This window comes from Rutidosis leptorrhynchoides, chromosome 6 (genome assembly GCF_046630445.1).
Source record: "Rutidosis leptorrhynchoides isolate AG116_Rl617_1_P2 chromosome 6, CSIRO_AGI_Rlap_v1, whole genome shotgun sequence".
NCBI classification, from domain to species: Eukaryota; Viridiplantae; Streptophyta; class Magnoliopsida; order Asterales; family Asteraceae; genus Rutidosis; species Rutidosis leptorrhynchoides.
In genome coordinates, this window is record NC_092338.1 from 301,232,298 (window position 1) to 301,304,386 (window position 72,089).

Sequence of the window (72,089 nt, forward strand, 5' to 3'; positions counted from 1 at the left end):
CAACCCGAAATCCCGGAATGGAAATGGGAAAACATTACCATGGATTTCATCACTAAATTGCCAAGGACTGCAAGTGGTTTTGATACTATTTGGGTAATAGTTGATCGTCTCACCAAATCAGCACACTTCCTGCCAATAAGAGAAGATGACAAGATGGAGAAGTTAGCACGACTGTATTTGAAGGAAGTCGTCTCCAGACATGGAATACCAACCTCTATTATCTCTGATAGGGATGGCAGATTTATTTCAAGATTCTGGCAGACATTACAGCAAGCATTAGGAACTCGTCTAGACATGAGTACTGCCTATCATCCACAAAGTGATGGGCAGAGGGAAAGGACGATACAACGCTTGAATACATGCTACGAGCATGTGTTATTGATTTCGGAAACAGTTGGGATCGACATCTACCGTTAGCAGAATTTTCCTACAACAACAGCTACCATTCAAGCATTGAGATGACGCCGTTTGAAGCACTTTATGGTAGAAAGTACAGGTCTCCGATTTGTTGGAGTGAAGTGGGAGATAGACAGATTACGGGTCCGGAGATAATACAAGAAACTACCGAGAAGATCATCCAAATTCAACAACGGTTGAAAACCGCCCAAAGTCGACAAAAGAGCTACGCTGACATTAAAAGAAAAGATATAGAATTTGAAATTGGAGAGATGGTCATGCTTAAAGTTGCACCTTGGAAAGGCGTTGTTCGATTTGGTAAACGAGGGAAATTAAATCCAAGGTATATTGGACCATTCAAGATTATTGATCGTGTCGGACCAGTAGCTTACCGACTTGAGTTACCTCAACAACTCGCGACTGTACATAACATTTTCCACGTCTCGAATTTGAAGAAATGTTTTGCTAAAGAAGATCTCACTATTCCGTTATATGAAATCCAAATCAACGAAAAACTTCAATTTATCGAAGAACCCGTCGAAATAATGGATCGTGAGGTTAAAAGACTTAAGCAAAACAAGATACCAATTGTTAAGGTTCGATGGAATGCTCGTAGAGGACCTGAGTTCACCTGGGAACGAGAAGATCAGATAAAGAAGAAATACCCGCACTTATTTCCAGAAGATACGTCAACACCTCCAACTGCTTAAAATTTCGGGACGAAATTTATTTAACGGGTAGGTACTGTAGTGACCCGAACTTTTCCATGTTTATATATATTAAATGAAATTGTTATTTACATGATTAAGTGTTTCCAACATGTTAAGCAATCAAACTTGTGAAGACTTGATTAATTGAAATAGGTTTCATATAGACAATTGACCACCCAAGTTGACCGGTGATTCACGAACGTTAAAACTTGTAAAAACTATATGATGACATATATATGGTTATATATATAGTTAACATGATATTATGATAAGTAAACATATAATTAAGTATATTAACAATGAACTACATATGTAAAAACAAGACTACTAACTTAATGATTTTTGAAACGAGACATATATGTAACGATTATCGTTGTAACGACATTTAATGTATATATATCATATTAAGAGATATTCGTACATCATAATATCATGATAATATAATAATTTAAAATCTCTTTTGATATTATAAACATTGGGTTAACAACATTTAACAAGATCGTTAACCTAAAGGTTTCAAAACAACACTTACATGTAACGACTAACGATGACTTAACGACTCAGTTAAAATGTATATACATGTAGTGTTTTAATATGTATTCATACACTTTTGAAAGACTTCAAGACACTTATTAAAATACTTCTACTTAACAAAAATGCTTACAATTACATCCTCGTTCAGTTTCATCAACAATTCTACTCGTATGCACCCGTATTCGTACTCGTACAATACACAGCTTTTAGATGTATGTACTATTGGTATATACACTCCAATGATCAGCTCTTAGCAGCCCACGTGAGTCACCTAACACATGTGGGAACCATCATTTGGCAACTAGCATGAAATATCTCATAAAATTACAAAAATATGAGTAATCATTCATGACTTATTTACATGAAAACAAAATTACATATCCTTTATATCTAATCCATACACCAACGACCAAAAACACCTACAAACACTTTCATTCTTCAATTTTATTCATCTAATTGATCTCTCTCAAGTTCTATCTTCAAGTTCTAAGTGTTCTTCATAAATTCCAAAAGTTATAGTTTCATAAAATCAAGAATACTTCCAAGATTGCAAGTTTACTTCCAAGTTTTCTAAATCCATTCCAAGTCATCATCCAAGATCAAGAAACATTTGTTACTTATAGTAGGTTATCTTTCTAATACAAGGTAATAATCATATTCAAACTTTAATTCAATTTTTATAACTATAACAATCTTATTTCGAGTGGAAATCTTACTTGAAATTGTTTTCGTGTCATGATTCTGCTTCAAGAACTTTCAAGCCATCCAAGGATCCTTTGAAGCTAGATCCATTTTTCTCATTTCCAGTAGGTTTATCCAAGAAACTTGAGGTAGTAATGATGTTCATAACATCATTCGATTCATACATAAAAAGCTGTCTTATTCAACGTTATAAACTTGTAATCACTAGAACATAGTTTAGTTAATTCTAAACTTGTTCGCAAATAAAGTTAATCCTTCTAACTAGACTTTTAAAATAAACTAAACACATGTTCTATATCTATATGATATGCTAACTTAATGATTTAAAACCCGGAAACACGATAAACACCATAAAACTGGATATACGCCGTCGTAGTAAAACCTGGGGCTGTTTTGGTTGGGATAATTAAAAGCTAAGAAGAACTTTGATTTAAAAGCTATACTTCTGGAAAAATGATTTTTCTTATGAACATGAAACTATATCCAAAAATCATGGTTAAACTCAAAGTGAAAGTATGTTTTTCAAAAAGGTCATCAAGATGTCGTTCTTTCGACGGAAATGACTACCTCTTTCAAAAACGACTTGTAAATTGTATTTCCGACTATAAACTTATATTTTTTCTGTTTAGATTCATAAATTTAAGTTCAATATGAAACCGTGGCCACTGGAATCACTCAAAACGGATTAGAAACGAAGAAATGGCGAGTAAAACAAGATTGATAAAAACTACTCATTTTACCTACGTGAAAGTTAGTAATAAATCTATTCCAACCATAACTTAATCAACTTGTATTGTATATTATGTAATCTTGAGATACCATAGACACGTATACAATGTTTTGACCTATCATGTCGACACATCTATATATATTTCGGAACAACCATAGACACTCTATATGTGAATGTTGGAGTTAGCTATGCAGGGTTGAGGTTGATTCCAATATATATATATATATATATATATATATATATATATATATATATATATATATATATATATATATATATATATATATATATAGTTTGAGTTGTGATCAATACTGAGATACGTATACACTGGGTCGTGGATTGATTCAAGATAATATTTATGGATTTATTTATGCACATCTAACTGTGGACAACTAGTTGTAGGTTACTAACGAGGACAGCTGACTTAATAAACTTAAAACATCAAAATATATTAAAAGTGTTGTAAATATATTTTGAACATACTTTGATATATATGTATATATTGTTATAGGTTCGTGATTCAACCAGTGGCCAAGTCTTACTTCCCGACGAAGTAAAAATCTGTGAAAGTGAGTTATAGTCCCACTTTTAAAATCTAATATTTTTGGGATGAGAATACATGCAGGTTTTATAAATGATTTACAAAATAGACACAAGTACGTGAAACTACATTCTATGGTTGAATTATCGAAATCGAATATGCCCCTTTTTATTAAGTCTGGTAATCTAAGAATTAGGGAACATACACCCTAATTGACGCGAATCCTAAAGATAGATCTATTGGGCCTAACAAACCCCATCCAAAGTACCGGATGCTTTAGTACTTCGAAATTTATATCATATCCGAAGGGTGTCCCGGAATGATGGGGATATTCTTATATATGCATCTTGTTAATGTCGGTTACCAGGTGTTCACCATATGAATGATTTTTATCTCTATGTATGGGATGTGTATTGAAATATGAAATCTTGTGGTCTATTGTTACGATTTGATATATATAGGTTAAACCTATAACTCACCAATATTTTTGTTGACGTTTAAAGCATGTTTATTCTCAGGTGAATACTAAGAACTTCCGCTGTTGCATACTAAAATAAGGACAAGATTTGGAGTCCATGTTTGTATGATATTGTGTAAAAACTGCATTCAAGAAACTGATTTCGATGTAACATATTTGTATTGTAAACTATTATGTAATGGTCGTGTGTAAACAAGATATTTTAGATTATCATTATTTGATAATCTACGTAAAGCTTTTTAAACCTTTATTTATGAAATAAAGGTTATGGTTTGTTTTAAAAATGAATGCAGTCTTTGAAAAACGTCTCATATAGAGGTCAAAACCTCGCAACGAAATCAATTAATATGGAACGTTTTTAATCAATAAGAACGGGACATTTCATTAATCTGAAAAATACTTTTTATTTAAACACAAATTCTTATTATCTGTGTTTGAATGAGCGTTTCGATACTACCATGCTAGCTTTAAGTTATTCGTATGTTTCCATAATAGAAACTTTGGCTAGCGTAGTTATGTAAATTTAGTACGATTGTCATTGTTATGCTGAGATTGTGATTTCGATGAGCTTGTATGCTAGAATCTTGAGAATTGACTAACCTAGGTTGTGATTGAGACTTGCCCACTTATATGAAATTGGCTACTTCATAGGATCTAAGAGCCTTAATTATAATATACTTGAAACATCTATGAACTCGGTATGGTCGGCGTTCTCGAGCGGTATTTAATGCGCTTTCGGGGCACAGATTTTAGGAATTGAGACATGAATGACCTAGTAATATGTGAAAAAACATTAATATTGAGGTGTGTAATAACTAATGGGGAAATAGGTTGACCTTGTAGCGGGATGAGTTGCGATGCATTGTGTCGGGTTGCATGGGAGAAAATTCATAGGCATAAAGCTTCTTTGTCGGTTAATTCGGTTGGTGTACAAATAAGGTCGATGTGGCTTCGGGTAATCGAGGAAGATGCTCAAAAAGAAGTATGCGGGCATCAACGATTCCTTTTATCTGCAAGATCAAGATAAGATCTGGGTCTTGAGGATGCTGGTCCATTGGTTGTTGAAGTCGGGTCTGGTGTTGGCTTAAGGGCCAACACATCAACATATGTTGATTTTGATGAGATGTCTTATGTTGTTTATTTGTTTGGTTCGCTCAAGTGAAATGTAAGCTTCTCAAGCCGGGCTTGAAAGGGTGGTGCTTCTTTTTGCGGCGGACAAACTTAACGTTCCTTGATTGTTTGATTCGTGTTTGTGTTAAGTTGATTTATCTGCTTTGGTTGCTCATGCTTCGTTCAATGTAATCTTAGTTGTTTAACGGTCTTTTGGTTGCTTTTGTCCCGTTATGTGAATGAGGTCGGCTCACATCTAGATATAGTGGTAGACTTTATTAGATTTGGCTTGCGTTTCTTTGTTTTCGTTTTTTAGTTCCGAGGCTAGCTGGGTCGCTAGGTGGTTGGTAATGTTTTGATGCATTCTTTCATGTTTTTTCATAGAGGTTCTTGATTTTGTAGTTTTTGTTTTTCACCAAAGATAAAATAAAAAAAAAATGGAAAAAAACTACCTGTAATAATCTTTTAACGCGGTTAGTAATTAATTTAATCTTCTTTTTAACTCAAAACTACTAAAACTGTATGTATATCACGCATCTGTCAATAGAATGCTCGTGTGCCCTAAATCCCCAAATTGAGGAAGCTGAACTGAATTCAGGTTAAATCCTTTAACCACCTCCAATTCATGCTTTTGGCTGCTTGAAATCATAATTATTTCTCGATTCACGTGAAATTCAAAGTATTGAAACCCTTAATTCAAATAAATTTTATTTCTAATTTCACGAATCAGTTACAATGCTGTTTAAGCCCTAAAATTCCCGTTGATTTATTGAAGACGATGGTGCGGTGTGTTCACAATGACTTACTTTCATCACTAGTAATCAATTGTCCTTCGCACCTTCAAATCGTATCATCATCATCATATTCATTAATTACTCCAATTTTTGATGGAATCGAAGAAGAAGAAAAGTGTAGAAATTAGTAAGGATGAGAAATTGAAGATCATAAAATGGGATGATTTTCAACAGGAGCTTGCTCGTCTTTCGAGTTTATCTTCTGCTCTTAATGAAGCTAATCACAACAAGTCTCTGATTCAGGATAAACTTAACTACCATTTACAGGTATTATAAATACAAATCATACGTATATATTATATACGCACACATAATTACGTACTATTATGTATTTATATAGAATGTGGTATGGGTAATCTGATCTGATGACACCATCAAAATAGGAACAATAATTTAAATTTGAATAATATAGATATATGGATAGACAGACATTTAAAGTTGGCATTAATATATCTCACATAGATGTATGAATTATATTGAATTCACTGCATCTAAATGTTATTGCACACTTCAATATGGATATAGACATTCAATACTTTTGATCTTAGACTTGTATGATTCAAATTAGACAAAATTAAATTGAGTGTTCCACTTCGTATGCTAGACACCTAGAAGTGTTCTCACTGGATCTCTCAGTATGTGTGTATATATGTATATATTTTGTATGTGTATATCTATTCTTGTATATGAATTTCCTTATAAAAAAGTGGATGTAGTGATTTACATTATTTTCATCTTTTAAAACTAAAGGCGTAGGTTTGTTAACATGTTATCTTTTGGTTAAGGAAGAAAGTAGTTCATACATGATAGTTTTGTGATCAATGATTTTGGTGTAACATTTTTATGATTTTAAATTTGAGCTTTTTGGCAGTTAGAAGAAGAGTCACTAAGTCGGTCAAACAAGCTAGATGAGATGCGTGAAAAATTGGAGGCTCGAAAATTGGTAATGGGTAACATGTCAATGCAATCAAAGGTTGTACAAGAAAAATCTAAAAAACAGGAGGAACAACTCAATTCTGAAATTAGATCTCTGCTCATGGCTGGAACCTCTCTTTCTGTAGCTAGTAGGAGCTTGCAGGTACTATAACCTCTATATTTATCATTTTTGTGTGTGTGTGTGTGTGTGTGTTTTTTTTTTTTTTTTTTTTTTTTTTTTTTTAGTATTATGGTATCAATCATTGAAAACTTACATTCTGTTTTGAAGTTTTTTCCAGTTATACCTAAAATGTTAAAAAGGATGTGTCTGTTTTTGGTGCAGGAAGCAAACAATTCGTTGGGTGGAGAAAGAGGTTATGTTCACCTACGGAATTTGCAGAAGTTGTTGAGGGTGAGGCAGCAATTCATGGTGTCGCAAATTTCGTTGCTTTATCCGGTGAAGCTCGTGACTGGGCAAACTCGAGAGCAAGAACTTGATTCATTTTCCAGCAGCAGTAAATCTGGTAATAGTTCTCATTTGATAGGCATATTATTAGTTTTTTTATTCACTGTAAAAGTGGAAAACTAAATAATTGAGTTAAAGTTATCGTCAAGATTTAATTTGATAAAGGGATATTTTGGCATTAATGGTGTTGCATCTGAATCCATATAAATATATCTTGGACATCTCCTATATGCACACATGTACATGTGTCATAGCTCATGTTATGTTATACCGTTTCTCTCCTTAAGCAAGTGATATAAAAATCATATCGTATGACGAGAAAAGAAATTTATGGTTCTTTAATTGTTCCATTTCTTATTAACATGTGATCCAGCTAAGATTTGAATAAAAAATGTTTATCTGAATCTTCACCATCAGGTTTGATTTGAGTGACCAGTAAGTTACCACCAAACACTCCGTATATTTCTTTTATAAAGAGGGAGTGCATTACCCAAAGAGAGAATGCATAATAATCACACGTTTCTGCTACATATCATGAACTTGTGAGTTAGACTTTTGATGGCTGCCATAGATCTTGCGGTAGAGAAAAATACAAGTTAATACATATTTTTATTCCTCCTGCAAGTAGACAACCTAGGAGAAGTGCGTTAACTGTGATGGTAGATGCCGTACGATTACTGTTACTTTTGTATACTTTTACAATTATAGTACTTACTTATAAGACTCGTATATATATATATATATATATATATATATATATATATATATATATATAGTGTGAAAGCAACTCTCTTCACACGTGAACATCTGATTCCGTTGCAAATGGTATTAAGAAGCTCTAAGGGGCTGTTTACAAATAGCTTAATGGCCTGAATGCTATAGAAGTATTATTTGGTCATCAAGTTTGTTGCTTACTTTTTGACTTAATTTTAATAAGTTGCTGAGCCAATGGATTATCAGTCAGTCAGAAAAGGCATGTCCTCCCCATTCAACCAAAATATTTCCTCTTTTCCCTCTCTTGGCTCTTATATGTGATGAAATTAAAAATCTCACACATTGCTGGGTCCCAAAATAATGAACTGAATCTTTGGGGTTGTCTCAATGATGAACTGAATCTTTGGTAAACTGATGGTCGAATATTACAATGGGACCGATAGATAACCTATGAGATTATCTCAAATGCAGATTGCTACAACTCAAGGGTGAAAGGTGAAATTGTGTTGATCCAAACTTCGGGATGGGTATTTTCACTTTTTCCGATACCTAATAGAATGTACTGAAAGTCTGAAACCACGTTTATGGTATATGGAATTTGCCCAAATCATTTAATAATTGCATCTAGTTTTATTGGAATCATTCATTTGTATGATTTGTTGTGGCTGTATATTATTCGTGATGTATTTGATGTAGTTCATTTATTCAGGATGTATTCTACGAGTTATGAGAACCAATTTTGGTTCATGAGAACCACTTGGATTTTTATGAGTTTAGTTTAGGAAATGACCTGATTTGATGATAAATTTTTACATGTTAAACGAATATGAAGTGTTTTTGTTCAAATGTAAAAGTTTAAATTCTAGTAGTTATTATTATTAAAGTTAAAAATATGTCATTTACTCTTTTATTCTTATTCAGTCAATTCATTCAGCACGAAAAATAAACATCAATTTTCATTCTTTTCTTATTGCATATAACCCTTCATTACTGCCATCTATAGCAAGACAAATTAATGGAGAAAAAATAAACAGGCCCTAAGTGTCTTTACAACCGATGATTCACCAATCACGACATTAATGTGAGAATGGTTCTCAAAAGCTATTCACCCAAACACACACTCATGTAAACGTATACATAGACATGTATATGATAGCTACTTGTAACATGCATTTATATTGTTAAAACCATCTTATTTTTAATTATTCATATTAATGATTTTTCAGGGAATCCTTCTGGATTGAAACCCCTGGATGCAGGTTCGTTAACAATTTCAGGTCTTCATCTAACAGTACTTCCTTTTAAGAAGATGAGTTTTTTCACTGATAAGAAAGAAGTCCAAAGCTCTGCAACTGCACTCGGTTATGTTGCACATGTACGTTCTCAACCTATACTCACCACAAGTTTTATCAGTTTATTTGTTCTTGTTAAGCAGATTTCGACACTAGAGAATGCTTTATCTTAAAGGAATATTATTATGGGTTCTGTTATGTTCCATATGAAAGTCAGCTTATCTTTTAAATGTGCAGGCTGTTTCACTAATTGCTTTCTATTTAGAAATTCCTTTGCGCTATCCATTACGATTAGGAGGTTCCCGTACATATATATGCGATTATGCCCCCTCCGTGGAGCCCACCTCGTCTGATTTTACCTCAATCTCATTACCTTCCTCAAGCTCAAAGCCAATGGAGTTTCCCCTGTTTTTGGAAGGACAAGACACAACAAGATCAGCTTATGCCGTATTTTTACTCAACAAGGTTTGTTTACTTCATTACATTATTTTCTGCTGTATATCTTTAATCAAAACAGTTACTTCATCTGTCGATAAGCCCTCATTCATACAAGTGTAGTAAATCTTATACACCTTCACAAAAATTAGAAGTTTCTTTATGATTAAAGAGTTGTAATCCCTTGGATCCAACAATTTGCTTGAAATCCAAGGGACCAATCATAGCGCGACATGTGGCATGTGATTGATTTTTTTTTTCTTTTCAAATTTTGTTTTTTCCAAATTTTTTTTTTCAAATTTTTTTTCCTTTTATTATTATTATTTTTAATTTAGCCCGATTTAGAGTTTAGGGTTTTGGGTTTAGTTCCAAAACCCTAAACCCTAAACTCTAAATCGTTCGTGTTAAAAACTCAATTTAAACCCTAAAACTAAACCTTAAACCCTAATTTCTAAACCCCAATTTCTAAACTCTAAACCCTAAACCCTAATTTCTAAACCCTAATTTCCAAACCCTAATCACATGTGATTGTTGCGCCACATGTCGCGTTCTAGTTGATCCCTTGGATCTCAACTTAAAAGTTGGATTCATTTGAATATTCCTCTATGATTAAAAGACAAAATACAATGGTTTGAAAATCATTAGCTTCATTATCTGCTTTCGTTGTTGGATCTGGTTTGATGCATGCCAGATCATTTCTGATGTTTGTGGGAATATCAAATAGTTAGTTAAATTAGTTGTGTCGTGTTTTTATATCATGGTAATAGGATTTGGAGCAGCTATTAAACTTCATTGGCGTTGAAAGTTTAGGGCCACGACACGTGTTGGCAAATCTGAAAGAGCTGCTAAACAACATCCTCTCTCCAGAATATATCAATACATAACCACTGATACTTTATTTCAGTAATTAACTTTATTGTAAATGTAAAATGTTTATTGTATTTTTTACACGGTGCCTTTTTTTTTTTCCCATGAGCACCTTCAGATATATGATGTAATTGTAGAGACATGAATCAATTTTTGAATTGTTATCATCATAGTTAGCTCTATGTTAATAAACGATATGCTTATCAAGTTTTATATGCAGTTAGGAAATGCAAGTTGAACCTGTTAAGATTATCAAGAGGGTTTAGTGTTTGCGAAACGAAAAATGCAGAATGTTCTTGTATATATAGAGCAAATATATTGAATTCAACATTTATCACATCCCGATTTATCGAAAGCTTATTTGTATAGCTTTAGCTGCAAATACATAACGCATACGTGTCTAACTGTTATGGAAATGTTGACTCGCTTTTGTATAGGAGGTTTTATGTACCAAGATGCTGCAAGATATTGTAATATCACTACGGCACTTAGGGCTGTTCGTTCGGTCGGTTTACGGTTTATATGATTTATTCGGTTTTCAAGGATATTTTTTGAAACCAATAACCGAACCAAATTTGATAAAACGGAACCAATCCAACCAAATTAGAAATCGGTTTACATGGTTCGGTTTCGGTTAAACAGAAATAAAATTCACTGATAAAAAAGTGTGTAGTTTTACAATCTAAACTATACCAATGAATTGTGCAAAAGGTCCGGGGGTATCCACCCCATCTCGATTAAAAAAAAAAAATACACTAAAAAAAGATTAAATTATTGAAAGATAAGATATTTTTTAGTATTTACCCCTTTCACTAGTTTCGCCGTGGGGTTCAAGTTTCAACATTGTTTATGGATACACTATAATCTTCAAATAGTATATGTACAAACACACGTAATTAAAACCCGTGAAAATTTGATTTTATCATTTTCACGGCGTCTCATATTTTTCTACTTTTTTTTATTAGTCGAAGGTTCATTTGGAAGCAATTTCTCTATCCATAGAACATTGAGAATAAGAATTTTCTCTAATCTTGAGATGTTTCACTATGGGTAGAGAAATGAATTCTCTTTATTTTAGAATAGGAGAATGATTGTCTACATCTTACCTCCTCATACCTCACTTATGTGGGATTGAATTTTGTTGTTGTTATTGTATAATCTTTAAATAATCAAAATTCAAAATTTTGATATATTTATGGATCATTTTCTTGTTAATACCAAGATGCTGCAAGAACTGCCAATACATGTGAATCATCGATATGACAGGCGACGTCCATAAATTGATAGATTATCATCCTTAAAACGTGATAAAGTTTAATTTTTAGTGTAAGGTCTTTTTTAGTAAAAGTTAGATGTGAAGGGCAAGAATATATTCTTTAATTGACCACTTTTATGGTGTACGTATTACCACAATTAACATTACCTTTTTTTTTTTACTCTTCGATCAAATACCAAAACAAATGGCAAATATAATTATTTTTATTTTACAACCCATCATCCCTTTCCCTTTCTTCTCACAATACCAAAACTCAATCACCAACAAATGAATACTCAAACTGAAAGTGTTATTCCAAAAATGAACAACATCAAAAAACCAGAAGCTAGTTTTATTCAAATCTCTGTTAAGGATCAGGTAATAAGTTATCGTTACTTTTTTTTTTTTTTTTTTTTTTTTTTTTAATGTGGAAAACTTTGGTATAAATAAAACTATGTAGCAAATACATACTTGGTGTTATTTTAAAACCTGATGATTTGAAGGATTTAACGATCTACCATAATGTTGGTGTTATATTTTTTAGAAAAATAAGAAGTTATTTTTCAAGATGAAGAGAAATCATACTGTAAGAAAGGTGCTGATTACCTATTGCGAGAAAACAGGGGTTGACTACAGAACCGTTGTCTTCTTATTTGAAGGGACTCTTTTTGACCAAAATAAAACCCCGAATCAGGTAAACAATTAATTAGACTTCATTAATTTCCCTATAGCGCTAAGTTATTACTGTGTGACTTATGATCAATATATCCTAATCCTAATCCTAATTATTATACAGTAATAACAGTGTGAATTATTCATTTGCAGCTCAAAATGGAAGACGGGGATGAAATCGAAGCAATGACACATGCATTAGGAGGCTAGGCGGCTCGTAGAGTTACATGAATTGTCTTATGAAAATGGGACATGTTAGACTAGAATAACATGCTTTTTAAACTGCTAGTGTGTTAATTCGATTTTAATTTAACTCGAGGTACTTAAGCCTCTTAATTAGCTGCATATATTTCCCCTAGCTACTTTTAACCGTAACTAATAGAACGTGATGACGCGCTTCATAAATGCTCAAGTTAATTTAGAGAATTAGGCTCAAATGGTGATCCAAATGCTCACAAAACTTTGACAAATGGCTCGCAAATTTGACACATGTTGGTCTTGGTCGAGGTTTCACGTTTATGTTGTAGTGGCCTAAACTCATTTGCAATGTACGTCGAGGTCATATTCAACACAACAACAACAACAACAACAACAACAAAATTCAATCCCACAAAAGTGGGGTAGTGGGAGGTAAAATGTAGACAATTCTTCCCCTATCCTAAAATAAAAAGAAGTCATTTCTCTTCGTGAGTGAAACACCCTAATAGTAGAGAAAGTCACCCCTCCGAATGTTCTAAGGATAGAGATATTGCTTCCGAATGGACCTCCGGCCAATAAGTAGGTAAAAAAAGGGTGAGACGCCATGAAAATGATAGAATCAAATTTTCATGGGTTTTAAACCTGCCTGAAGTTCAATACATGCTTTAAGCGACAGTTAAAATGCAAATAAATCGCCGCTTGCCGTTGACTCGATTAATAGAGCCATAAAAGTAACTGATTTACGATGACATATTCAATTCTGACTATATTTAGAGTTTTAGTCGAGCCATAATTAGTTGATCACGAATTTACGATGACATTCACCCGTTTAAGCTGATTACCATATTCAGTGAAAGATAGGTTTAATCGATGCTTTATTATCTGTCAACCAACTGTTATATAGTACATAGTTTACATGTGATAAGTAACAAACATCCCACAATACAAGGGATAACTATTCGACTAATCTAGCTAACTACTCTACCAAATTATATGAAATACAACATGTGATAATTATGTATCGGTTGTCTTATATTCCCCTCAGTCGAAGCGTTCGATTGTCGACTGCAAAGGCTTTGTCGAAATTTCTCGAATTAAACGTGCGGGATGCCTTTAGTAAAGATGTCAGTGATTTGAAACCGGGTTGGGACGTGTAATATACGAACATGACCGCGTGCCACTTTTTCACGTACAAAATGTATATCTAATTCAATATGTTTCTTACGTTGATGTTGCACCGGATTGCCAGATAAGGAGATAGCACTAATATTATCACAGAATACAAGAGTTGCTTTTTTAATTGGACGTTTGAGTTCAAGCAATAAGTTCCTTAACCAACATATTTTGGCAATGACTTGGGCAACGCCACGATATTCAGCTTCGGCACTTGATCGAGATACTGTAGCCTGTCGTTTTGAGGACCAAGATATTAAGTTATCACCTAGATAAACACAATACCTGGAAGTGAAGCGGCATGTTTCGGGGCATCCCGCCCAATCGGCATTATTGTATGAGACTAGAGCATTTGTATCACCTTTAGAAATATGTAACCCGAGAGATAATAATGTATCAAATGATGCATTTCAAGGCAAGCATATGCACATCATGAGGCGAATGCATGTGAAGACAAACTTGTTGAACAACATAAGAAATATCGGGTCTTGTAAATGTAAGATATTGGAGAGCACCGGCTAAGCTCCGATAGTAAGTGGGATTAGAGTAAAGTTTACCTCAATTTTTACTGAGTTTACCATGAGTATCATCCAGAGTGCTTATGGGGTTGCAATGTAGCAAATCGGCTCGTGCTATAATGTCATGAGCATAAGCCTGTTGATTAAGAAATAAACCTGTAGAATTACGTGTGACCGAGATGCCAAGAAACGAGCTAAGTGGTCCCAAATCTTTCATTGCGAATTCTTTAGCCAACAAAACCAGAAGAGAGTCACGTAGTGTGGATGTGGAGGTGGCTAAAATGATATCGTCTACGTAAAGTAATAAGTAGGCTATATCATTTCCTTTGTGATACACAAAAAGAGAGTGGTCACATTTACTATGAACAAAACTAATGGTCGAAACGAAATCAGTAAATCGTTGGTACCAAGCCCATGGAGCTTGCTTAAGACCATAAAGAGATTTCTTTAAAAGACATACATGATCCGGATAGGTACGGTCATGAAAACCTGTAGGTTGATACATATAAACTGTCTCATTTAAATTACCATGTAAGCATGCATTTTTTTACATCTAGTTGGTGAATAGTCCATGACTTTGAGACCGCTATACTTAGTACCGTGCGGATGGTAGCCGGTTTGACAACTGGCTAAACGTTTCATGACAATCTATCCCGACTTGTTGTGATCGGCCATCACCGACTAATCTAGCTTTATAGCGGTCAAATGTACCGTTTGATTTTTTTTTTATGTCAGAAGATCCACATTGATCGGATAACATGCATGTTTGGTTCTCGAGGTACTAGAATCCATGTTTTATTATCAACAAGTGCTTTGTATTCGTCAATCATGGCATGGTACCAATTAGGATCGACCAAAGCTTGTTTGGGATTAAAAGGTAGAGGAGATATGTTGGATGTAGAGACCGAAAGATTTAAAGGGATGCGAGGTTTAAAAATGCCTTACATTCCACGAGTTATCATAGTGCGAATAGGTTGTGTGGTTTCAACAGTAGGCGAATTTGAGGAGTGTGCTGGAGTTGAATTTATTATAGAAGCAGGTGAAGATATAGTAGGAGTTGCATGGCGAGAAGTAGGAGTATTAATATTATTTTGTGGAATGTTGTCATAGGTAACAGAAGAGTCAAGTGGTATTGGGCCAACATATTGTAACACCCCGTTTTTCTGTTACGTGTTACTTTGGACATCATTCGAATTGCGAGGCATGTAAGCGTATATTTTGATCCTAAATAAAGTTTGATTTTATGTACTAAAACCTTACCATTAGATAGTAAATCTCATTACGTTTCCAACGATATTTGATTCATCGAAAACGGAGTTACGGTTTGAAAGTTACGACCAAAACAAGTCCAGAAAGCTGATCCAGTTGATTTGGACGCCGTCCAAAAGGCCTGACGGGCCAGCAGCTGTATTTTACTTAAATTAAAAGGGGTACTTTGGTCTTTTCACTTGTGGACTGATTGGTAGCTTTAATATCAGTTTTAGATCCACTTTTGGATCATTTTCACCTTTTCAAATACTCTCATCAAACCCTAGTGAGAGAGAGAGGTTCTAGAGAGAGAGTTGGGGATTTGGAGAAGAAGAAGTGTGATTCGGGTCGGGTCTCAAGAGTTAAAGTTGTTCACCTCGTTCACGGCTTCGTTTTGGTAGTGTCGGTAAGTTCTAACTCCGAAATTCATCTTTATGATTCTTGTTCATGTTTAGGGTTTGAGCTAGTTTGTGTTATAAACCCCATTTCTCATGAAATTGGGGGTTTCATTATATGTATTGTGTAGGTAAACTCGATTATTGTGAGTTTAGGGTTTGAGGACGAACTTGGTCATGGTTTGGGTGTAAATCACTAGGTTAGAAGTTTTTGTGTAAATTTGATGTTCTTAAGAACTTGTGTACTAGTCAAAATGGGTATTGACTTTGAATTGTGTCAAATTATATTTTGGGTCAAGATTGGAGGAATCGAGGATATAAGTGTTTGATTCAAGTATAAAATGATGATTTGTTAAGTTAATCACTAGCCGTTAGTGATTAAAGATGTTTTTGGGACTTATGTCAAAATGAGTGAAATGATTTGGGTCAAATTTGGTAATGACACTAATTTTGGATTTAATTGGATGATAAGTACTTTTGTTAAGTGTTAAAAGGCGTTTGAAATGATTGCTACCTATGAAATGTCCCGTTCATATCGATTATAAACGTTTCATATTAATTGATTTCGTTGCGAGGTTTTGACCTCTATATGAGACGTTTTTCAAAGACTGCATTCGTTTTTAAAACAAACCATAACCTTTATTTTATCGATAAATGTTTAAAACCATAACGTAGATTATCAAGTAATGATAATCTAAAAGATAACGTTTTACACACGACCATTACATAATGGATTACAATACTATTACACATCGATATAAATCGCCGAATGCAGTTTTTAAACAATATGTAACAAGCATGCAGACTCCAATTCTTGTCCTTATTTTAGCATGAAACAGCGGAAGCTCTTAATAATCACCTGAGAATAAACATGCTTAAAACGTCAACAAAAATGTTGGTGAGTTATAGGTTTAACCTATATATTTATCAAATCATAATAATAGACCACAAGATTTCATATTTCCATTTCTTAAACAACATACATGCATAATAGCAATATGCATAAAAACCATTCATATGATGAACACATGGTAACCAACCTTAACATGATGCATATAAAATATCCCCATCATTCCGGGACTCTCATCGGACATGATAAATCGAAGTACTAAAGCATCCGTAACTCGGATGAGGCTTGTTGGGCCAAATAGATCTATCTTTAAGATTCGCGTCAATTGGTGGCAATTATCATAAACACCAATTCTTAGGCTACCAAGCTAAAAAAGGGAATATTCGGTTCGATAATTCAACATAGAATGTAATTTTGATTACTTGTGTCTATTTTGTAAAAACATTTATAAAACTGCATGTATTCTCATCCCAAAAATAATAGATTTCAAAAATCGGACTATAACTCACTTTAACATATTATCACTTCGTCGAAAAATAACACTTGGCCACTGGTCGATTCACAAACCTATAACAATATATACATATATATCAAAGTATGATCGAAATATATTCATACCATATTTTATCATGTTTTAACGATTTAAGTTTGTTAAGTTAACAGTCCAACGTTGTAGTCCACAATTAATTGTCCACAGTTAGTAGTACATAAATAAATCAATATATATTATCTCGAATTAATCCACGACCCAGTGTATACAAGTCTCAGACTCGATCACAACTCAAAGTATATATATTATTTTGGAATCAACCTCAACCCTGTATAGCTAACTCGAGCATTACTACATATTGAGTGTCTATGGTTGGTCCAAATAATATAAATAGATGACGTCGATATGATATGTCAAAACATTGTATACGTGTCTATGGTCTATCAAGATTACATAATATATGTTAGAATACATGTATAATACAATATAAGTTAATTAAGTTATGGTTAGTATAGATTTGTTACAAAATTTACGTAGCTACAACAAGTAAAATTTTCCAATTTTGTTTTACCCATAACTTCTTCGTTTTAAATCCGTTTTGAGTGAATCAAATTGATATGGTTTCATATTGAACTGTACTTTATGAAACTACACAGAAAAAGTATAGGTTTATAGTCAGAAATACAGGTTACAAGTCATTTTTGTAGAGGTAGTCATTTCAGTCGAAAAAATGACGTCTTGATGACCATTTTGAAAAACATATTTCCACTTTGAGTTTAACCATGATTTTTGGATATAGTTTCATGTTCATAATAAAAATCATTTTCCCAGAAGAAAAACTTTTAAATCAAAGTTTATCATAGTTTTTAATTATCTAACCCAAAACAGCCCCCGGTTTCACTACGACGGCGTATGTCTGGTTTTACGGTGTTCTTCGTGTTTTCAGGTTTTAAATCATTAAGTTAGCATATAATATAGATATAGAACATATGTTTAGTTGATTTTAATAGTTAATTTATAAGGATTAACTTTGTTTGCTAACAAGTTTAGAATTAACTAAACTATGTTCTAGTGATTACATGTTCAAATCTTCGAATAAGATAGTTATATATATATGAATTGAATGATGTTATGAACATCATTGCTACCTCAAGTTTAGTAGGTAAACCTACTGAAAGTGACAAGAAATGATCTAGCTTCAAGGGATCTTGGATGGCTTGAAAGTTCTTGAAGTAGAATCATGACACGAAAACAAGTTCAAATATGATCACTACTTGATTTAAGATAGTTATGTTTATAGGAATTGAATTAAAGCTTGAATATGAATATTACCTTGATTTAGGATGATAACCTACTATAAATAACAAAGGTTTCTTGATCTTGGATGATTACTTGGAATGGATTAGAAAGCTTGGAAGTAAACTAGTAAACTTGAAAGTGTTCTTGATTTTATGAAACTAGAACTTATAGAATTTATGAAGAACACTTAGAACCTGAAGATAGAACTTGAGAGAGATCAATTAGATGAAGAAAATTGAAGAATGAAAGTATTTGTAGGTGTTTTTGGTCGTGGATAATGGATTAGATATAAAGGATATGTAAGTTTGTTTTCTTGTAAATAATTCATGAATGATTTATAATATTTTTGTAATCTTGCTAAATAATTCATACTAAATTACAAAGAATGGTTCCCACATGTTTAATAACTCATTAAGGCTGCTAAGGACCTGATAATTGAGTGTATATACCAATATTAAATACATCTAGAAGCTGGATATTGTACGAGTACGAATACGGGTGCATACGAGTAGAATTGTTGATGAAAATGAATGAGAATGCAATTGTAAGCATTTTTTTAAGTAGAAGTACTTTGATATGTGTCTTGAAGTCTTTCAAAAGTGTACTAATACATCTTAATATACTACATGTATATAAATTTTAACTGAGTCGTTAAGTCATCGTTAGTCGTTACATGTAAGTGTTGTTTTGAAACCTTTAAGTTAACGATCTCATTTAATATTGTTAACCCATTGTTTATTATATCTAATGAAATGTTAAATTATTACATTATCATGATATTATGATGTATGAATATATTTTAATATGATATATATACATTAAAATATCGTTACAACGATAATTGTTACATATATGTCTCGTTTCGAAATTCTTAAGTTAGTAGTCTTGTTTTACATACGTAGTTCATTGTTAACATACCTAATGATATATATAATTATCATTTTATCATGTTAAATATAGTGTAACAATATCTTAATATGATACATATGTATTTAGTAAGACGTTGTTATAACGATAATCATTATATATATCGTTTCGAGTTTCTTAACTTAGTAGTCTCATTTTTATGTATGTAACTCATTGTTAATATACCTAGTGAGATACTTACTTATCATAATATCATGTTATATATATATATATATATATATATATATATATATATATATATATATATATATATATATATATATATATATATATATATATATATATATATATATATATATATATCTCCATATATATATATATATATCATCATATAGTTTTTACAAGTTTTAACGTTCGTGAATCGCCGGTCAATTTGGGTAGTCAATTGACTACAAGAAACATATTTCAATTAATCAAGTCTTAACAAGTTTGATTGCTTAACATGTTGGAAACATTTAATCATGCAAATATAGTTTTCATTTAATATATAATCATGGAAAAGTTCGGGTCACTACAGTACCTACCCGTTAAATAAATTCCGTCCTGAAATTTTAAGCTGTTGGAGGTGTTGACGCATCTTCTGGAAATAGGTGCGGGTATTTCTTCTTCATCTGATCTTTACGTTCCCAGGTGAACCCGGGTCCTCTACGAGCATTCCAGCGAACCTTAACAATTGGTATCTTGTTTTGCTTAAGTCTTTTAACCTTACGATCCATTATTTCGACGGGTTCTTCAATGAATTGTAGTTTTTCATTGATCTTGATTTCCTCTAAAGGAATAGTAAGATCTTCTTTGGCTAAGCATTTCTTCAGATTCGAGACGAAAAGTATTATGTACATTGGCAAGTTGTTGAGGTAATTCAAGTCGATAAGCTACTGGTCCAACACGATCAATAATCTTGAATGGCCCAATGTATCTCGGGTTTAGTTTTTCCCGTTTTCCATAACGAACAACGCCTTTCCAAGGTGATACTTTAAGCATGTCCATGTCACCGATTTCAAATTCCAAATCTTTTCTTCTAATGTCCGCGTAGCTCTTTTGCCGATTCTGAGCTGTTTTCAACCGTTGTTGAATTTGGATGATTTTTTCGGTAGTTTCTTGGATTATCTCCGGACCCGTAATTTGTCTATCCCCAACTTCACTCCAACAAATCGGAGACCTGCATTTTCTACCATAAAGTGCTTCAAACGGTGCCATCTCAATACTCGAGTGGTAACTGTTGTTGTAATAAAATTCTTATAACGGTAGATGTCGATCCCAACTGTTTCCAAAATCAATAATACATGCTCGTAGCATGTCTTCAAAAGTCCGTATCGTCCTTTCACTCTACCCATCGGTTTGTGGATGATAGGCAGTACTCATGTCTAGACGAGTTCTCAATGCTTGTTGTAATGTCTGCCAGAATCTTGAAATAAATCTCCCATCCCTATCAGAGATAATAGAGACTGGTATTCCATGTCTGGAGACGACTTCTTTCAAGTATAGTCGTTCTAACTTCTCCATTTTATCATCTTCTCTCATTGGCAGAAAGTGTGGTGACTTGGTAAGACGATCGAATATTACCCATATAGTATCATAACCACCTGCAGTCCTTGGCAATTTAGTAATGAAATCCATGGTAATGTTTTCCCATTTCCATTCTGGGATTTCAGGTTGTTGAAGTAGACCCGATGGTTTCTGATGTTCAGCTTTTACCTTAGAACACGTCAAACATTCTCCTACGTATTTAGTGATATCGGCTTTCATACCCGGCCACCAAAAGTGTTTCTTGAGATCTTTGTACATCTTTCCCGCTCCAGGATGTATTGAGTATCTGGTTTTATGTGCTTCCTTAAGTACCATTTCTCTCACATCTCCAAACTTTGGTACCCAAATTCTTTCAGCTCTATACCGGGTTCCGTCTTCCCTAATATTAAGATGTTTCTCCGACCCTTTGGGTATTTCATTCTTCAAATTTCCCTCTTTTAAAACTCCCTGTTGCGCCTCCTTTATTTGAGTAGTAAGGTTAGTACGAATAATTATATTCATAGCTTTTACCCGCATAGGTTCTCTATCCTTTCTACTCAAAGCGTCGGCTACCACATTCGCCTTCCCCAGGTGGTAACGAATCTCAAAGTCGTAATCATTTAACAACTCAATCCACCTACGCTGTCTCATATTCAATTGTTTATGATTAAATATATGTTGGAGACTTTTGTGGTCGGTATATATAATACTTTTGACCCCATATAAGTAGTGCCTCCAGTTCTTTAATGCAAAAACAACATCACCCAATTCCAAATCATGAGTCGTATAATTTTGCTCGTGAATCTTCAATTGTCTAGACGCATAAGCAATTACCTTCGTTCGTTGCATTTATACACATCCGAGACCTTGCTTTGATGCGTCACAATAAATCACAAAGTCTTCATTCCCTTCAGGCAATGACAATATAGATGCTGTAGTTAACTTTTTCTTCAACAATTTAAACGCTTTCTCTTGCTCATCCTTCCATTCAAATTTCTTCCTTTTATGCGTTAATGCAGTCAAGGGTTTTGCTATTTTGGAAATATCTTGGATGAATCTTCTGTAGTAACCAGCCAATCCTAAAAATTGGTGTATATGCTTCGGAGTTTTCGGGGTTTCCCAGTTTTCAACAATTTCAATCTTTGACGGATCCACCTGAATACCTTCCTTGTTTACTACGTGACCGAGGAATTGAACTTCTTTCAACCAAAATGCACACTTTGAAAACTTAGCGTACAATTTTTCTTTCCTCAATAATTCGAGCACTTTTCTTAAATGTTCTCCGTGCTCTTGTTCATTCTTTGAGTAAATAAGTATGTCATCGTTGAAAACAATGACAAACTTGTCAAGATATGGCCCACACACTCGGTTCATGAGGTCCATGAACACAGCTGGTGTGACGACCCGGGAATTTTCGACCAAATTTAAACTTGATCTTTATATGTATTCGACACGATAAGCAAAATCTGTTATGTTGAAGTCTTAACAATATTGAACTGTGTTCATATATTCAATTACTTTTTGACTATCCCCGACGATTCACGAAAATTTTTTTGTAAATAAATGTGTATATATATTTATAAACGTAAGTATATATAATAAATTGAAATTATAAAATATAATCTAAATATTAGAAATAAATATGTAAAATAAGATACAAAGTAATTAGGCACAATTTAAAATGAACATATATATAAATATATATAATTTTTATGTATAATTATTATTAAATGTATATTGTAATGTATATCAACTTGTATAAAAATTTAATACTCAATATAAGTTGTAGTGTAAAGTATATTATATAATTATATTACATAAGCAATAATATGTAAAACAAACACATTAAATTAATTATAAATAAAGTTGTATTGTTATCACTTTCAATATTAATACTAGTGTTATTAACATTATTTTAAAGATACGAACTTGATACATATAAACTATTATAGTATTATTATTACTAATATTATTAGTATTATTATAATTCGTATTATTATAATTAATATCATTATAATTGGTAATATTATAGTTAGGGTTATTATTATCATTAATAACAATATTACTATTATTATTATTATTATTATTACTAGCTTAATGCCCGCGAATTCGCGAGACTATTTTATGGGACTAAGCAAGCATTAATTAGAAAATACTTAATGTGAAACATTATATTATTTGCGTAGTTTTCAGTAACGAACACAATCATAGAATATTGTATCTACATAAGAATCTAGATAAAAGCTAACAATAAGTTTGTATAAAAAAATGCCATTGCTAACCATTGACATGTTCGCAAATTGTAGCTTCATGTTTGCTTTCCCATTACACCCATCTTTACAAATTCGCAAATGACCTTCAAAATAAAAAGCACGATATTCTCAATTTCTGTCAAACAATTGAACGTATTCATTTAGTCACATTACAGTGTACCTTTTATGGGAAGTTAATCATAGCCACCACCACTAAAGAACCAAATAGAGTGTAAATATAAATCAACTTATCAAGAATAGTCACCACTGGCAATTTATCAAAAAAAAAAAAAAAAAATACCCTACAAAACATTGGATCCAAGCATCTAGTATTTATAAATAAACAATCTTTAGTATGAATTTGAATATTAGGAATAAATACATATACGAACTTGTTCAACGAAAAAAAAAAGAAAATATTACATAAGGGATGACGATTGCAAAAATATTACCCATTTATGTCGAAACCCATTTTGATATGTTTCTAACCCGTTAAATGCAACACCTTCACATTAAGAATGTGTATATAGATCTAGTTATTTTTATAGCCCTTTATATAGGTTGAAAAATGTAACTCCAATAATTTTTTTTATATTTCTGACCCCATTACCTATCTATCTCTTCATTCTCCGAGTTCAGGTTACATATACATTACATCCTATTATTATTATGAAAAAAAGTGCCTCAAATAATCTCCACGTGTCAAAATTGTCAGTACATATTCAATCTATAACAGTATATATTTTATAAGTTATAGTTGTTGAAGGTTTTATGAAACTCATTGCATCATAATCATATTAGCACATATGTTTTTATGTGTCATAAATTTAAATTGGAAATTTTAAAATTTTGTGACCTATTACTGATTAATACATAATATAATCATGTTCATGATCATGATCCACACCATATAAGATCAATAAAACTAAAATTAATTAGATCGATCGTAAGCAAAATCTACCTTACTTTCAGAAAGCCATGCAACATTTTCTCTAATACATACAATTATTAACTATATCAAAGGACATTTAAATATAAGATTTTTCACCAAATGAGCTAAATAAATGTGACAGATCACATTTCAATCACAAAACACATCATCATCCAAATGACCAACTAATATCAAACAAATCAATAAAATACAGTGACAATATCTACCTTGAAAAAAAGACTGATTTCGAGTGCGGGTCGAAGCTCGAGACGATTAATGAGCATTCGAGGCCAGCAGCTCTAGGATTAAACATTTGATTCATGATCATGTGTATACCTACAGTTTCATATTCAAAGATATACATTTGTTTTACATTGTCACTCATATGTATATGATACAATTCTATTATATATATATATATATATATATATATATATATATATATATATATATATATATATATATAAAAGTGAGTTTGAATACCCATAAACTCAAAAGCTTAAAATATCTTGAAAGCCTATTCAAGATCAGCCTCCATTTGTTCGACTTTAGAAGCCCTAGCTTTTTTTTACGGAGAATTCTAACGACGTTTCAGCGTGTGTTAGTGTCTATGTGTTTATTTTGTATTGATCATTGCTGTCGTAGTTCATTTGTTGGTAGATGGGGGTTTTAATTTTCTGTTATAAGGCCTGTAATAGAGCTAGGATTTTCAGAGATGGTGTATTGTGTAGAACAAAGTGGATCCCTAATTTTGAAACCCTAAGAAATTTGCCCGCCCCTTTCATTTTGAATAAGGGTAGTTTCGTAATCAAACAATTCAATGCTAGGATTATGAGGTCATTGGAAAGATTAGGAGAAAATTAAGGGTCTAGATCATTGATAATTAATTTAATAAATGGCTAAGATTAGTTTTGCTATCAAAAATGACCTATTTTAGCTTTTGTTATTATATATAGAATAGATAGATAGATAGATAGATAGAAGATAGATACTACTCTATACTATATGGATTTTAAATTAGCTGTAATGATTAAGGATAGGGATGACATCGGGTCGGGTTTGGTCGAGTTTAGATAATCCCGGACCAGAACCCGAATAAGAAACTCCGCCCTAAATCCGGCCCGAAACCCATCGAGTCCCCATTTACTTACATACTATCGGGTTTCGGGTTTTCCCACGGGTAAACGGGTATACCCGATTAGTCATTCCGTATCTATTTCTAAATAAGTTGCCAAATCAAAATATCGAAAAATAACTTAACTACTTCATGTTTAAAGTATTACTATAAAATATCACATACAAAAAGTTAATTGAAAAATTTCTAAAATACACAAAGTTTCTCAAAATATACAAAGTATACAAAAAGTTGATTGAAAATATTGATTTGATTTACCCAATGAAGAACCAATAGAGATTAATGCACACTCCTGATCAAGAGAAGTTTCAGTTTTCAATAATGTTAATTTCTTTCAACTTTTGTTTCTGTCAAATCGTTATATGAACCATTTGAATTTTTTTTTTTCATAAATAATACGGAGCACTATAGTCTGTAAACAATCCTAACATAAAAATGGTTAGTGGTGATTTCCTTCATCAACAATTTCATTCGTTTCCTCATGGATTTTTTTGAATTTCAACATTTCGTATATGAAGATAATACCTTCCATTTCCATATTTCGAGTTACATCTACTATTTCGTAAGACCTTCCATTTGAAACCCCTAGAAATTTGGCCTTCCTTTTTATTTTGTATAAGGGTAGTTTTGTAATCAAACAATTCAATGCTAGGATTATGAGGTCATTAGAAAGATTAGGAGAAAATTAATGGTCTAGATCATTGATAATTAATTTAATAGATGACTAAGATTATTTTTGCTATTTAAAATGATCTATTTTAACTTGGGTCGAAGCTCGAGACGATTAATGACCATTCGGGGCCTGCAGCTCTAGGATTCAACATTTGATTCATGATCATGTGTATACCTACAGTTTCATATTCAAAAATATACATTTGTTTTACATTGTCACTCATATGTATATGATACAATTCTATTCTATTATATATATATATATATATATATATATATATATATATATATATATATATATATATATATAAAATAGAATTGTATCATATACATATGAGTGACAATGTAAAACAAATGTATATGTTTGAATATGAAACTGTAGGTATACACATGATCATGAATCAAATGTTGAATCCTAGAGCTGCAAGCCCCGAATGTATACATATATTGAGTTTGAATACCCATAAACTCAAAAGCTTAAAATATCTTGAAAGCCTATTCAAGATCAGCCTCCATTTGTCCGACTTTAGAAACCCTAGCTTTTTTTTAAGGAGAATTCTAACGACGTTTCAGCGTGTGTTAGTGTATATGTGTTTATTTTGTATTGATCATTGCTGTCGTAGTTCATTTGTTGGTAGATAGGGTTTTAATTTTCGGTTATAAGGCCTGTAATAGAGCTAGGATTTTCCGAGATGGTGTATTGTGTAGATCAAAGTGGATCCCTAATTTTGAAACCCCAAGAAATTTGCCCGGGCCTTTTTATTTTGAATAAGGGTAGTTTCGTAATCAAACAATTCAATGCTAGGATTATGAGATCATTGGAAAGATTAGGAGAAAATTAAGGGTCTAGTTCATTGATAATTAATTTAATAAATGGCTAAGATTAATTTTGCTATCAAAAATGACCTATTTTAACTTTTGTTATTATATATAGAATAGATAGATAGATAGATAGAAGATAGATACTACTCTATACTATATGGATTTTAAATTAGCTGTAATGATTAAGGATAGGGATGGCATCGGGTCGGGTTTGGTCGAGTTTAGATAATCCCGGACCCGAACCCGAATAAGAAACTCCGCCCCAAATCCGGCCCGAAACTCATCGGGTCCCCATTTACTTACTATCGGGTTTCGGGTTTTCCCACGGGTAAACGGGTGTACCCGATTAGTCATTCCGTATCTATTTCTAAATAAGTTACTAAATCAAAATATCGAAAAATAACTTAACTACTTCATGTTTAAAGTATTATTATAAAATATCACATACAAAAAGTTAATTGAAAAGTTTCTAAAATACACAAAGTTTCTTAAAATAGACAAAGTATACAAAAAGTTGATTGAAAATATTAATTTGATTTACCCAATGAAGAGCCAATAGAGATTAATGCACACTCCTGATCAAGAGAAGTTTCAGTTTTCAATAATGTTAATTTCTTTCAACTTTTGTTTCTGTCAAATCGTTATATGAACCATTTGAATTTTTTTTTTTCATAAATAATACGAAGCACTATAGTCTGTAAACAATCCTAACATAAAAATGGTTAGTGGTGATTTCCTTCATCAACAATTTCATTCGTTTCCTCATGGATTTTTTTGAATTTCAACATTTCGTATATGAAGATAATACCTTCCATTTCCATATTTTGAGTTACATCTACTATTTCGTAATACCTTCCATTTGAAACCCCTAGAAATTTGGCCTTCCTTTTTATTTTTTATTTGGGTAGTTTTGTAATCAAACAATTCAATGCTAGGATTATGAGGTCATTAGAAAGATTAGGAGAAAATTAAGGGTCTAGATCATTGATAATTAATTTAATGGATGGCTAAGACTAGTTTTGCTATTTAAAATGATCTAGTTTAACTTTTGTTATTATATATAGAATAGATAGATATTATTTTTATAAATTTTTATTTACATTAATTACAATATTAAGAATATTATTATTATTGTTAAGTAATAAGACTAATTAAAATATATATAAACACATATGTATAAAAGCAGGATTATATCAAATTTAGATATATAAATACAGATGTAATTATAAATAATTCATATAGATACATATTTATATAACCAGATATATATAAATACATATTACATATATACAAATATATGAATATATATAAATACAGTGTATATATATATATATATATATATATATATATATATATATATATATATATATATATATATATATATATATATATATATATAAATACACATACAATACGTATTCAGTTGAAGGTAGCTATCAATATTTTTAAATGGATTTGTTCCTGTCTATAAACTAAATCACAGAGCGAATCAATCCAGTACAGCATAGTCAATTTCTGTTAACAATCCCAATCGTCTTTATTTTTTTTGTTTTTATTGTTTGTTCCCTTCTCTGCTTGATTCCTCATGTCGACATTCCCTCATTAATATATCAATTTATCATCTTTTCCTTGTTAGTAAACCAGTCGACTTTCTATCAACACTGTAAACTATAACAGTCTCTAATCATTAAAGTCTGTGTAATTAATTTTTCTTTTAAAATCATCGTTAACCTCTGTTATGAACTCAAAGGAGCAAAGACTCGATTTCATATTAATTTTTAAAATCTATTACTACAGTCTCGTTAGAAGTCATCCAAACAAACTTTCTGTAAAGTTGCATCTTCTAATTTTTCGAATTGAGCTCGAATTTTGTGAGTCAAACTTTAATTTAAAAAAGTCAAAATATCTGTTCTTCGCGAAATTAGAAACTGTTTAGATAGTTCTATTTAAATTGATGACTCATATAGTTTCAAGGAGTCATTTGCAATATAATTCATGTTTTGATCGAAAGCTGAAACTGTCCAAATCGTTGAATCACAATTTGAGTTCAAAGAAGTTTTTTTTCGTGACAGTCACAGTTCTTGCTATCTGTTCTAAATTATTATTTTCTTTTTAAATTGTGTCTGTTAATTATAAATACATCGTTTTTATTTATGTTTCAAGGTTAAATCAAACTTTAAACTGAGTTAGGATTGAAAGCTGGTCGACTGGTTTAGTGTAGAAGAAGATGAACTCAGGAACTAAACGGGTTATATTCAAATCAATAGGATTTAAAATAGAAAACGGGCATCAGCCCAGCTGGTTTAGGTGTTGCCGGGTGTGCGAGTGGTCGCGGGTTCGAGTCCCGACTCTGGCGGTTTATTTCTTTTTTAAACCTTTAAAGGTAGTTTTCATATTTATGTTTATTATTATTATTATTATTATTATTATTATTATTATTATTATTATTATTATTATTATTATTATTATTATTATTATTATTATTATTATTATTATTGTCATTATTATTGTCATTAATTATTGTTATTATTATTATGCTAACATAAGGACTATGATTAATATTACTATTATTTTTGTTATTAAGTAATATTAATAAGTATTATCAGTGTTATATTTAGTAGTATTAATATTGATATATGTGTTATTATGATTAGGATTATTATTATTGTTGGTATGAAAAATAATACAAACTATTATAATTATCATTAATATTAGTAATTGAAACATTTAGAATTTTTATTATTATCATTAACAAAAGTATTATTATTAGGGCTACCACTAATAATAAGATTGTTATAATTATTATTTCTATTATTAAGTATTAGGTATTACTATCAAAATTATTATTTCCATTACCATTACTATTAAATTATTTATTTTATTAAAAACTACTATTATTAACATTAATATAAGATTTATTATAAGAACTATCATTAATATTTTCAATTATAGAATTATTAATACTATTATCATTATTGTTAATATTAGTACTATCATTATTGTTATCACTTAAAAATATTATCTTAGTGTTATTAAAATACTGATTTAGCAAACAAATGATATTTATATATAAATATATTTAATATATATAACATAACAAAAAAATTAATATCTTTATATACAAAATGAATATATGAAACATATATATATATATATATATATATATATATATATATATATATATATATATATATATATATACATATATACTAGTAATATAAAAAGGATATAACAAATAAATTTATATATATATATATTTGTTCGATTACAATCATGTATATTAATAGACGTACAAATGATATAGGTTCGTGAATCCGAGGCCAACGCTGCATTGTTCAATATAGTCATATGTATTTTTACTACAAAATATATTATGGTGAGTTCATTTGATTCCCTTTTACTCTTTTACAATATATTTTTGGGACTGAGAATACATGCGCAACTTTTATAAACGTTTGACGAAATAGAGACAAGTACTTAAAAACATTCTACGAATGAGTTATTATGAGTACACCGGATATCACCCCTTTAAGTATGGTAATCTTAGAATTAGGGAACAGACACCCTAATTAACACGAATCCTAAAGATAGATCTATCGGGCCCAACGAGCCCCATCCAAAGTACCAGATGCTTTAGTACTTCGAAATAGGTATACAACCGCCAGCTTTAAAAGATATGATCAGTTTGTGAGGTGTACACAACCATCATATTTAAAAGAGTGGCCTGATTGTATGTCTTTGCATGACCGTGCGAAATGCCGGTATGCGGGGGATATTCTATATGCATCTTGTTAAGGTCGATTACCAGGTGAATTGTAGTTCGTACGAATGACTTTTAATTCGCGGGTTACGCATACTATTATTATGTACTCGGGTTACGGGTACAATTATTAAAAATCACAAGGCAACCTACAGGGGAGAAAAGGATACGAACATACTCTGCTAAGCATTATGAAAAAGGGTTTCGTACACGAGAAAGGAGTACTGTATATAAAAGATATCGCATGTACATTACATGTGGGTATAGGATTCAGGCCCATTTGTACCATGCATCAATTAAATCTTGTGGTCTATCAAAAGTACTGAATTTTTATTGTTTACGATAAACCTATGAACTCACCAACCTTTTGGTTGACACTTTAAAGCATGTTTATTCTCAGGTATGAAAGAAATCTTCCGCTATGCATTTTCTCATTTTAGAGATATTACTTGGAGTCATTCATGACATATTTCAAAAGACGTTGCATTCGAGTCGTTGAGTTCATCAAGATTATTATCAAGTCATTTATAGTTGGAAATATTAAGAAGTGGTATGCATGCCGTCAACTTTCGATAAAAAGAAAGTTTGCCTTTTAAAAACGAATGAAATGTTTGTAAAATGTATCATATATAGGTTAAATACCTCGCGATGTAATCAACTATTGTGAATCGTTTATAATCGATGTAGACTTTGTCCGGATGGATTAGGACGGGTCTCTATAGTTGGTATCAGAGCGGTGGTCGTAGCGAACCAGGTCTTGCATTAGTGTGTCTAACTAGTAGTTGTTAGGATGCATTAATGAGTCTGGACTTCGGCCTAGTAGTTGTTAGGTTATATTAATGAGTCTAGACTTGAACCTGGTCTACATGTCAAAAGCTTTGATTACCATTGTTTGTCGAAAAACATCTACTTATCATTATCAGTCTCGACACGTCTTATTGCAATTATTGCATAGATAATGTACAGACAAATTCATATCCCATCACATTAAAATTTGACTGACACGTTTCTTTAATTCCCTCCGTAATCTACGAGATCTTCTGTACTATACATAGATATTCTATGTAATTAGAATATCATCTGATATCCAAAAATCATTTCTTATCGAAAATCCTTTATCTAACCATACAAGATGGAACTCGTCACTAGTTCAAGTCTCTCGGATTCCGATATGGAGTTTCACTCAAGCTCCGAAAGCAGTGTCACCAAAATGACTCAACCAATCAGCCATCCCCAATTCATCTGATGGGTTCGAAGTCGACTTAATCAATGAAGACGCGAAGAAGGCGATCCTTTCCACCAACCGAATTCACCTCTTGGCAAAGAACCTGAAGTACTTACCGGCGAACCAGTCTGAAACACCATTTTCTCTCTCATTTCCAGAGTATCTCGTTATGACTATATATTATCTCGAATTCTAGATCTTATTCATCCGCTCATCTGAACCGAAAATCATCCCGGAGCAATAAAAGAAGTCAACGAGCTTCTCGCTCAGGTAGTGGCTTGAAAAATACGGTGTAAAACGTAACAGCTTCAGCAACATCACTGGCACCAACAGTACCACCATCAGCAACATCAACAGTACCATCACCACCACCAACATCAACATCCGCATCCCACACCTCAACATCACAATCTTATCTCGAACATCAATATCATACGCACCATAGATACCAAGGAGTACCAACAACAATGAACGACGAAGTATTGATCCATAATTTAATTGAAGAAATATTCTGTGAAGAAGAAATCTTCTGTGAAGAATATGTGGTTACTAATAGTTTAGAGATTACTTATTCTAGCCCAAACCGAAAAGTAAATGAGATTAATATCATATTAACTCATTAAATCCATGATTGCATCTGAAGAAAATATATATATGTATATATGTTTTCATAAAGATTGTAATTAAAAATTCTTTTGTACAAACTGTTAATGATGAAAATATTTTAACAGGTAGGTAATACCCGAAGAATATTTAAATTCCACATTAATAAGTTACAGTGTGCATTCTTCGAATCTGATTCAACAGTCATTTACTATCCTACTTACATTCACCAATATACGAATCTGTTCACCACAAAATAACCATTTTCATTCAATTTCATATTTGGATTTTGAATTCTCAGAATCCAACAAGTGGCATAATGAAGAAAACATTTGACAAAATAAAATTTGTTAGAAACAAACAAATTAACTATGAGAAATTTTGTTAAGAATTCACGCTAACAAAATCCTAGATAACTGTTCCTAGCTAACTGATTACATTTATTTATCGCAATTTAATTATCACAATTTTAATTCTCGCAATTTTATTTATTGTCATTTAATTTCTGTTATTTATTTTATGCACTTTAAATGTCAGGACACGTATACAAGGTTTTGACATATCATATCGACGCATATATATATATATATATATATATATATATATATATATATATATATATATATATATATATATATATTATTTGAAATAACCATAGACACTCTATATGCGGTAATGCTCGAGTTAGCTATACAGGTTTGAGGTTGATTCTATAATAATATATATACTTTGAGTTGTGATCAAGTCTGAGACATGTACACGGGTCACGATACGTATTAATTAATTTGAATATTATATATTAAACTATATATGAATTATTGAATTACTAACTGTGGACTACCAATATTGGACAATTAAAATGAATTAAAATATTAATTATAACATATGAAACTAAGCATTTCTTCAAGTTTGCCACTTGATTTCATCTCAAACCCCATTTGTATCTTGATGATTACAATCTGCGTTCAAACTTTTCATGAATCCTGAAAACACCTCAATCGAGAGGATGAATCAACCGCACTTCATCTACGGAAGGAAAGATTGATGCATATGGTTATGCACCTAAAAATACTCGGAACCTGAGTAAATGTTTAGCACGTATCTGTGCTAGCTCTTGTGGCGTTGTTATTACCAAAAATAACTTTACAATCTCTCTCCAAATTAGCCAATTTTGTAACAGCTCCAACAAGTTAACTTCGACTTTTCAGTCGAAACAGCGTTATTATAACCTTGATATATACGTTGCCCTTTTGCCATTATTACCGGGGAACCGTTTATGTTCCACCACATTAGCAATAAACTTACCAACAACTCATTGATCTTGATTTTCTGAAAAATCATTATATTTATCAAAACCCCATCATTTACTCATATGCATCTTGTAACGAGAATTGCCATACGAATCATCGGGAATTAGCAATCAGTATTTTAAAATCTCGCAGCAAGTCTACGCCAACAGTTATATGTGTACATACAACGTATATCTTCTGGACTTACATACTTGAATGTGAAGTTTCTGAAAAACACCCTAAACTGTGAACCAGTTCTCGAAATTTTGAAAAATGCTGATGAAGCAGCAAAAACTGTAAACGACCTTAACAGTAAAAAGTTTGATGATAAAGAATAGTGTGTTGGCAAAGCTCAGAAATGTTGGAACTGGAAAACGGATTGAGCAAACCATGAAGGAGGATGTAGAAAAATCACAACGACTAAACCTGCCTTCAGGGAATCCAGATGATTTAGTATCTGCTAAAGTTACTCCTGACTCTAAACCTTTACTAACAGATCTTCATCATTATCCATTGATATTAGAAATTCTAAGATATCATCGTAACTTTCATTATAAATATCCTCGATATTTTTGAAAATATCTGCATAAATATTCTTATCTAAAATCATTCATCTCTTCACGCTATCTGTATTACATCATAAAGGGAACTTTTTTAGTTTCTAAATTCTAAAAATTTGAATTTAAAATGTGAATGTTTTTGAAGTAGTGTTGGGAACTGAAGCATGAGTTAGTATAATATAATGACACTTGATCAACATGATTATATTACAGTAAGTCATGCTGAGTTTCTAATGAAACATGATGATTCACAGACTATAACGTCATCATGTGCCATGTTACACGACTCTTACATTCTACCAAATCTTTAAACATATCAAGAACATGAATTCCCGATAGTTCTATCTTTCTCTTGAATTCTGGTAATTTAACCAATCAAAATCATGCTATTACAATCTCTCTCTTAGAACGTTAGTTATGTTCATTCAGAACTTTACACCTACGAATTATGGACCATTATTCGTTTGACTTAAGGTCAGGAAGAGAAAACCAAATAAAAGGAACTCCAAAATATATAGAAAATGAAGAGGGTGGATTTATAGTGAGAAATCGGACAGAGCAATCGAGACAGATCATCACATTTAATCAAAGAGGATTCTGATTTCCTTAAGAATCAAATCTTATTACAAAGATTTCCTCTCAAATCCCTTAAACTCCGGAAATCAATCATGTCTACGTCAAAAGATATGACAAGAATTTATTTTCTCATTTCTTTCTTTTGTGATAGCTTCACTTATACTCTTCGCGTAATTGAATTATTTTATCTTTATTACTCTACGGTAATAAAACCCTATTTATCAGCTCATAATCATCATGAAAACATATTTATTGTCAGCCATGACCATCCCATACAAATTTCGGGACGAAATTTCTTTAACGGGTAGGTACTGTGTAGAGACCCGTCCTAATCCATCCGGACAAAGTCCACATCGATTATAAATGATTCACAATAGTTGATTACATCACGAGGTATTTGACCTCTATATAATACATTTTACAAACATTTCATTCGTTTTTAAAAGGCAAACTTTCTTTTTATCGAAAGTTGACGGCATGCATACCACTTCTTAATATTTCCAACTATAAATGACTTGATAATAATCTTGATGAACTCAACGACTCGAATGCAACGTATTTTGAAATATGTCATGAATGACTCCAAGTAATATCTCTAAAATGAGCAAATGCACAGCGGAAGATTTCTTTCATACCTGAGAATAAACATGCTTTAAAGGGTCAACCAAAAGGTTGGTGAGTTCATAGGTTTATCGTAAACAATAAAAATTCAGTACTTTGGATAGACCACAAGATTTAATTGCTGCATGGTACAAATGGGTCCGAATCCTATACCCACCTGTAATGTACATGCGATATCTTTTAAATACAGTACACCTTTCTCGTGTACGAAACCCTTTGATGTTATGCGAGGTGTATACGAAATAGATTTAATTTTTACTAGGAAATACTATTAAATACGATACAATTATACACAAGTTATTTATTTATTTATTTATAGAATGTATATACCTAAACCTTGCTACAATACTTATAGGCAGTGTACCTAATCGTACAGTAGTGTAGTTTTTAGTAAGTCCGGTTCGTTCCACAGGGATACAGTAAACAAGTTTAACGCTATAATTATTTTAACCTATAATTGTATATATATATATATATATATATATATATATATATATATATATATATATATATATATATATATATATATATATATATATATATAAGTAGTATTATTATTATAGGGGGGGGGGGTTTACCGTTTAATGACCGGTTTGTCAATTTTAAAACTTAAATCGCAATTAAAACCTAATGAAAAATATTAAAAATAAATATAACTTAATTTTAAGCGAAAAGTAAACGACGATAATTAAAATTGAAATAATTAAAAGTGCGATAATTTAAATAAAAGTGCGATAAGATATAAATTAAAGGAATTATGCTTATTTAAATTTTTGTAATCATGATGTTCGGCGTGTTGATTTTAGTTTATTACCATGGGTTAATTGTCCTTTGTCCTGGATTATTCGATATGTCCATACGGTTTTGTCCATAATAGCCCATCAGTCATAATTATAAAATGCGAGGTTCTTCGTCAAATTAACCTTATGTCCGAAGTCAAATATTCCAACTAATTGGGGATTTAAACTGTAACAAGGTCTTAATACTTTGTTTAATGAATACACCAGGTTATCGACTGCGTGTAATCCAAGGTTTTAATACTTTGTTAACAATTACACCAATTACCCTTGTATGTAATCCACCCCTGTTTCAACGAGTCTATTGATTATTAATCCATCCCCGTGTCCGGTCAAATGAATAATTATTGGTATTTATAAATATCCCGCCCACCGTACCCAGTCAAGCGTATGTGGTTATATATAAATACGTCAAATTATAAGTCTTTATATTAATTTAACGAGGTATCATTTAGTTAATATAAAGCCCATTAATAGCCCATAGCCTAATTTCCGCAAGTGTAGGTCTTTTGTCCAAACCCCAATTATGGTACAAAGCCCAATTACCCAATCTTAATATTTAGCCCAACATCACGATTACTTCGATTTAAATAAGCATAATAATAACTTAGCTACGAGAAATTAATAAAAATAATTTAAACATAACTTACAGTGATTTATTAATAGCGTAGTGGTACACGGACAGAGTTTCGACTTACAAAACTTTAAAACATTCGACTAACATAACCTTATTATTATCATTAACTTAATATTTAAAATTAAAATTATAAATATAAATATATATATTGAGAGATAAAGTAAAGAAAAGAAAAAGATGTGTTTAAATTCGTCCAGAACTCGTGCATTTTATAGAATGTGGGCAGCTACAGGACTCCATGCGATCGCATGGATTTTGGCCTTCCTGGCCATGTGATCGTATGGCCTTCTTTTATAGCTCAGGTACTTTTGTTTGCAAGCTTGCCGGCACTTTTATTAAATATATATAATATATATATAATTTTATATAATTTTATATATATTATATTATATTTATATGCATAGTTGACTTGTACTTTTAGCTCCGTTGCATCGCGCGTTGATAGTTGGCTCAGGTCCCGGTTCCGGATTTTCGAACGTCCTTGCGTACGATTTAATATCTTGTACTTTGCGTTTTACATCTCGTACTCTTGTAACTTTTAGACGTTTCTTGTCAATAATTTGAACCATTTGAATTATATCTTGTACTTTTTAGCTTTTTGGTCATTTGCGTCTTCAAATCGTCGAATCTGTCTTTTGTCTTCACCTTTTATTATTTAAACGAATATCACTTGTAGATAGAACAATTTCAACTAAAAGCTTGTCTTTCTTGAAGGATAATGCTATGAAATATATGTTCGTTTTTAGCATTATCAAATATTCTCACATTTGAGCGTTGCTTGTCCTCAAGCAATATAGTCTTGAAATAAAAATACTAGAATCACTTCTTTATTCTTCCCACTTTGTACATCAGTGATTTTTATACGGCGGTATGAACAATGATAGTAACGTGGTGGTTTACAGTCCCACATGACTATGAAAATTTAGATCCCTTAGGAAATTGGATCTTTATGAAAACATTTGATCTTTTGAAAATACAATCTAGCTTTTACCCTAGATAAGTTTTCCGGAATAACCCTTCACCGGTGTTTGCGAAATTGTTTTTGTGGGTTTTGCGGGTTTCAGATTTGAAAATTTTAGCTCAAAACTTATGGTTTTATGTCACCCACTTGCTAACCTTGTATTAGGAAAGCAACACGTCCAGTTTACTTGTTCTGTATATTACCTTTCGGTAAACTACCGTCCGGTTGTAAAGGAAAGCGATGAATAAGAATCTGTTAAGGCAATGTCTAATGACATGCTTTTGATTATGGTCTTTAACATGTCGGATGCAATTACTATCCTTTGTAGAAGCAATAGTAAAGATCACCCTATAATTTTTCAGTCTGGCTCAAGGTTCTGTCTCCGACCATGCTATGCAACCACCGTTCTTACGGTTGACACCCGATTTGGTTCAGGTGACCTAATGAATTCCAGGTGAATTCCTAGGATTTTACGTTCATTGGTAATGAACGCATTGAAAATAGGTTTTCAGAAAACAAATCGGTTTGTAATTTTGATCAAAATATTTTCTCGTTCAAGCTCGAGTTTAGATATCATCGAATTCCATGAGTTTGTAATTCTCAATCTTTTAAGGTCAATCTCAAGGATTGAGTAATATCAGGCTTAAAAGCCGATTTTTGATCTTTTAAGGAGATTATCCTTTTCTGGGAGTCTGATTCATTAGTCTTATCAAGCTAATTTGCACGGCGCCCTCCCTATTTTACGAGACAGATCCTCTCATGGTTAGGATAAGTCTGACCACCTGGCGACCCTGTTTGATGCTGAGGTCCGTGGATTTCCTGCTGATTTTAGTGATGACTTTTCTAGATTTTTCGTCAACCTACAGCTGGTCTGAACGACAACTTCCTGACCTAAATCAAGAAGCGCGTGTCTTTTTCGGAAGACTTCACTTCCTTTTAATGATGGAATTGATTCATCGTGTAGATCTATCTTTTCTTTCAAATATATTATAGTAAACAGGGTAAAACTTATTTGTATTGTCCAAAGCAAAAGTACCTACAATAAGCTTGTATAGATATGTGATATATGTTTTAAAGAACTTGGTAAATTCTTCCCACACTTAGCTTTTATTTATATTTTTCTTTGCCTTTTTATTCTCCTCTATTCTTAAATGAATTCAAGCGTTTTGGTTTGTTTCTCAATTTATGTCCTTTCCGAGGTAACAATAATTTCGGTGTTGACACCTAGTTTTATTGTTCATAAATATATATAAACATGATTTTGAATTCATTTAGTTAAAATTTTTTCAAATTTTCATAAAATTTGGTAATTAAACTAAGTGTATCAATTAAATGTTGGTCAGTTTCTCTGGGGCAAGTTTCTAAACGTATTGGCGTTTTTTTGTTGAATGATAAATGGTGTACATCATTTGATTATTGAGGGTGGTTAGCTTTGAAAAATTATTAAATTTTACCAAAGTTTCCAAACGTATTGGCGTTTGTTTGATGAATGATAAATGGTGTACATCATTTGTTCATTCCATCTTGTTGTTACATCACATTTGTTTTTCGTTTTGTCGTTAAAATTAGTAGCTTTTGCTGAACTTAATGCCAGTCTTTGAAAGTTCGCTGTTTTAACCTGTTTTGTACAATTGACAATATACATACAATACAAATATAAACATGCATGGTAATTTGAAATGAGACTTAATATCCCACTTTCAAATTATAAATACGAAATATTAGTTAACAAAATAATAAAAATGTTAAAAATTACATAAAAGTATTACAATATTATATGTTTAAACATAAGTAGCTAAAAATAATAAAAGATAAAAATCATAGAAATCACCAACGGAACTATATCAATCTGGATAGGGGTTCCAGTTCATGTCGTCGGTCGGGTTCCATGGTTGGTTATAGGCATTCTGGTAGGCTTGGTTGGGTTCGTAGAGAGTAAATGGTGGTCGCATATCGGGCTGGTGTGGCGGATAGTAGGCAGGTCGAGTCGGGACGTAGTTATGTGGCACCTGTGATGATAGCCGACTCATGATCTGATGCTGATGATAGTGCCATCTATCATGCTGGCGTTACCTGGAATGTTCGTACACATTCTTGGCGTGCCACTGCTTGTACTGACTATGTCTAACCTCGTTTGTCATTTCTACCTCATCTATACGCTTGTAAACGTCAGTAACAGCCTCCCTAATGATATCCCTAATGTTATCAGCTTCCTCCATTTCCTCATCTGAACCTCTCTCTACTCGTGGATGAGGGCCCTGATATGGTACTGCCTGATTGCGTCTGCTCTTTAATACCTTTGCACCTTGATAGACCCGCAATCCTAAAGTCTCATCCTGTTCCCTACACACCATCAGTAGACCCCCTTAATCCCTATCTATGCCTAAATACTCTCCAATGAGAGTAACAAAAATACCCCATCCTATTATTCCCCCGTCCTGTATTCCTTCCACCATTTTAGACAGATAAAAATCAACACAGTAGGGAATATTAACAAAGCCTCTAGTATCTCGAATACACTTAAGGTAAAATAAATCGTGAAGGGTCATTTTCTCCTTGTTGTTACCTCTTTGTGCAATCGAGTTAGCTAAAAATCTATGTATAATACGAAGCTCGGCTCTATTAATATCTAGATAGGAGTGTCTTCCTCCCCACGTAAAAACATTATAATTTGACATATGCCTCCAGACGGCGTCAGCATTAAAATTTCTATCTACCCTCTCACCATAATAAATCAAATTTGTACAATCAGGTAGTAGTAATTCAGTGGGAGTGTAAATCTGTAAAGCCCTGGCCATGTCCAGCATGGACATCCTGTACATCCTACGGCCAAGTAAAAATCTAAGAAAATTCCTATCGTCTAACCTAACTACATCCGTATCAAGTGATATAGTAATCATAAGCTCAACACACCATTCCTTATATACAGGCCTACGAATGGTGAATAAACGTTCTCAATCGGGAAAAGAAGAGTTCCCATACCTTTGGATCAGTAGCAGTCTAACTCGGTTAGCTAGTTGGACCCTTTCCAAAGGCTCCCAATCGATTACCCTTGGTACTTCTACATTTTTCGTTACCAATTTAAATTTGTTACTTTGGTACGTCGGGTAAGCTCTCCAGCTTCAATCAAATCTCAAATTGGGATGCAACTGTTCTTCATGAATCGTTGGGTGTTCTATTATTGGATGAATCGGAAATTGTACGTAGGCAGCAACATATTCTTGTTCCGGATCATAATATGGTATGTGTTGATCATTATGATATTGTTGTTCTTGTTGTTGTTCCTGTTCAGGTTCTGGTTCATATTGCATTTCTGGTTCAGGTTCGTTTTTAGGTTGTTTGGATGATGATCCACCGCCAGATTCGGTATATTTCTGCAAAACACATAAAACACAAAATTTGTGCATCCAAATATGCATTAGTGTTAGCAAAATAACAACTTGAAACAATTACAATGACATGTTTAATCCATATTAAACTCATGCTCATTTTCATATTTTTATCAATTCTACACTTTTTCAAATAAGCATATATGAAAATGTTCACAAAGTTCATAAGCATTCAATTCAAATAACATGTCAAAATAATCATTACTAGCAATTAAACAAGTTTCAAATGGCATTTATATCAAATTAATCAAGTTCATGAATTTTAGACTTAAAAAGTCCACTTTAATTCTCAAAAATCATGTTTAGGATCAAAGTTTGGATCATTTAGCAACCTAAACATGTTACACTACTTAATTTAGCAACAATTCATAACAAAAATCGGCCATAACCTGTTTATATCAAAAAGCCCCAAATTGCTCAAGAATACAAACCCTAGATTTCTAAAAATTTTGAAGTTTTTGGCTTCAAATCATGTTAAATAGCATCAATCTAGGTTATACATGCATAATATACTAACAATTTAACTCTAATTACACTAGAAATTAACAAAATCAAATTAGGAAAAATAATTGCAATTATCACAAATACTAGGAAATTTAAGAGTTTAGGGGTGTAATTTTTACCTTTTTGCTTCCCCATCTAAGAAAAGGCATGATTGTAGCGGATTATTGTGACGAATTTCGTTGATTTTGGTTGAAAAATGGAGATTTTAGAGTGATTTGTGTGTGTATGTTCGTGTTTTGTGTGGACAGAGAACAGCTCGATGGACTTTCGTTCCTGACCAGTTTTATGGTTTCATGCGATCGCATGATATTAAAGAGGAAACCCCATGCGATCACATGGGGTCATTCCCCCCCCCCCCCCCCCTTTTTTTTATAAAACCTTATACTTTTAAAACAAATAATTAATTAAATTTTAAAAATTTTGTTTCTTTTTAGGATGAGGGCGTTTCGGATCGCTGTCCTAGTCCGTCCCTCGACAAAATTTTAAAATTTGTCATTTTTAAGCGTTGTTTTAAAAGCAAAGATTTTTGGGTTTTTTTTAATGTTTTTGGCATACTTTAGATTAATAAGATTAAAAATAATGACAATAAAATTTCTCGTCCCTCCCTTGGGTAAAGCAATTTCGGTTCAAAGACCTAGTCTTCAACTCACGACGAATTTTAAAAATCAATTTTTAACTTAATGAAATAAAGTACATTTTTGTTTTTAAATTCACACCAAACTTAAATTTAAAATGCATAAAATTAAAACTTCATTTAAATATAATTAATATTTTTAATTTTACAAACTTGTATTAAAAATAGTAGTTTAAAATATTTACAAACTTAAAAATATTGATTTTAAAAATTTACAATATTAATTTTAAAAACATGTAAAAATAAAATTAAAAATCTTTTTGGTCTTTTATCCCACTTTAATCAATCAAATATTATCAAAAATATACGCCCCTCTTTTGGGTAAAGTAATTTCGGTTCCATAACCTAGTTTTACTCATGACGAATTTTTGAAATATTTTGGATTGATTAATTAAAGATATTTATACCTTATGAATAAACGGTAAATTTCGCAGTGATGCATTAAATTTTTGTATGATATCAATAATTTCGGTTGCAAAACCTAATTTTATTGAATATCAATTTAATACTTTATAGCGAACAATTCAGAGTTTATCAAAAGGTTAAAAGTAATAAAAATAAAAATAAAAATAAAAACTGTACATACTTACTTGTGAGATAGAATTCTCAGTGACCTGCTCTAGCCGACTCGTAGGATAGTCGGACGAATTGGTTTTCCATAGCTACATATGCGTAACCTCGAGTATTCAACAACTTTTCTTCTAAACATATGAACGGTCCTTCTCTGCATAGAGTAACGAACTCGGTATTGGAATATGTCTGATTCGTCGAGCATTTTCCTTCGTGTGACCATTTTCCGCATTTATGACATCTTTCAAGGTGTATTGCTCTTCTTTTTGCTGCGGATTTTGATTTTCCTTTACCAAAATGTATCGTATTATGATTATTCCTGAGTTCTTTTCTTACTTCATCCAATTTGCCTCTTATGAATGATACCAATTCACTCGGAAGGGTGTCATTATTATGTTTAGTAATCATAGCATGTAGCATTAGACCATGGTTCAGTTCAAAGGAATTCTTCATCTCGTAAAACCTAAAAAAAAAATAAAAATTCAGAATGGGAGGAGAAGACTAGTTCTTTAGGGTCTGCTAGGTAAAGACCATTCGGGTTCCGTTTTCGAGAACTACACGAAAACATAAAATCTAACTCTAATAGAAATATATATTATTTCTTAGAACATTTGAATCTCCCCACACTTAGTTAGCTGTGGTGTCGAAATTGTGATTAACTTCATTATCAACTTCCATCGGATCATGTATATAATATTTAACTCTGTGACCATTGACTTTAAATTCAATCCCATTTGAATTTATCAACTCTATTGTTTCATATGGGAAAACTCTTTTGACTATGAATGGTCCAGACCATCTTGATTTCAGTTTTCCAGGAAATAGCTTGAATCGTGAATTGAAAAGAAGAACTCTATCTCCTTCTTAGCTTGAATCGTGAATTAAAAAGAAGAACTCTATCTCCTTCTTTAAATTCTTTTGAACTTCTGATTCTTTTATCATGCCATTTCTTCGTTCTTTCTTTATAAATTAACGAATTTTCATATGCTTCATGTCTTAATTCTTCTAATTCGTTTAATTGACTTAACCGTAGACGCCCGGCTTCATGTAAATCAAGATTACATGTCTTTAAAGCCCAAAATGCTTTGTGCTCAATTTCTACTGGAAGGTGACATGCTTTTTCGTAAACGAGTTTAAAAGGTGTGGTTCCAATTGGAGTTTTGTAGGCTGTTCTAAAAGCCCAGAGTGCATCCTCCAATTTCATGGACCATTCTTTCGGATTTGATCCTATAGTCTTTTCTAGAATACGTTTTAAAGCTCGATTGGTATTTTCAACTTGTCCACTTGTTTGTGGATGATAAGCGGTTGAGATTTTATGAGTTACTCCATATCTTTTAAGAACTTTTTCAAGTTGATTATTACAAAAATGAGTACCCCGATCACTTATTAAAGCTTTCGGTGTTCCGAACCTTGCAAAAAGACGTTTTAAGAAGTTGACTACAACTCGTGCATCATTAGTTGGGAGAGCTTGTGCTTCCGTCCATTTAGATACATAATCAATGGCAACGAGAATGTAGAGATTATTATGAGATTTTGGAAATGGACCCATAAAGTCAATACCCCAAACGTCAAATACTTCACATACTTGAATGACATTTTGTGGCATTTCATCACATTGACTTATTTTTCCGGCCCTTTGACATGCATCACAGGATTTGCAAAGAAGGTGTGCGTCTTTGAAAATTGTAGGCCAATAGAATCCAGCATCGTAAACTTTTTTTGCTATGAGCTGAGGCCCATAATGCCCTCCTGTTGGTCCTGTGTGACAATGGTTTATGATTTGACTAGCTTCATTCCCGAATACACATCGGCAGATTATTCCATCGGGACAACTTTTAAACAAATGTGGATCTTCCCAAAAATAGTGTTTTATATCACTAAATAATTTCTTTCGTTTCTGGTACGACATCCCTTTTTCAAGGAATCCACATACTAAATAGTTTGCATAGTCTGCAAACCATGGAATTTCATTATAATCGATCTTCAATAGATATTCATCAAGAAAGTTGTCTTGTATGGCCGATTCATTTAGAACTTCTAATTCGGGATTTTCAAGGCGAGAAAGATGATCAGCGGCGAGTTTTTCTGCTCCCTTTTTGTCTCGGATTTCAATATCGAACTCTTGTAAGAGTAAGATCCAACGGATTAATCGTGGTTTGGCATCTTGTTTTGAAAATAGGTATCTAAGAGCAGAATGGTCGGTATAGACCACTGTTTTTGCTAGAACGAGATATGAACGAAATTTGTCAAAAGCAAAGACAATAGCAAGGAGTTCTTTTTTAGTAGTTTTGTAATTCGTTTGTGCTCCTTGTAACGTCTTACTAGCGTAATAGATAGGTTGAAATCGTTTTTCAATTCTTTGACTTAAAACGACTCCCATTGCAAAATCACTTGCATCACACATGAGTTCAAATGGTAGATTCCAATTTGGAGTTATCATGATCGGCACATTGGTAAGTTTCTCTTTAAGAATATTAAAAGATTTGATGCATTCATCCGAAAAGATGAATGGAGCATCTTTTTCTAGGAGTTTATTCATAGGAGTGATAATTTTAGAAAAATCTTTTATGAAACGTCAGTAAAAACCGGCATGCCCTAGAAAACTCCTAACTCCTCTAACATTAGTGGGATGTGGAAGTTTAGCAATTACATCTACTTTAGCTCTATCCACTTCAATTCCTTCTTTTGAAATTTTATGACCAAGAACGATGCCTTCTTTAACCATAAAATGGCATTTCTCCCAATTAAGTACTAGATTTGATTGCTTGCATCTAATAAGCATTCGTTCAAGATTAACTAGACATGATTCAAAAGTATCACCGAAGACTGAAAAGTCATCCATGAAAACTTCCATGCATTCTTCTATCATGTCGTAAAAAATTGCCATCATGCACCTTTGAAAGGTTGCAGGGGCGTTGCAAAGTCCAAATGGCATGCGTTTATAAGCAAAAGTACCATAAGGGCACGTGAATGTGGTTTTCTCTTGGTCCTCAGGTGCTATTGGAATTTGAAAATATCCGGAGAAACCGTCAACAAAACAATAGTAACTATTTCTGGCTAATCTTTCTAACATTTGATCAATGAAAGGTAAGGGAAAGTGATCTTTTCTGGTGGTGTCATTTAATTTTCTATAATAAATACAAACACGCCATCCTGTTACAGTCCTAGTAGGAATAAGCTCATCTTTTTCATTTGTGATGACAGTAATGCCACCCTTCTTAGGTACACATTGAACTGGGCTTACCCATGGACTATCAGAAATTGGATAAATTAAACCTGCATCTAGCAGTTTAATTATTTCTTTCTTAACAACATCTTGCATATTAGGATTTAGTCTTCGTTGGCGTTGCACATACGTTTTATGACCTTCTTCCATAAGGATTTTATGAGTGCAATACGAAGGACTTATACCTTTAATATCATGAATCTTCCATGCAATAGCTGGTTTATGAGCTTTTAGCACAGAAATGAGTCTAGATTTTTCATTTTCCGTAAGAGTAGACGAGATTATTACAGGTAATTCAAATTCTCCATGTAAATAAGCATATTCCAAATGGGTTGGAAGTGGCTTTAACTCTAATATCGGTGGTTCTTCTATCGATGATTTGTATCGATATCTGTCTTCCTCTTTTAGCATTTGAAGTTCTTCTATTGTTGGTTCATATTCATTAGCCATGAGTGTGGCTAATATTTCAGCTTCATCAATTGGTTCAGTTCCTTCTCCCAAAGAACATTCTCCCGTTCCTTGTAATTCTGGAAATTCTTCTAACAATTCTGCATGTAAATCTATAGTTTGAATATAATAATAGGTATCATCTGCAGATTGCGGTTGTTGCATTGCTCTATCAACAGAAAAGGTAACACTCTCATCCTCTATACTTAGGGTCAGTTTCTTACCAAACACGTCTATTATTGCTTTAGCCGTGTTTAAGAATGGTCTTCTTAATATGAGAGGAACTCGAGAATCTTCTTCCATGTCCAGAATAACAAAATCTACTGAAAATACTAAAGTACCAACTTTCACTAGCATGTTCTCCATTATCCCTCTAGGATATTTTACTGATCGATCGGGTAGTTGTATACTTATTCGTGTTGGTTTCAATTCCCCAAGGTCTAGTTTAGTGTATAATGAATATGGCATTAAATTTATACTAGCACCTAAGTCTGTAAATGCTTCTATTGAACTAAAACTACCCAGAAAACATGGAATTGTGAAACTTCCTGAATCAGATAATTTTTCTGGTAGTTTATTCAACAGCACCGCGGAACAATTAGCATTCATTGTAACAGCCGAGAGTTCTTCCATTTTCTTTCTATTTGTGATTAGATCTTTCAAGAATTTAGCATACCTAGGCATTCCTGAAATTACATCAATGAAAGGAAGATTGACATTTATTTGTTTAAACATATCCAAGAATTTGGATTGCTCGGCTCCAAGTCTTTCTTTTCTCATTTTACTCGGGTAAGGAAGCGGTGGTTGGTATGGTTTAACATAAGGTTTAACCTTAACTGTGTTATCTTCATTAACCTTTTCAATAACCGGTTCTTTTTCCTTATCTTGATCAGATTGTGCTTCTTGTGGAGTAGGAATAGTTTCATCAGAAGTTACAGGCAATTCAGGTGGTTTAAGTGTAATACCACTTCTTGTGGTAATGGCTTTAGCTGTTTCTTTCCGGGGGTTAGCATTTGTATCGCTATGTAGACTCCCCGGTTTTCTTTCACCTATTAACCTTGCTAGGTTGCTTACTTCTTGTTCCAGGTTTTGAATCGAAGCTTGTTGATTTGTAAATGTTTGAGCATTTTGTTCATTAGTTTGTTTCTGAGATGTGAAAAACTATGTTTGAGAATCAACTAGCTTTGACATCATATCTTCTAAATTTGGCTTTTTATCATCGGTTTGTGGTGGTTTATTTGGAAAAATAGGTCTTTGCTGGTCGTAAGTATTGTTGGATACTTGTTGATTACTAGGACCTTGTTGGTTGTTATATGGAACATTTCGGTTATAATTCTGGTTTTGATTGTAGTTTGGTTTTGGCGGTTAATAATTACCTTGATAATTATTTCCAGGCCTTTGATTTATGTATGAAACATTCTCTCTTTGTTCCATTGTTTGTTCAATACTGAGACAATCTTTTGACAAATGTGGTCCTCCACACTGCTCACAACTAATTCGTATTGCGTGAATATCTTTTGTCATCTTTTCCATTCGTCTCTCAAAAGCATCTAACTTTACAGAAATGGAATCAAAGTCATGGCTAGAATCGGCTCTAGCCGCTTTAGATGAATGAATAATATCTTTTTCTTGGTACCACTCATGTGAGTGGGAGGCAGTGTTATCAATGATTTTGTGAGCTTCAGTTGCGGTTTTCTTCATAATGGAACCACCAGCTGCTGTGTCGATGTCTTTTCGTGTAGCAACATCACATCCTTGGTAGAATATTTGTACTATTTAATAAGTATCTAAACCATGCTGAGGACATCCTCTCAACAACTTTCCAAATCTTGTCCACGCCTCATATAGAGTTTCATTTGGTTTTTGCACGAACGTAACAATTTCTCCTTGAAGTCTCACAGCTTTAGATGCTGGAAAGAATCTTTTAAGAAATTTCTCTACTAAAACATCCCATGTATCAATCGCCCCTTTAGGTAACGATTCTAACCAATCTTTGGCTTCTCCCTTTAAAGTCCAGGGAAATAACATGAGATAGATCTGTTCATCCTCAACTTCTCTGATTTTGAATAGAGTACAGATCCTATTAAAGGTTCGAAGATGTTCATTTGGATCTTCTTTTGGCGTACCACTAAATTGGCATTGATTAGTTACCATGTGTAGGATTTGTCCTTTGATTTCATAATCTGGCGCATTAATATCTGGTTGAGTAATGGCATGACCTTGGCCAGTGCGTGTGGCTCTCATTCGATCTTCCATACTTAGAGGTTCCTGATTTTCCATGATTGAAATTGTTGAATCTGAATCACTAGAGGATTCTAATTTAATGGTTTCTTTCTCGACAATTTCTGGTTGAATGATTGGTGGTTCCAGAAGAAATATTAGTGGTTCAAGATCTCTGAATTGTCCTTGAATATCCTCCGGGTTCTCAATTGTGAGGTCGGGTTCAAAAAATGGATTATCGAAAATTTGAATTGGAGTACTTGGTCGACTAGATGATGATTCTAAAGAAAAATTAACGGCGACAATATTGGCTAGATGTCTTGATCGAGTTACAGGAGGTGAACATATGAAAGGTGATGAACGTTTTGCTCGGTGCATTCACAGAATATCCTATTAGTTATATAAATAAAAATTATATAAGTTATCAAATTAATAGACTTTTCTGATTTTGCCCACGTTTCGAATAGCCAAAAAATGCAGCAGGTAGCCAGGACCCTTTAATTCGGAAGCCCACAACTAGCCACTAACAAATCCAACTATTACTACGAACCAGAAAATTTGGATGTCTATTAATTTAACCACTTAAAATAATTTTTTCGTTTTGAAATTTTAGAGAAGAAATAGAAAATTCTATGTCCTAAAAACTAGAGCGTCGAAATGAAAAAGAAAAAGGGCGTCGAGAAATAAGAGGTCGAAAAACAAGCGTCGAAAAATAAAGGTCGAAAAATAATAATAAAGTAGCGCGTCGAAACTTAGCGTCAAAAAATATTAAAGCTTAAAAAGTATTCTAAATGAAAAACGACAATTACTTAAAAGGGTACTAAAATTTATAAACGGCGTCGCAAAATTCTAAAGCACCTAAATCTTAATCTAAAGAAAAAGCACTTAAGGAATTTTACGGCAAAGCCTAAAAATCTAAAAATTACTACGGCAAAAACTAGACTTAAAACTAGATACGAACGAAAAAAATACAAATTACGATTAAACTAATAAAAAGATACAAAATATAAAAATAAGCTTAAAGTTATAAAAATACAATTTTTATAAAAATATTATTTTTATATTATTTATTTTATATAAGTATCAATATTTATATAATTAATAAAACTAGTTAAAACTAAAAATACTAAATAAATAAAACTAAACTAAATAATAAATTAATCAACCATAATTAACTAAATAATTAATAATAATAATAATAACCGTAACCCTAATTTGGTTGGACTAGGTACCAGACCTGTCAACTCACCTCATGCGATCGCATGGGGTGTTAGTTGGTTTTCCATGCGGTCGCATGGCTTCGGAAACAGGGCCTAATGCTTGGGCTGCTACAGTGTTCTGCCCGATTACTTTTATATATTTTTTTAGTTTAAATAAAATATTTATATAAATTAAATAAAACTTATATTTAAAAACTAAATTAGAAATAAAAATACTTTTTAATTTTATATATTTTAAACAAACTCTTAAAAACATATATATTTTGTTTTCCTTTTTATATTTTGGTATTTTTAATATTTAAAACGTATTTTTACAAAAATAAATTAAACTTAATAAAAATCTTTTTTTTTATATAGCGTTTCGCTTCGGTGTTTAAGAACTAGTCTTGTTCCCCGGCAGCGGCGCCAAAAATACTTGATGTTATGCGAGGTGTATACAAAATAGATTTAATTTTTACTAGGAAATACTATTAAATACGATATAATTATACACAAGTTATTTATTTATTTATAGAATGGATATACCTAAACCTTGCTACAACACTTATAGGCAGTGTACCTAATCGTATAGTAGTGTAGTTTTTAGTAAGTCCGGTTCGTTCCACAGGGATACAGTAAACAAGTTTAACGCTATAATTATTTTAACCTATAATTATATATATATATATATATATATATATATATATATATATATATATATATATATATATATATATATATATATATATATATATATATATATATATATATATATAAGTAGTATTATTATTATAAAGGGGGGGGGGGGGGTTTACCGTTTAATGACCGGTTTGTCGATTTTAAAACTTAAATCGCAATTAAAACCTAATGCAAAATATTAAAAATAAATATAACTTAATTTTAAGTGGAAAGTAAACGACGATAATTAAAATTGAGATAATTAAAAGTGCGATAATTTAAATAAAAGTGCGATAAGATATAAATTAAAGAAATTATGCTTATTTAAATTTTCGTAATCATGATGTTCGGCGTGTTGATTTTAGTTTATTACCATGGGTTAATTGTCCTTTTTCCTGGATTATTCGATATGTCCATACGGTTTTGTCCATAATAGTTCATCAGTCATAATTATAAAATGCGAGGTTCTTCGTCAAATTAACCTTATGTCCGAAGTCAAATATTCCAACTAATTGGGGATTTAAACTGTAACAAGGTCTTAATACTTTGTTTAATGAATACACCAGGTTATCGACTGCGTGTAATCCAAGGTTTTAATACTTTGTTAACAATTACACCAATTACCCTTGTATGTAATCCACCCCTGTTTCAACGAGTCTATTGATTATTAATCCATCCCCGTGTCCGGTCAAATGAATAATTATTGGTATTTATAAATATCCCGCCCACCGTACCCAGTCAAGCGTATGTGGTTATTTATAAATACGTCAAATTATAAGTCTTTATATTAATTTAACGAGGTATCATTTAGTTAATATAAAGCCCATTAATAGCTCATAGCCTAATTTCCACAAGTGTCGGTCTTTTGTCCAAACCCCAATTATGGTACAAAGCCCAATTACCCAATCGTAATATTTAGCCCAACATCACGATTACTTCGATTTAAATAAGCATAATAATAACTTAGCTACGAGAAATTAATAAAAATAATTTAAACATAACTTACAGTGATTTATTAATAGCGTAGTGGTACACGGACAGAGTTTCGACTTACAAAACTTTAAAACATTCGACTAACATAACCTTATTATTATCATTAACTTAATATTTAAAATTAAAATTATAAATATAAATATAAATATATATATTGAGAGATAAAGTAAAGAAAAGAAAAAGATGTGTTTAAATTCGTCCAGAACTCGTGCATTTTATAGAATGTGGGCAGCTACAGGACTCCATGCGATCGCATGGATTTTGGCCTTCCTGGCCATGTGATCGCATGGATTTTGGCCTTCCTGGCCATGCGATCGCATGGCCTTCTTTTACAGCTCAGGTACTTTTGTTTGCAAGCTTGCCGACACTTTTATTAAATATATATAATATATATATAATTTTATATAATTATATATATTATATTATATTTATATGCATAGTTGACTTGTACTTTTAGCTCCATTGCATCGCGCTTTGATAGTTGGCTCAGGTCCCGGTTCCGGATTTTCGAACGTCCTTGCGTACGATTTAACATCTTGTACTTTGCGTTTTAAATCTCGTACTCTTGTAACTTTTAGACGTTTCTTGTCAATAATTTGAACCATTTGAATTATATCTTGTACTTTTTAGCTTTTTGGTCGTTTGCGTCTTCAAATCGTCGAATCTGTCTTTTGTCTTCACCTTTTATTATTTAAACGAATATCACTTATAGATAGAACAATTTCAACTAAAAGCTTGTCTTTCTTGAAGGATAATGCTATGAAATATATGTTCGTTTTTAGCATTATCACCCTTTTTCATAATGCTTAGCAGAGTAGGTTCGTATCCTTTTCTCCCCCGTAGGTTGCCTTGCGATTTTTAATAATTGTACCCGTAACCCGAGTACATAATAATAGTACGCGTAACCCGCGAATTAAAAGTCATTCATACGAACTACAATTCACCTGGTAATCGACCTTAACAAGATGCATATAGAATATCCCCTGCATACCGGCATTTCACATGGTCATGCAAAGACATACAATCAGGCCACTCTTTTAAATATGATGGTTGTGTACACCTCACAAACTGATCATATCTTTTAAAGCTGGCGGTTGTATACCTATTTCGATGTACTAAAGCATCCGGTACTTTGAATGGGGCTCGTTGGGCCCGATAGATCTATCTTTAGGATTTGCGTCAATTAGGGTGTATGTTCCCTAATTCTTAGATTACCAGACTTAAAGGGGTGATATCCGGTGTACTCATAATAACTCATTCGTAGAATGTTTTTAAGTACTTGTGTCTATTTTGTCAAACGTTTATAAAAGTTGCGCATTATTCTTAGTCCCAAAATATATTGTAAAAGAGTAAAAGGGAATCAAATGAACTCACCATAATGTATTTTGTAGTAAAAATACATATGACTATATTGAACAATGCAGGGTTGGCCTCGGATTCAAGAACCTATATCATTTGTACGTCTATTAATATACATGATTGTAATTGAACAAATATATATATATATATATATATATATATATATATATATATATATATATATATATATATATATATATATATATATAAATTTATTTGTTATATCCTTTTTATATTACTAGTATATATATATATATATATATATATATATATATATATATATATATATATATATATATATATATATATATATTTATGTTTCATATATTCATTTTGTATATAAAGATATTAATTTTTTTGTTATGTTATATATATTAAATATATTTATATATAAATATCATTTGTTTGCTAAAGCAGTATTTTAATAACACTAAGATAATATTTTTAAGTGATAATAATAATGATAGTACTAATATTAACAATAATGATAATAGTATTAATAATTCTATAATTAAAAATATTAATGATAGTTCTTATAATAAATCTTATATTAATGTTAATAATAGTAGTTTTTAATAAAATGAATAATTTAATAGTAATGGTAATGAAAATAATAATTTTGATAGTAATACCTAATACTTAATAATAGAAATAATAATTATAACAATCTTATTATTAGTGGTAGCCCTAATAATAATACTGTTGTTAATGATAATAATAAAAATTCTAAATGTTTCAATTACTAATATTAATGATAATTATAATAGTTTGTATTATTTTTCATACCAACAATAATAATAATCCTAATTATAATAACACATATATCAATATTAATACTACTAAATATAACACTGATAATACTTATTAATATTACTTAATAACAAAAATAATAGTAATATTAATCACAGTCCTTATGTTTGCATAATAATAATAACAATAATTAATGACAATAATAATAATAATAATAATAATAATAATAATAATAATAATAATAATAATAATAATAATAATAATAATAATAAATATGAAAACTAACTTTAAAGGTTTAAAAAAGAAATAAACCGCCAGAGCCGGGACTCGAACCCGCGACCACTCACACACCCGACAACACCTAAACCAGCTGGGCTGATGCCCGTTTTCTGTTTTAAATCCTATTGATTTGAATATAACCCGTTTAGTTCCTGAGTTCATCTTCTTCTACACTAAACCAGTCGACCAGCTTTCAATCCTAACTCAGTTTAAAGTTTGATTTAACCTTGAAACATAAATAAAAATGACGTATTTATAATTAACAGACACAATTTAAAAGGAAAATAATAATTTAGAACAGATAGCAAGAACTGTGACTGTCGCGAAAAAAACTTCTTTGAACTCAAATTGTGATTCAACGATTTGGACAGTTTCAGCTTTCGATCAAAACATGAATTATATTGTAAATGACTCCTTGAAACTATATGAGTCATCAATTTAAATAGAACTATCTAAACAGTTTCTAATTTCGCGAAGAACAGATATTTTGACTTTTTTAAATTAAAGTTTGACTCATAAAATTCAAGCTCAATTAGAAAAATTGGAAGATACAACTTTACAGAAAGTTTGTTTAGATGATTTCTAACGAGACTGCAGTAATAGATTTTAAAAATTAATACAAAATCGAGTCTTTGCTCCTTTGAGTTCATAACAGAGGTTAACGATGATTTTAAACAAAAAAAATTAATTACACAGACTATAATGATTGGAGACTGTTATAGTTTACAGTGTTGATAGAAAGTCGACTGGTTTACTAACAAGGAAAAGATGATAAATTGATATATTAATGAGGGAATGTCGACATGAGGAATCAAGCAGAGAAGGGAACAAACAATAAAAACAAAAAAAATAAAGCCGATTGGGATTGTTAACAGAAATTGACTATGTTGTACTGGATTGATTCGCTCTGTGATTTAGTTTATAGACAGGAACAAATCCATTTAAAAAGATTGATAGCTACCTTCAACTGAATACGTATTGTATGTGTATTTATATATATATATATATATATATATATATATATATATATATATATATATATATATATATATATATATATATATATATATATATATATATATATATATATATACTGTATTTATATATTTTCATATATCTGTATATATGTAATACGTATTTATATATATCTAGTTATATAAATCTGTATCTATATGAATTATTTATAATTACATCTGTATTTATATATCTGAATTTGATATAATCCTGCTTTTATACATATGTGTTTATATATATTTTAATTAGTCTTATTACTTAACAATAATAATAATATTCTTAATATTGTAATTAATGTAAATAAAAATTTATAATAATAATAATAGTAATATTGTTATTAATGATAATAATAACACTAACTATAATATTACCAATTATAATGATATTAATTATAGTATTAATATTGAAAGTGATAACAATACAACTTTATTTATAATTAATATAATGTATTTGTTTTACATATTATTGCTTATGTAATATAATTATATAATATACTTTACACTACAACTTATATTGAGTATTAAATTTTTATACAAGTTGATATACATTACAATATACATTTAATAATAATTATACATAAAAATTATATATATTTATATATATGTTCATTTTAAATTGTACCTAATTATGATGAAACATGACTAGGAACTTAGAAATCAACAGATTTAACTCACACAAAGGCGGAATAAGTGAATCAAACCCTCTAGTGAATAGGTTAAGCTTTTTGGGATTAATTTAGTCAAACCACAACTAAATCAAGTATGATTAGATCAACACCTAGAGCTATTATTCACCACCTGGGTGATTTGGGTTGAGAGAGAAATCGGATGAGCTCACCAGATCTGAGTGATTGTGTGTGTAAAAATGAGAGGCTTAACCTAAAATGAAGAACATAAGACTTTATATACCCCTGCTGTTGACTCACCCGTACGAGTCATCCATCACACGTACGAGTTGGCTTCATCAGCCGTACAGGTGATCACTCACTCGTGTCTTCTCATTCAGGTTATAATTGTGACTTAGCTCAGCATCAACTGTGAGTATGAGCCTGTCAGCCATACGAGTGATGCTTCACTTGTACGTCTGACTAAGTCTAACATAGTCAAACATCCGTATCGCGTTCCTGCAGTTCCTGTGATCACATACAAACACGGATAGGATAATAACGAGCAATCATGGTAGCCTGTAAATTGTTGTACCTGCAATGGACGTGGGTAGATGTCTAGGGACTTGCATAAAATGCATAAACAACTCCCCCTAGGACCTAGAACATCTATTATAATTAAGTAAACGTCCATGAAATACTCATAAGTCTAAAAGTAACATCAGTTTAACATCAAGTACATATCCAGATTCTCTCTCTCACTTGAATACATCATCATCAAAAACAAAAACAAAAACAGAAACAAAAATACAAACTAGCAATACAGTATCCGATATAGATCAGCTGGCATGAACTTGGTTTGAGCTTTGAGCATCACTTTCTCTGTTAAGGTAGGCATAATAAACATCAATAACACGTTGATATCTCATAGCTTCCTCCTTTCTGTCATCTCTGAACATAATGTGATGGCGGTAAAGAGTCTCCACATCAAATCTCGATAAGTTCCTTAGCCACATAGGATCTAAAATCCTTATATTGTCGAACTGTTTGCTTCCATCATCTTTCTCAATCGCAGTCAGAATCACTGCTTCCTCCAACAACTAGTCATAGAACCACCATCTGAAGTTCTTACAGATATCCTTGGGTAATGGCATCAAGGGAGATTGTTTCATATACTTAGCTGGATGGAACTTAATAACACGGATAGGTCCTCCCTTAGAATTTTTCCTTGTCGGGTGCATGGAAAACTTAGCAGCTGTTGACTTAAAGATATCCCACTTTCCTGATCTATACTCTGTTCTCAGCTTTCTTTGAAACCATATGGAAAGATCACTATCTTCAGCGTTCAACATCTTCAGCTTCGCAAGTTGCATGATCTCGAAGTACGATAGAGTTTTGAAGTGACTTGGACGTGCCATATAATCTACTCCGCCTTTCCTCTTGATCGCAAAACACTTGATCTCCTTGAAATAGCCCCAACTCAAAATCTTACCCTTGGAGTACTTCTTGGTTCTTTTACCTTTCTCATAGAAACTGACAAACTTCGGCTCAAGTTCTGGCTTTTCTACTTGATCAGGGTTAACAACGTTCTGTCTCCACCAACTTTGACCTATCTTCGTCTTCCTTAACGTTTCTATTCACCTTAACCCTATCACGTACAAACCATTTATGAATCTCATTCCATCCCTCGGCCTTGGCTTGTTCGGCTCGGAGTCTCTTCGTCTTCAACTCAGATTCATTTCTTTCTTTTTCAGCGAGCAGTTTCTCATGTCAGATTCTTTTGTTTCTTTCAATTAACACATCAACTTCCTTAATATATTTCTTGTATGCCTTCTTCGCTTTTTCTAACTCTGTTAAATTCTTTTGTTTCACATCACTACTCAAATTGAAGAAGTCACTTAAAGTATTGAGTGACGGATTTGAGTATGGTGCAAGCGAAGGCATAACGATCTCCACTTCTTCTTCCTCGACATCCTCAGATTCTGTCTCAAACTCATCTTTGGATCCGACAATCACATTCTCTTTCATGCTTTCTTTACCAACAGAACTTTCACTCTTCTCATCTTTAAACAGATCAAAATCACTTAAGTTGATATTTTGGATTGATTCGGGAGGGATTTCATCAGCTGGCTCTTCTTGTGGAGCCTTGTCTTCAGCTTCAACTGACTCTGCATTCTCCGTATCGTTTTTACTGTCATATGCTAGAGCAGCAAGCTGTTCCAAAGGAAACTCACTTGGTGGAATGTCCCCCTTTTCTCCACCATTAAAAACATTTGAATAATTCATATAATATTCAACAGTAAAGACCTCACCATATTCATTAAAACTTCGAATAGGTATCACTAACGGTATCTCAAAAGAGGGTCCTCTAGTTCCAGTATCTTCTTCTTCATCCTTTTCATCACCTTCTCCCAAATCAGAAGAATATTCTTCACCTCTCTCCTTAATCAACTTGATTTTACCTGAGGTAAGCTGTTCGATCTTATCATTCATCGCTTTCAACTTCTCCTTATTCTCACTCTTAATCGTCAACACTTTCTTTCTCAACTTATCCGTCCTACCCTTCTGACGGTCCAACCTATCAGATAACCTCTTGTTCTCTTCCACCAATGAATCAATCCTAGCATTACTGAGCTTCCTCTCCTCAGTAGCTTGATTCTCCAGATTGGTTATTTTCGTGATCAATGACATCAGTAAATTTTGCTATGTCTTGTATTCATCTGACGTGACCTTAGGTGCAGTGGTGGCAGGTTTTGGTGAGGTAACAGCAGCTCTCGCATCCTTCATAAACCCGGATGGTTTCATCTGAGCTTGTTGTCTCGAACCTCCCTGTGATGACTTCTGAGGTGAATCATAGGAATACTTCGTTCTTTTCTCCTTTTTCTTGAGCTGTTCTGAGGGCATAAGATCCTTTCCTTTCCTCTTCCTCTGAATCAAGCTAGCATCTTCCTCTATCGCTTCATCATCACCCTCGATAACTTCATCATCAACCTTACCTCCTCCTAGAACATTACCAGTACCTTTTTGATTATCACCTTCACCTTCCTCATCAGTAACTTCGTAGTTAGAGTCTGAATCCTCATTCCTCCAAGCATTACCTGCTGGGCATCGATAGTTCTCCTTGATTAGATGACAAATGAGCTTTCTTTTTAAAGTCAAGCTTTAAATCCTCATTCTTTGTCTCCTCCATTCTTCGGAAAGTTATCGGATTCATCGGCTTCAGGTGGATAATATCCTCTTCCAGCTTAGGTAGATCAGGTGCAGCGTCATTAATGATTAGTTGAAGAAAATGAGCGTATATCAGATACTTCTGAGTAGAACTGAAATCGTTTGCCTTGAGGTAGTAAAGAACAAAAACCGAAAAATCGTATGGAGCCTTGAGAACAAGTGCCACAAACATACTCTGCACTTTCTCGTTCAGCTTATCAAAACCAGATTTTCGTCCACTCAAATAATGCATAATCACGTGAGCGAGATATCTAAACTGTGGAGGCAGTAGTGTCTTCATCAGTTCGGATTTGCCACTTAGGTAACCATAATAAGCACATCTTCTGAAACAACCATGAATTCGCTCTCGACTGATCATCATGTGAGAACAATTCGTGTCATTAAAACCCAAAATCCTTCTAATCACATCCTTAGAATCAGTAATGTCATGCCCTTGAACCTTACTAACAGGCTTATCTTCATCTACATCCAGTACAGCATTTCTCCAGAACTGTCTCTGATGGCTGTAGTACGCAGTGCATTCAGTAGAAATAACAGTGTGAATCCTTGATCTCTTGAGAAACTCGACAATCTCCTTAAAATGAGAACCTCTTTCAAGAGTAGTATCATAAAGGGAAACTTGATTATTTAGTTCACCCTTCTCCAAAGGAATCTCTTGCTGAGCGGGTGGGATGACCGGATTCACTTGAGGATTTGCTTGTTGCTCCCCCTGTCCTTCAACGTTAACAATCGGAACATTGACTTGTTGTTCAGCCATTTGATGATATCTAAACAAACTGAAACATTTACAGAACTGTTAGATATATAAATCAATCACCATAAAACATCCCAGCATTTGCATCAAAGTGTCATAAATTTGTTAAACAGGATGAACCGTGTGAGTGATCATGTCACACGTGCGGCTGATAGATCAACCGTGCGAGTGATACAGTCACTCATGTTACTGTTGACACGTCTGAGCAGTAATATGGTTTCAGACAATGTACACGGCTGATGGAAAAGTTATAAGCGAGTGAGTCAACCGTGTGGTGACTCGTGCTGTTAATCACACGTGTCAGCTCTTGCAGACGAGTGATCAATAAAATCAGGATAGACGAGTGAGCTCAAATGTCCACACGGTTGATCATCAACTGTGCACTGACTCGTGCGAGTCATGTCTCACGCGTGCGAGTGACGTCGCTCGTGCATGTCTGATGAAACCCGTATTAAGTGCCTTTTTTAAATTCATCAAATTACATGTTTGATCGTTTTAGGGGCCGATTTACATCACAATAGCATGTTTAGGTTCCGTTTAACTTAAAACAATAGCAAACATAGATCAAAACGAGCTCTAATTACATAAAATTCGAGTTATAACCCTTAGGGTTTCGAATCACTCAAACAACAAATTAATGGACTTAAACTTGATGAAATTGTACCTATTGGGTGGCGCTGAGGTCGGAATCAAGTAATGAACGAACGCTGCAGTGAAAATCTTGATTGGTTAAGATCGAAAATTGAGAGAGAAAATGAAATGGGTGCACAAGTGTGAGCCTCAGTGCTCATCACCCCTATTTATACTCTCGTGATCAGCCGTACGGTTGATCACACGATCCACAATTAACCGCGCGTCTCACCTTTATCACACGTGCGTGTGACCCAATAGTCTTAGAACCATTTGATCAGGGTCATCCGTACGGTTAACCTCAAACGTGTGGTTACGCGTACAGTTCACACATCAAGCGTGCGTGTGAGCCACTTAGGCAATTTCAAAATTTCACAAACTTAGTATTTCGACTCGTTTGGCAATCTTAAAGCTAACTAACACTTTCATTTTGAGTCAAAAATCACTAAAAACCTTCAAGAAATGATCATTAACACTTAGGTAACCCAAAGAACTTAACCTAATAGAGGTTATTACTCCCAAACATTTTGTTTTTCCTGAGTAAGTCCTACAGTGTAATGTCATCTTAGATTCACTTCCATATAAACTCTTTCAAACATTCACATGCTCTACAAACTTCAAACTTATGGATTTGGTGGCCAGAAATATCTTGATCTCAATACAGTTCTTTCAGATGTCGTTGTGCACTCAGAAGATAATCAGAAAAACAAGGAAATGGTACACTCTTTATGAATTTTCTGATGTAAAATGACATGTAACCAAAATTATGCAAATGAAAGATATTCTATCATGAAATGCAATAACATGCAAAACAAAATCTTTTTGTTGTTTTATAATAATCAGAACAAGCTATTTAACGAGCAAATAAATGAAATATACAAATCCACATTCTTTTTGTGAGCAATATGATTAATAAAAAAATGGATCAGAACTGACATATTGAATCAATTTCTGTTGTTCATTCCTAATTATCCAGTCTATGTCTATTATCATGCAATTACTGATATCAATCCTCATTTAACATGAACATATTCATTCTGGACATTTTGACAATCATGTTGGCGCTAATTACTTGAACACTATAAAGCAATGATTTTTGAGATCACGCTAAGTTCATTAATCCTTGATTCTTCCATCACTTATGATTGTGCATTTTTATAAGGTTGTCAATTCATTACATGTAACTTTCCGTTATCTCTTTCCATGTACTTCATTCAAATTGAACAGGATGGTTCTCACGGCATTTTGAATAACTCCGTCAGCCTTTGGCTTCTACCAATGTGTTGACAATCTTCAATCTAGTTGGCTCGGCTGATCTCAGAGTATATTGGATTATCCAAATAGGCGCATTATTTACCGTGGGGATTGGTCTACAGTTAAAGAAGACTTTCCTGATGACCAGTCGTCACACGAAATAAATCTCGAGGCCCTTAACTTCTTAATGTTCAAGTTGTCATGGAAAACGGAATCGAAAGATAAACTTTCATATATATGTATTTAGAGTATATCTAGGTAAGTATCTTTCCAACTTACAGTCTTAATGGATATGACTCTTAATTGCAGACGACAAGAATCTTGATAGTTCGGTGTGAACGTCGTGATTAAATAATTCAAGCTGTGCGGGGGCGTCACACTAAGAGTGATCTGAGTTCTTTATGAGCACATCATGAATCAGCATTCTTCAAACTTTCAGGACATTGCAATCTTGATACGCCAATTCTTATTGACATTTATTTTCCTTTGATATTTTACCTTTTTAGCATATCACTGTCTATTGATATATTGATTTTGAACGCAATCATGAATGGATTTTCCATTTTTATGCATGAACTCCTGTTTCTTTGTTGTGTGCTCAGATCACTCGAAGGTATTCTCCCTTAAATGCTTGAATGGTCCGCAATAAAGAATCATACTTTTCAACTTTAAGCGAGAAGGAATACCTACTTCAACATACACTAATTTTCTCTGTATTTTCAGGGTTTAGTTTCGATTATTAAGTCTCAGGCCCGTGACAACGTGGTATGCACCAGCGAAACAGATAATCCTCAACCCCTTAAATGATCTATTGAATGTCCCATTCATAGCTGTGAAGCTGAATTGGTAGAGCAACGTTGAATATTGCTTGGGGACATCCAGCACCAACTTTCTCTAACGATTATCAATTATGATAGGGGATACCCTCAACCGAATGTTGAGTTCCTAAAAAATTTTCATTAGATACAGTTTCGGAGATAATTAGGTGATTACCTTCAAACGCTACAAATCGTCCATGACTTCTGAATCTTAGATGATCGTTATTCTTATTATGATTGTCTAATGCTAAGAATTCATAAGTCACATCTATCAGTACATCACACAACAGATAAACATAAACGTTCAAATCAATCCTTACTAAAAAAATATATCAATTCTCAGTACAGTAATTTCTTCATCTCCAACAGATTAATCAAAACAAGCTCATTTTCCGATTTTTCAACTTTTTAAGATTTTCTGGTGAGGCATTTTTCACTTTTTAGGTATTTTCTGCTGATAACATATACTCCCCCTAAAATGCTGAAATATAAAATCTTTTTGTGTTTTAGCATTTTAACCAAACAGAAAATATCTACAGACTAGCATGCAATCATGAAAGAAATCATGTAAAGAAATGCAGACAGGAAGCAAAAATATGCAATACAGATAATTAACAACTAAAAATCTATATGTCATTCACCCTACATGCAAAGTCTAAAAGCTTGACTAATCCTCACACACAACATGTCAAATTACATTGTCTCAATCAACAATGCCATTCATCTCTAGTAGGAGTAAGAACCTAGGTTTATCAAAAGCCTTAGTGAATAAGTTAGCCCTCTGGTCCTTAGTACCTATTCTCTTAAAAAATCCTCAATGATCTTTTTCTCATGGCAATCCCTAAGAAAATGATACTTAACACCTATGTGTTTAGCCTTAGAATGTTGCACATGATTCTTAATAATTGCTATGGCAGTAGTATTATCAATATAAAGAGGAGAGAAAGAGATTCTTAGCCCGTAATCGCAAAGTTGTTGTTGGATCCAAACAACTTGCGAACAACAACTAGCAGCAGCTATATATTCAACTCCACACTTGGAAAGAGCAACTGCAGTTTGTTTCTTGTATTGCCAGGTCACCAGCCTTTCACCTAAAAATTGACATCCTCCTGATGTTGATTTGTTGTTGATTTTGCAACCTGCATAATCTGAATCACTGTAAGCTACAAGATCAAACTTCTCATCGTTCGAATACCAGATGCCGAGATTTGGCGAATGCAACAGATAATGTAGGATTCTTTTGGCAGCTGTAAGATGAACTGTATTCGGATTAACTTGATAACGAGCACACAGACATGTTGCGAACATAATATCCGGCCTAGATGCAGTGAGATACATAAGCGATCCGATGATTGCTTGATAATACGTAGGATCAACAGGTTCTCCTTCGTAATCTAACAAAATACCATGATTTACAGCTAGCGGAGTTGACACTGGACATTCTTGAGTCATACCGAAACGTTCGAGTATATCGTTTACATACTTTGCTTGATGAAGAAAAATACCACTACTAGTCTGTTCGACTTGTAAATCAAGAAAGTAGTGTAAGAGACCCAATTTTCTCATTTCGAATTTGTCCTTCATCACCTGTTCGAACTCATCAACGAGTTCCTGCTTAGTAGAACCGAAGATAATATCGTCAACATAAATTTGGACTAAAATAATGTCGTCATCTTGAACTTTTGTGAACAGAGTACAGTCTACCGTGCCCATTTGATATCCTTTTTTTATAAGATAACTAGATAATCGTCCGTACCAAGCTCTAGGAGCTTGATGTAAACCATAAAGGGCTTTTCGTAAGCGGTAAACTTTGTCAGGATGAAGATGATCTTCAAAACCCGGAGGTTGACTGACATATACTCGTTCGTTTAGCTTGCCGTAAAGAAATGCACTCTTAACATCCATTTGATAAACTTTGAACTTCATAAAAGACGCGAAAGTCAAGAAAATGCGAATCGCTTCCAATCTGGCAACAGGAGCGAAAACTTCATCGTAATCAAATTCAGGATCTTGCTAATAACCTTTAGCAACTAATCTTGCTTTGTTACGGGTAACAATGCCATCTTCATCGAATTTGCACTTCCAAAGCCATTTGAGGTCGATTACTTTCGCACCATGCGGCTTAGTAACTAGCTTCCAAATATCTAGACGATTGAATTGTTGAATTTCTTCTTGCATAGCCATAACCCAATCAACATGCTTCAAGGCTTCTTTTGTAGTCTTTGGCTCAATTCTCAAGATATGACATGAGTACTCGTAGTATGCAGCAGCAGCTGTCATGTGAGCATCAACTTGACCATCAAACTGAACTTGTCTTCTTGTTCTAACATATGCATTTGGATCTTCAATAATAATTTTCTCTAGGATGAGCAGCTGTAGTTCTGGGAACTGGGTGTGCGGGAACAGGTATTTCTTAATGTAGATTCGTTGTATCTCCATCTTCAGGATTATCTGAATTTTCACTTAAAATATCAGATCCGCAGGTATCGTACACTGGATCAACATCTTGATCTGGATCTTGTACTGGTTCAACGACGGTAGGTAATGGAGTTGGAGTAGGTGCAGACACTTCTGGGTTGTTCTGTAAATCAAACAGCATTTGTAACTCTACTTCATTCTCCGTCTGATCTGGGGCAAGATTAAATGAATCAATCAGCTCATCATAGTTGTAAATCCAAGGATGACTTTTGTTAGCACTCTTTGTGTAATTCCGTTGGACGTCAACTTCAGACCATTCTTCAACACATATACCCGAGAAACACTCCAGTAATCACTTTCGAATCAAACTTACTTCCTAGTTTTCTTTTCAAAATGGTATACGGGGCACCAAATGGTTCTAGATGCTTCAAAGAAGGTTTTCTCCCATGCAATAACTCATAGCAAGTCTTACCTAGTCGTTTAATAGTTAAAACCCGATTCATAGTGTAACAAGCATTTGCAACAGCTTCACCCCAAAAATGAACAGGTAAAGATGAATCAGCTAGCATAGTTCTAGCAGTCTCAATTAAAACCCTATTCTTCCTTTCAGCAACACCATTTATCTGAGGAGCATATGCAAAACTGAACTGCATATTGATACCTTTTTCAATACAAAAACCTGCAAGATACTGATTCTTGAATTCTGTACCACTATCGCATCGAATCTTTCTGACTTTCAAATTAAAACCTGTCTCTAATCGATTGATTAGCACTTTCAAATTCTCAAACGTATCAGACTTCTCTTTCAAAAACATAATCCATGAGAATCTTGAATAATCATCAGTTATCACCAGACAATACTTACTACCATCAATACTTTCAAAACGAATTGGACCTAAGAGATCCATGTGCAACAACTCTAGTGGAGCAGAAATTGGATTATACTTCACCAACTTATGAGCTTTCTTGCTCTGCTTACCCTTCTTACACGGAACACATGTTCCTGGAATCTGAAAAGATCGAAGATCAACACCTTCTACAAGATTGTTGTGAACCAAATGGTTCATCTCCCGAAAACTTAAATGACCCATACGTTTGTGCCATGTAATAGAATCTTGGTCAGTCGCTTTAGTAACAAAAGCTTGATGATGTTTAGCAGTTGAAGTAGCAACATTCATATCTAGCATGTATAAAACAGCTTGTCGAGGAGCCTTCATCAAAATCATTTCTGGAGGAATCACAAACTCTGGTTTCAAAATGTAGCTGAATTCGTCATCAAATGCTACTTTGAAGGATTTTTCACAGATTTGTGAAACCGACAACAAATTGTTTGCAAGCTCTTGACAATAGTTCAATTTATCGAAACTAAATTTATCATTCTTCAATAAACCTTGAGCTGAAATGTGACCTCCTTTATCTCCAGCAAACGCAACATAACCTCCCTTAATTGGGTGTACATCTGAGAGAAGAGATAGCTGTCCAGTCATATGTCTCGAAGTACCGCTATCCACTATCCAGGTGTTGTTTGCAGGTACCCTGGTTCCCTGCACATCACATTAAAAGAATTAATTGATAATGGGAACCCACACTCGGATGGCAGTAGGTTGTCCATTAACACCCATAGCTTGAACTTCCATCCATTTTCCATTTGAGTCAGGTGGAACCTCATCGTTTGAAACCATAAACGTAGACAGTTTAGAAGAAGCAACATTGCTCTTCTGGTTTTTCACATTCTGCTCATCTTTAGAGAGATTTACTCGTGGTCTGGTACGGGAAAAATATTTTTGACGACTAGCTTTTTGCGAAGGTGATCGTGCCTTAGATTCAAGGACTTTACCTCGATCACTTGATTCGGCAACTTTTGCCTCAGTATCCTTCTTAGGAACCTTAATCTTCACAGGAAAAATTGACATATTGAAGTTCTTTCTCTTATAGTCTCAATAGACAGCATTTGTCGTATGTCTTCTAGTACGAACTTCATCACGAACAGGTGAACCTGTTCTATGAGCATAAGGTGATCGGTGATCATCATATGTGAGGTCAATCTTACGTCTTGGTGTTCTATATCTTGTAGGACAGTTAGCAGTGATGTGTCCAAACACACCACAACTAAAACATTGTCGAAATTCTCGATGTCCTCTAGATTGATATTGATTATTAGAGTTAGAGGAAGAGGGATCTTGTGTTTTTGCAAACACAGGAGAATCGTTTGATCTCTTTATAGGAACAGGTTTAGGTACAGGTTTAGGTGTAATCGGTGGAACCACTCTATTAGCAAACTTTGGATTTTTCATAATCCGAATTGGTTCATCAGGTGTTATCACCTTTCTTTCTCAGACTTATCTCCTAGACCAGTTTTTTTATCTTCCTCATGATCTAAAGAACCTTCAGTGGTATCATCAGAAGTTGCATTTTTAGTTGAGCTACACTTTTTGTTCTTCTCAACATAGTCCTCATAACTAGGTGGAATACAGTCTTCTGGTCGTCCATCAAAAACATTTGCATTAACAAATTTGTTCTGAAACGGTGGAGCTACGGCCTTTAATCCAATACCCTTTCCCTTGGTCACTTAATTCCACCATTAATGCATTCCATTGTGATGCACTTGCCCAACATTTCATTTTAATTGACATAGCTTCTAAATCAGCTTTAACACATTCATTTTCTTTCTTCAATTCGTTTATTATGTCAACACGTTTAACTAAAGCTTAATTTATATCAAAGTTATAACATTTAAGATCATTAATCTGTTTTTTGTAAAATTTGATTTGCTCTTTCAACTCGTTTTCAACTTTAGTGGTCACAAGATTTGCATGGTATTTATCCCACATCTCCTCATAGGACTTGTTTAAGTTATCTATCGTTGTTTTAAAATCAGCACATTTAACACATTCAATGGGTGTATCAAAAGATGGATCAGAAGATACCTGCTGAGCACTATTTGATGAAGAAGTCTCAGCCATAAATGCAAAGAGGTTTGTTTTCTTCCCCTCATCATGCTCATCTTCCGATTCTGACGAGTATGTAAGAAACTCTGATGTATCAGCATCTTTACCCAAATGAATCTCTTCAAGTATGTCCCAGATATCCTTAGCTCTTATCAAACCGGAAACTTTTTCAAGATCACTAGCTGATAAGCACATCTTCAATAAGTCTACTGCTTGCTTGTTTAATGCTTCAAAATCAGTCTGATCTATCCCAGTATGAACAGCTTCATCTTCAATCTCTGAGTCTGACTTCTTGTCTGAATCATCAATTTCTGAATTTACACTCTCGAGATCTGAACCTTCACATAAAAGAACTAACATCTCCAATTCAACAGCAATCATTCTACCCCATTCGTCTAATTCCTTATCAGCATCAACCAATGTCTCTTCACTTTGATCTGCTTCTAGACTATCTTCAAACACTGAGGTATCACCATACCTATCCTTCCAACTATTGAAGTAGTAGTCCTCTGAAGATGTCGGTGAAACACTTCCAGATTCAGGTGTACGAGGAACTGAATCACGTGCTTGCTTGAATTTGTCCTTAACTTGTTTATGAACCTTCTCTTTCTGAATGGTTCGTGACAATTCTTCAGCTCTTTTAGCACGAGCAGTCAGCTTCTCAATTATGTTTCGACTAGTGATACAGTATTCTTCTGCTTCTGTGATCTTAGCCATGTTAGCTTTAGGTTGTTGATCAGCTATATTTAACTTCATAGACCAATCATCATCATCTCCATGAATGACAACCAAAGCTTTGTTAGGACCATCATCTGATTCAGCTTCATTTAATCTATCAGTAATGTAGATCTCATGTTTAGTTGAATGACTCTGAGAAGTATAATTCTGATTCTTGAACGGATTACGATTACCCTGCTTCTTTTGTTTTGTACACTGTCTTGAAAAATGACCTAATTCTCTACAATTGTAGCAAGTAACAGTATTCATATCAAAACCCAGTTTTGTGTCTTTGGTCAGACTGATCGGTTTCCCAGTTCGCTCTTCATAATCTCTAGCTCATCTCACAAGATTTGCCATACCCCAAATAATATCCATCTTCTCGGCTTCATTCTTATCAAGTTGATGATAATCTTCAGTTGTTAGATGAATATTACCTACGCGACCATCAAGATAACTATCATAAGAATTAACAAGGCTTGATAGCAAAGCTATATCTTCACTAATCTTTTCTTTCCCAGCTTTCCTCATGTTTTCAATCTTAAGTGCAGAAAGAACATCTATTGCAGTCGGTGTAGATGACTATGTAGTATTCGAAGTAGGCTGTGATTGATATTGAGAGAACATGGTGAAACTTGTGGTGGATACGAAGGTTGTTGAATAGGTGTACTACTAACATTCAAACCATACATATTCTGATTGTTCGTAGCAAACGCTGTTTGAAACGGTGCATGAGCCAACTTAGGCGGTGTGTAACCATTCGGACAATACATTTTGGTGTCTTGAACTTGTTTAGACCTCTTGACTTTGTTTAACAACTCTAGTTCTTCTTCCTGAAGTCTTGTGATAAATGAGTTCACTGTAGCAGTAGCTAGTTCTCCACTGGTTTTCATAGTTAATACGAAACCATTCCATTCTAACGGTAATGCTCCAGCTAGACATGTTACTTTGTCTTTCTCTTCAATAGTTACATCATGCTTATGTATTTCAGCTAGCAAATGATGATATCTTTCAACCAATTCTGTAATAGACTCTCTAACTTGCTAGTGAAAATGATCAAACTCAGCTTTTAACTCTAAACCTTTTCTAGTTCTGTAAGATGAATTCCCTTCATTTAAAGCACGAAGTGCTTCCCATATCTTGAACGAATTATCATGACATAGAAATTAATGGAATATGGGACCATCAAGAGCACTTGTCAAATTATGGTACATCTTTTTCTCCATGTTATACTTCTCACATTCTTCAGAAGGCATGTTGTGTAATGTATACAACTCATTCGTAACTGGTGAACTTGGCCATTGAAATTCTGTTTCAATGTACTTCCAAAGCTTCGTGTCCTGACCATCAGACCAAATCCTAAACCTTGAATTCCAATTAGGATAATTATCCATATTCAGTCACCTCAGACATTTCGTACCACTTCCTGTTTCACTCTCAGCAAGGAGTAATCGTTGAGTCATATTCGTAATGCTCTGAACTAACGGTGCAGCCAATGCGTAATCATTTGAATTAAACATCTTGAAAACTTTACCAAAGGGTAAACCGTGCGATTCAGGTTATCTACCGTACGTGTGATAGTATCAACCGTACGTGTCACAGACTCAAGCATACGTGTCACTACTTAAGCCAAAATAATAAACCCAAAGTATCAAACGTTTGAGTAAGGATCACTCGTGTGATTACTCGTACGTGTCACAGTCAACCGCTTGATCACTCATGTGATCAGAATTGTAGTTTTTTTAACCTAAAAGGTTATGCTTACCCGTGCGTGTAAGTTCACGAGTGATGTCAACCGTCTGGTCAACCGTGCGTGTGATCAAAATTTTTAACCCACTCGTGTGAGTTGCTGTTCACACTCAAATCACTCAAAAACCCTAGAAATTGATGCTAAACCTCAATTTCTTCGTTCACAAGCTGGATTAGCACTAAACTAACATAAACACACTTTCTAAACACAATTACACACGTAAAATGATTCCTTTTTGCTAAAAATCACTCTAAACTCAAAAACCAAAAAAATAAACTCTTTAATCACCAAAAATCACTAGGATGCTGTTGAAATCACAACCAATGCTCTGATACCAATGATGAAACATGACTAGGAACTTAGAAATTAACAGATTTAACTCACACAAAGGCGGAATAAGTGAATCAAACCCTCTAGTGAATAGGTTAAGCTTTTTGGGATTAATTTAGTCAAACCATAACTAAATCAAGTGTGATTAGATCAACACCTAGAGCTATTATTCACCACCTGGGTGATTTGGGTTGAGAGAGAAATCGGATGAGCTCACCAGATCTGAGTGATTGTGTGTGTAAAAATGAGAGGCTTAACCTAAAATGAAGAACATAAGACTTTATATACCCCTGCTGTTGACTCACCCGTACGAGTCATCCATCACATGTACGAGTTGGCTTCATCAGCCGTACGAGTGATCACTCACTCGTGTCTTCTCATTCAGGTTATAATTGTTACTTAGCTCAGCATCAACCGTGCGTATGAGCCTGTCAGCCGTACGAGTCATACTTCACTCGTACGTCTGACTAAGTCTAACATAGTTAAACATCCGTATCGCATTCCTGCAGTTCCTTTGACCACATACAAACACGGATAGGATAATAACGAGCGATCATGGTAGCCTGTAAATTGTTGTACCTGCAATGGACGTGGGTAGATGTCTAGGGACTAGCATAAAATGCATCAACAAATTACTTTGTATCTTATTTTACATATTTATTTTACATATTTAGATTACATTTTATAATTTCGATTTATTATATATACTTACATTTATAAATATATATACACATTTATTTACAAACAATTTTTCGTGAATCGTCGGGGATAGTCAAAAAGTAATTGAATATATGAACACAGTTCAATATTGTTAAGACTTCAACATAATAGACTTTGCTTATCGTGTCGAATACATATAAAGATCAAGTTTAAATTTGGTCGAAAATTCCCGGGTCGTCACAGCTGGTGCGTTAGTTAATCTAAACTGCATAACCATAAACTCATAATGACCGTAACGCGTTTTGAAAGCCGTCTTCGGAATATCATCCTCCTTCACCCGCATTTGATGATACCCAGAACGTAAATCAATCTTCGAATAAACTGACGAGCCTTGTAGTTGATCAAATAAGTTATCGATTCTCGGTAGTGGATAACGGTTTTTTGATGGTAAGTTTGTTCAAATCTCGGTAGTCGATACACAACCTGAATGTACCATCCTTCTTTTTGACAAACAAAACAGGAGCTCCCCATGGTGATGTGCTTGGTCGTATGAAACCACGCTCTAAAAGTTCTTGTAATTAGCTTTAGAGTTCCTTCATTTCACTGGGTGCGAGTCTGTATGGAGCACAAGCTATTGGTGCAACTCCTGGTACAAGGTCT

At 33.1% G+C, this 72,089-nt stretch overlaps 2 protein-coding genes across 2 annotated transcripts; both read left to right on the top strand.

Moving 5' to 3' along the window:
- The first annotated feature begins 5,747 nt into the window (after positions 1 to 5,747).
- On the top strand, positions 5,748 to 10,849 carry LOC139852873 (vacuolar protein sorting 38). Its single transcript, XM_071842213.1, has 6 exons — positions 5,748 to 6,262; positions 6,867 to 7,073; positions 7,254 to 7,434; positions 9,317 to 9,465; positions 9,620 to 9,847; positions 10,585 to 10,849. Exons 1-6 carry the CDS (start codon positions 6,089 to 6,091, stop codon positions 10,699 to 10,701), a joined length of 1,056 nt encoding a protein of 351 aa, XP_071698314.1. The 5' UTR covers positions 5,748 to 6,088; the 3' UTR covers positions 10,702 to 10,849.
- A 1,347-nt stretch (positions 10,850 to 12,196) lies between these two features.
- Positions 12,197 to 12,876, top strand: LOC139853152 (small ubiquitin-related modifier 2-like). Its single transcript, XM_071842527.1, has 3 exons — positions 12,197 to 12,317; positions 12,484 to 12,633; positions 12,765 to 12,876. The coding sequence occupies exons 1-3, from the start codon at positions 12,228 to 12,230 to the stop codon at positions 12,819 to 12,821; spliced, it is 297 nt and encodes a 98-aa protein (XP_071698628.1). The 5' UTR covers positions 12,197 to 12,227; the 3' UTR covers positions 12,822 to 12,876.
- The last annotated feature ends 59,213 nt before the right edge of the window (positions 12,877 to 72,089 follow it).

Bases quoted from the DNA above. Each gene is read 5' to 3' on its own strand.
- LOC139852873 (XM_071842213.1), top strand. From the start codon at position 6,089: ATGGAATCGAAGAAGAAGAAAAGTGTAGAAATTAGTAAGGATGAGAAA. The intron at 7,074-7,253 runs GTACTATAACCT...TTTTTGGTGCAG, and splicing joins TAGCTAGTAGGAGCTTGCAG to GAAGCAAACAATTCGTTGGG. The intron at 7,435-9,316 runs GTAATAGTTCTC...ATGATTTTTCAG, and splicing joins TTCCAGCAGCAGTAAATCTG to GGAATCCTTCTGGATTGAAA.
- LOC139853152 (XM_071842527.1), top strand. From the start codon at position 12,228: ATGAATACTCAAACTGAAAGTGTTATTCCAAAAATGAACAACATCAAA. The intron at 12,318-12,483 runs GTAATAAGTTAT...TATATTTTTTAG, and splicing joins AAATCTCTGTTAAGGATCAG to AAAAATAAGAAGTTATTTTT. The intron at 12,634-12,764 runs GTAAACAATTAA...ATTCATTTGCAG, and splicing joins AAAATAAAACCCCGAATCAG to CTCAAAATGGAAGACGGGGA.